Below are 72,089 nucleotides of genomic sequence, written 5' to 3' on the forward strand. Positions count from 1 at the left end.
ATTCTGCCTCTGTGTACCCGAACAGGCGCCGGAGTGTGGCGACTAGGGGATTTTCACAGTAACTCCATTGCAGTGTTAATGGAAGCCTGCCTGTGACACTGATAAAGATTATTATTATTGAGCAATGGAAGTGACATTAATTCTAACAGATGAGGATCTCTCTGCTGTGATGCTCTCCCACAGGCAGAATCTGAGATTTCAAAACTATTTCTAAAAATTAATTTATGGGATGTGGGGGTCGCTGGTTAGGCCAGTAGTTATTACCCATCCCTAGTTACCCTTGAGAAGGTGGGGGTGAGCTGCCGTCTTGAACCGTTGCAGTCCCTGACGTTCTTTATGAGTAAAGGAATGGTGGATGTGTTCCGACTGAAAACTCAGGCGCAATCAATGGAGGAATAACCGTTTGTTGAAACATAATCTTTATTTAATTCATTTATTTCTTAAGCAACAGGAGACTGAGACCAGTCTCTGGGTCTTTAACACATCTATCCATCAGCTGCAGATAGGTCAGGTTCTCTCGGGTGTTGGGGTCAAAGAAACCTTTGGTATCATCACCAGCATCTGAGAGAATCTTATTCATCTCCACATCAAACATGCCTCGTTTGTAAGCCACCTCGACAGGTAGTCGGTGACTGTGCACAGGGTCAATGATGCCTCCTGTGGCAATCTGGGCCTCGAGGAGACGGATCCCATGGTCTTTAACAATCAGATCCTTCTTCAGGGCCTGGAACAAGGAGATGACATCACCTGTATAAGGGTCTTTGTAACCAGTCACTGCTCTTTCAGCAGACAGAAGCTTCTGATGGAGATCTGGACTCACGAGATTTTCCTTAACTGCCTCATCAACAGTGAACTTTGCATTCTTGACTGGGTCAATGAGGAATCCAGTAGCTGCCTGAGCTTCCAACAGGATCAAGGCTGTTCCTGGCATCAGCAGTTTCTTCTTCTTTGCCTGGGAGATACTCATCTTCTCCTTGGAATGTTCCAGAATGATTCCAGCGATGCTGCCTGATCCTTGGAGATATTTCTTGACTGATTCCGAGTCACTGACCTGTTGCACAGTCATCCTACCTTCTTGCAGGTTTTGCAGTGTTTGTGCGTCGATGATATTAGATGCCAGCAGTTCTTCTCCAGAGATTTCAGATCTGAAACCTGTGAAAGTGATTGAAGTTTCTATCTGTGTTCGTGTTGCCACAATCATTGTGCGGATGATATTGCCAATTGTCTCCAGATCAATCTCCTTCTTTCGGTATTGCTCCATCAGTTCCTTCCTACTCTCTTCAGTGAAGAGTTTGGAATGGATGAAAGACCAGACAGAGAAGCACAATATTTCATCACTAAAATCTGCTTCAACCTGCTGAACAGTAAGAGTCGTGCAGGGTTTAGAGGTGACAATCGTAGAAGAAGTTTCACTGACTCGCTCTGTTACAGTTTCCTCAATAATTGTGGTGATCATTTTGATGATGGTCTGCATATTGATCTCCTTCCTGCTGTACCTTTCAATCAGATCCTCCCTCTTCCCTTCAGTAAAATAGTTTGAGTGAATAAGTTCCCAGACTGAGACAGACTTGCCCTTGAATAGGCCACATGTGACAAATATTACTTCCTTCGTGAAAGATCTCTCAGTTTCTTCAATGCTGGATCTCTGTTTCTGCTTCACGCCCTTGTTTGTCATTGTCAACAAACAGAGACCAGTCACTGGGTCTTTAACACATCTATCCATCAGCTGCAGATAGGTCAGGTTCTCTCGGGTGTTGGGGTCAAAGAAACCTTTGGTATCATCACCAGCATCTGAGAGAATCTTATTCATCTCCTCATCAAACATGCCTCGTTTGTAAGCCACTTCGACAGGCAGTCGGTGACTGTGCACAGGGTCAATGATGCCTCCTGTGGCAATCTGGGCCTCGAGGAGACGGATCCCATGGTCTTTAACAATCAGATCCTTCTTCAGGGCCTGGAACAAGGAGATGACATCACCTGTATAAGGGTCTTTGTAACCAGTCACTGCTCTTTCAGCAGACAGAAGCTTCTGTCGGAGATCTGGACTCACGAGATTTTCCTTAACTGCCTCATCAACAGTGAACTTTGCATTCTTGACTGGGTCAATGAGGAATCCAGTAGCTGCCTGAGCTTCCAACAGGATCAAGGCTGTTCCTGGCATCAGCAGTTTCTTCTTCTTTGCCTGGGAGATACTCATCTTCTCCTTGGAATGTTCCAGAATGATTCCAGCGATGCTGCTTTCACCCTGCAGGTATCTCCTCATTGAGGGCATCTGAAGAAGATCCGAAACTGATTTCTTCCCTGTCTGTACGTCTACAAGCACATTGCTGTCAATCACTTGAGATCTCAGCAACTCCACAAGAGAAACTTTCTTTCGAAAGCCATCGACAGTAATGTCTGTGTGAGTTGTGCGTTCCGTTTCCTCAGTCATGGTGATGAAGGTGGTAATGATCTGTTCAATTGTCAGTTTTTTTGAGCTGAATTCTCGCACTATCTCTCTTCTTTTTGTATCTGTGATGTAATCAGAGTTGAGAAATTCCCAGATTGACAAACTTCTTCCTTGGAATTTTCCCATTGCAATGGAGAATTGAGCCTTTTGGAATGCAATTGATGTTCGATTATCAATATACTGCAGATCCCTCAGACACAACAGACAAAGCCCACTTTCCTGCTCAATTTTACACCTGTCCACCAGTTGCAGGTACGTCAAATTCTCTTTCGTGTTAGGGTCAAAGAAACCTTTGGTATCATCACTGGAGTCGGCAAGAATAGCGTTCATCTCCTCGTCAAACAGCTTTTTCTGAAAAGCCACCTCGACAGGCAGTCGGTGACTGTGCACAGGGTCGATGATGCCTCCTGTGGCAATCTGGGCCTCGAGGAGACGGATCCCATGGTCTTTAACAATCAGATCCTTCTTCAGGGCCTGGAACAAGGAGATGACATCACCTGTATAAGGGTCTTTGTAACCAGTCACTGCTCTTTCAGCAGACAGAAGCTTCTGTCGGAGATCTGGACTCACGAGATTTGCCTTAACTGCCTCATCAACAGTGAACTTTGCATTCTTGACTGGGTCAATGAGGAATCCAGTAGCTGCCTGAGCTTCCAACAGGATCAAGGCTGTTCCTGGCATCAGCAGTTTCTTCATCGTCGCCTGGGAGATACTCATCTTCTCATTGGTTGCCTCCACAAACACTCCAGCGATGCTGCATGTACCTGTTAGATATCTCTCGACAGATTTGAGCTCTGACACCTCCTGGCTGCTCATTAGTCCTTGCTGTAGTTTATTATATACTGTCTGGTCAATGATCTTACAATCCAACAATTGTTGTGAAGATACTCTACGCCTCAGCCCACGGAACGTCACTGCCTTCTTCTTCTCTGTGTGTTCAATGGTTGTGGTGACACTGGTGACAATTGATTCAACTGTGACTTTTCCTGATTTGAAATTTTGAATAAATTCCTCCGTCTGTTCTTTGGTGAAGTATTCGGAATTGAGAATTTCCCATAATGTCACTTTGCGGCTGCTGAATCTGCCCTTATTAACTGAGACCAAAGTCTTTCTCAGGGTCTCCTTGGATTTTTCATCCACTTGGATTTGAACTCCTTCCAGTACCTTATCCGTCACAATCAGCAAAGAGAAGCCAGTGCCCGGGTCAGTCACACACCTCTGCTTCATTTCCAGGTAGCTGAGGTTCTCTTGGGTATTGGGGTCGAAGAATCCTCTGGTGTCATCATGAGGATCAGCCAGCTTCTCGTTCAACTCTTTGTCAAATATGCCTTTCTGATAGGCTGCATCCACAGTGACACGGTGACCAGTGAGTGGGTCAATAATACCACCAGTGGCCACCTGGGCTTCCAGGAGACGGATGGCCCGAGAAGGGACCACCAGATCTTTCTTCATTGCTTGGAAGAGGGAGATCATGTCCCCTGTGTAAGGGTCTTTAAAACCCGACACTGCCTTTTCTGCAGCTAGCAGCTTATCATACACATTCATCCCAATGATTCCCCCCTGGAATGCCTCAGTGACGGAAAGCTTTTGTTCTGTGACAGGGTCAATGATGGAACCAGTAGCTGCCTGAGCCTCCAACAGCAACAGGGCTGTCCCTGGGCTCAGGAGCTGCTTCTTCATGGCTTGATAGATACTCATCTTTTCATTGCTTGAATAAATCAGGAGACCAGCAATGCCACTTTCACCCCCCTGGGGCACGTGGCCATTCTGCTTGCTCAGACTGTCAGCCTTGGATTGGTCACCCGTAGTCACCGAGGAGGCAAGTTCTGCTCTTTTCTGCACCTGTCCTGAGTTCTCCATTGTCTCGGAGTGTGTGACGTCGATTCCACACCAATATCACTGACTGTCATTCAAAAAAACAAAAACATCATTATTGTTCAGAGCTGGATTATGGTTAAAACTCCTGAATAAACAGCTAATGAATTGTCCTGGAGCAGTGAAAGACTGTGAGGAACTGGGATAACAACACAATATGATGGTTTTGTTTTAGATTAAAGAAACAATCATTATATCGAGGGATTATTCTGGAGTCGGAGAATAACTGCAATATGATTCAATGTTTGAAAACTCCACCCTGTAAAGCCATGGTTCAAATGTTAAGCTCAGCAGTTCCCGACAACTTTCCCCACACCCGGAATCTGAGTCCCACGTTCCCCAGGATACCAGGTCTCAAGCCTCGTGGGCAGCACGGTAGCACAGTGGTTAGCACTGTGACTTCACAGCTCCAGGGCCCCAGGTTCGATTCCCGGCTTGGGTCACTGTCTGTGCGGAGTCTGCACATCCTCCCCGTGTCTGCGTGGGTTTCCTCCGGGTGCTCCGGTTTCCTCCGACAAGTCCCGAAAGACGTGCTGTTGGGTGAATTGGACATTCTGAATTCTCCCTCTGTGTACCCGAACAGGCGCCGGAATGTGGTGACGAGGGGCTTTTCACAGTAACTTCATTGCAGTGTTAATGTAAGCCTACTTGTGACGATAAAGATTATTATTATTATGGTGCCAGCATGGCTGAGATCTCTGGGCAGCAGTGTCACAAGTCTCACCAATCATAGGCCCAGTAGCTGTTTTGGAGTTCGGAGCTTGGGAATTGGGGATCAGGGCTGGGGGATCGCTGTTCAGGAATGGGCGTGGGAGAGATTCGCTCCTTTAAATAGGAGGAAGTTCATAAGAAATAGCAGCAGCCATTCAGCCCATCGAGCCTGCTCTGCTATTTAATAGTATCATGGCAGATGTGATTGTAGACTTAACTCCTGTCTACCTGCCCCCATAACCCTTAACTCCCTTGTCAATCAGAGATCTGTCTAACGCGTCCTTGAATATATTCAGTGACACAACCTCCACTGCTCTCTGGGATAGAGAATTCCAAGGACTAATTCTAGAATCACAGAATCTGCGTCACGGAGACAGTCGCATGCGGGGTCACCCCAGACCATGGCCTGTCCCCCCCCATCACTCCCCCAAGCCCTGGCAGGGCCCCCCAGCCAGCACGGCCAACCCGCTCAGTGTCCGGCCCAGCAGCCCTCAGTCGCTTCTCTCCATGTCCTACCCCCTCGCTCCCTCAGCAGCCAGTGTGCCGTTTCAAGATTTGTAAAAGCACAAGTGGACCTCGCTCGCGCATTCCCCCCAATGGAAGCGGAGAATGGCGGAGGCCCCGGAGAATACCGGGTCAGGCCCGCTAATGATACACCAACGGCATTTACTGTATGTGCATTCCGGAACGCACTGACGCTGCTGTCGAGGTGACGGACAATTGCGGTTTACCGTCAACCTGGCGCCATGATTACGCCGTCAAAACCAATTCTCCGCCCAATCACCTTTCCCGATTCCTGCATCAGCCACGGACAATCCCGCCCAGGAGATTTATTTTAATTTTCTGTTTCACTGAGTTCAAAATCTAAATACCATGACGATATTTAAATTCCTGACCTGTCGATTATTAGTAAAGGAACAAAAACAATACTTTAGGTCTTCATCCCAGAGCCCTTAATCTTCATCCCAGAGTCCTCAATCTTCATCCCAGAGTCCTCAATCTTCATCCCAGAGTCCTCAATCTTCATCCCAGTGTCCTTAATCTTCATCCCACAGTCCTTAATCTTCATCCCAGAGTCCTTAATCTTCATCCCAGAGTCCTCAATCTTCATCCCAGTGTCCTTAATCTTCATCCCAGAGTCCTTAATCTTCATCCCAGAGTCCTCAATCTTCATCCCAGTGTCCTTAATCTTCATCCCAGTGTCCTTAATCTTCATCCCAGAGCCCTTAATCTTCATCCCAGAGTCCTTAATCTTCATCCCAGAGTCCTTAATCTTCATCCCAGTGTCCTTAATCTTCATCCCACAGTCCTTAATCTTCATTCCAGGGCCCTTAATCTTCATCCCAGAGTCCTTAATCTTCATCCCAGAGTCCTTAATCTTCATCCCAGAGTCCTCAATCTTCATCCCAGAGCCCTTAATCTTCATCCCAGAGTCCTTAATCTTCATCCCACAGTCCTTAATCTTCATCCCAGAGTCCTTAATCTTCATCCCAGAGCCCTTAATCTTCATCCCAGTGTCCTTAATCTTCATCCCACAGTCCTTAATCTTCATTCCAGGGCCCTTAATCTTCATCCCAGAGTCCTTAATCTTCATCCCAGAATCCTTAATCTTCATCCCAGAGTCCTTAATCTTCATCCCAGAGTACTTAATCTTCACCCCAGAGTCCTCAATCTTCATCCCAGAGTCCTCAATCTTCATCCCAGAGTCCTCAATCTTCATCCCAGAGTCCTTAATCTTCACCCCAGAGCCCTTAATCTTCATCCCAGAATCCTTAATCTTCATCCCAGAGTCCTTAATCTTCATCCCAGAGTCCTCAATCTTCATCCCAGAGTCCTTAATCTTCATCCCAGAGTCCTTAATCTTCATCCCAGTGCCCTTAATCTTCATCCCAGAGTACTTAATCTTCATCCCAGAGTCCTTAATCTTCATCCCAGAGTCCTCAATCTTCATCCCAGAGTCCTTAATCTTCATCCCAGAGCCCTTAATCTTCATCCAGTGTCCTCAATCTTCATCCAGGAGTCCTCAATCTTCATCCAGGAGTCCTCAATCTTCATCCCAGAGTCCTTAATCTTCATCCCAGAGTCCTCAATCTTCATCCCACAGTCCTTAATCTTCATCCCAGAGTCCTCAATCTTCATCCCAGAGTCCTTAATCTTCATCCCAGTGTCCTTAATCTTCATCCCAGAGTCCTCAATCTTCATCCCAGAGTACATAATCTTCATCCCAGTGTCCTTAATCTTCATCCCAGAGCCCTTAATCTTCATCCAGTGTCCTTAATCTTCATTCCAGAGTCCTTAATCTTCATCCCACAGTCATTAATCTTCATCCCACAGTCCTCAATCTTCATCCCACAGTCCTCAATCTTCATCCCACAGTCCTTAATCTTCATCCCACAGTCCTCAACCTTCATCCCAGAGTCCTTAATATTCATCCCAGAGTCCTTAATATTCATTCCAGTGCCCTTAATCTTCATCCCAGAGTACTTAATCTTCATCCCAGAGTCCTTAATCTTCATCCCAGAGTCCTTAATCGTCATCCCAGAGTCCTCAATCTTCATCCCAGTGCCCTTAATCTTCATCCCAGAGTACTTAATCTTCATCCCAGAGTCCTCAATCTTCATCCCAGAGTCCTTAATCTTCATCCCAGAGTCCTTAATCTTCATCCCACAGTCCTTAATCTTCATCCCAGAGTCCTCAATCTTCATCCCAGTGTCCTTAATCTTCATCCCAGAGTCCTCAATCTTCATCCCAGTGCCCTTAATCTTCATCCCAGAGTCCTTAATCTTCATCCTAGAGTCCTCAATCTTCATCCCAGAGTCCTCAATCTTCATCCCAGAGTGCATAATCTTCATCCCAGTGTCCTTAATCTTCATCCCAGAGCCCTTAATCTTCATCCCAGAGTCCTTAATCTTCATCCCAGAGTCCTCAATCTTCATCCCAGAGTCCTCAATCTTCATCCCAGAGTCCTCAATCTTCATCCCAGAGTCCTTAATCTTCATCCCAGAGCCCTTAATCTTCATCCAGTGTCCTTAATCTTCATCCCAGAGTCCTCAATCTTCATCCCAGAGTCCTTAATATTCATCCCAGAGTCCTTAATCTTCATCCCAATGTACTTAATCTTCATCCCAGAGTCCTCAATCTTCATCCCAGTGTCCTTAATCTTCATCCCAGAGTACATAACCTTCATCCCAGTGTCCTTAATCTTCATCCCAGAGTCCTTAATCTTTATCCCAGTGTACTTAATCTTCATCCCGGAGTCCTCAATCTTCATCCCAGTGCCCTTAATCTTCATCCCAGAGTCCTCAATCTTCATCCCAGAGCCCTTAATCTTCATCCCAGAGTCCTTAATCTTCATCCCAGAGTCCTTAATCTTCATCCCAGAGTCCTCAATCTTCATCCCAGTGTCCTTAATCTTCATCCCACAGTCCTTAATCTTCATCCCGGAGTCCTCAATCTTCATCCCAATGTCCTCAATCTTCATCCCAATGTCCTCAATCTTCATCCCAGTGTCCTTAATCTTCATCCCAGAGTACTTAATCTTCATCCCAGAGTCCTTAATCTTCATCCCAGAGTCCTTAATCTTCATCCCAGTGTACTTAATCTTCATCCCAGAGTCCTCAATCTTCATCCCAGTGTCCTTAATCTTCATCCCAGAGTCCTTAATCTTCATCCCAGAGTCCTTAATCTTCATCCCAGTGTACTTAATCTTCATCCCAGAGTCCTCAATCTTCATCCCAGTGTCCTTAATCTTCATCCCAGAGTACTTAATCTACATCCCAGAGTCCTTAATCTTCATCCCAGAGTGTTTAAGGAATAGGCCCTAGAAATAGTAGATCCATTGGTGGTCATTTTCCAAAATTCTTTAGACTCTGGAATGGTACATACAGATTGGAGGGTAATGAATGTAACCCCACTACTTAAAAAGGGAGATAGAGAGAAAACAGGGAATTATAGACCTGTGAGCCTAATGTCGGTAGTGGGGAAGTTGCTGGAGTCCATTATCAAGGATTTCATAGCACAGCATTTGGAAAGCAGGGGTGTAATCAGACAAAGTCAGCGTGGATTTACAAAAGGAAAATCATTCTTGACAAAGGCTAGAAATCCTATGGCGAGTAACCTGACCCCCCAAAGCCTGCCCACCATCTACACGGCACAAGTCAGGAGTGTGATGGAATACTCTCCACTTGCCTGGATGAGCAGCTCCAACAACACTCAAGAAACTCAACACCATCCAGGACAAAGCAGCCGCTTGATTGCTCCCCTTCCACAAACATTCAAACCCTCCCCCACCGACGCACAGTGACAGCCGTGTGTACCATCTACAAGATGCACTGCAGTAAGTCACCAAGGTTCCTTAGGCAGCACCTTCCAAATCCACAACCCCTACCATCTAGAAGGACAAGAGCAGCAGATACCTGGGAACCCCACCACCTGGAGGCTCCCCTCCAAGTCACTCACCACCCTGACTTGGAAATATATCGCCGTTCCTTCACTGTCAAGAACAAACAAAGAACCAAGAAATGTACAGCACAGGAACAGGCCCTTCGGCCCTCCAAGCCCGTGCCGACCATGCTGCCCGACTAAACTACAATCTTCTACACTTCCTGGGTCCGTATCCCTCTATTCCCATCCTATTCATGTATTTGTCAAGATGCCCCTTAAATGTCACTATCGTCATTGGGGCAACATCCTGGAACTCCCTCCCTAACAGCACAGTGGGTGTACCTACACCTCAAGGACAGCAGAGGTTCAAGAAGGCAGCTCACCCCCACCTTCTGAAGGGCAACTAGGGATGGGCAATAAATGCTGGGCCTCGCCAGCGACGCCCACATCCTGTAAATTAATTTCAAAAATGTTATCTGAGGATGGGAGGAAGGCGTCCTCACTGCATGGGCGCTGTTCATCGGCCTGTTCCAGAACCTGTTCGAGGCCAACAATAACTAGAAAGGAACAAAATAAAAAGATGAGAGGAGGAATGACAGGCACAGAACCTAGGGGAGGGGGGAGAACCGGAGTGGGGGAAGGGAGAAAAAAGAAGTAAAGGGGAGGGGGGGGGGAACTTCCCCAAGCGAACAGGGAGGATACCAAGCGGGGGCCGGGGGGGGGGGGGGGGGGGGGGGGCGAGGGGAGAACGCGTCGAGGCAGATGGAACTAAAATGTAAATTGGTCCAAAGAATTCGATGTACTGAACAATATTGTGCACCAAATGCAACTTGTATAAAATCGAAAATGGCAACAAAAATATATATTTTTTAAAATCAAGCCACCCACTCACTCACTAAAGGGCTCGAGACCTTCACAAACTCGGCAGCTAGTGTTATCAAACTGGGCCGCGTGAGAGGGGCAGCACAGTGGGACAGTGGTTAGCACTGCTGCCTCACAGCGCCGAGGTCCCAGGTTCGAATCCTGGCTCTGGGTGACTGTCCGTGTGGAGGTTGCACATTCTCCCCGTGTTTGCGTGGGTTTCACCCCCACAACCCAAAGATGTGCAGGGTAGGTGGATTGGCCGCGCTAAATTGCTCCTTAATTGGAAAAAATGAATTGGGTACACTCAATTTTTTTTAAACTGGGCCGGATGATTCGTCCCTCTCTCTCTTCCACTTGCCAGCCTCCCTCTAGAACTCTGCACTGCTCCAGATCAGCGACAGCTGAGCTCACAAATCCTGGCTGAAAATGCACAGTCTCTGGGTCACAGAGAATGGTACGCACTGTGGCACTGCCCAGTGTCTGGACACAGAGAACGTTACTCACTGTGGCACTGCCCAGTGTCTGGGACACAGAGAACGTTACACACTGTGGCACTGCCCAGTGTCTGGGACACAGAGAACGTTACGCACTGTGACACTGCCCAGTGTCTGGGACACAGAGAACGTTACGCACTGTGGCACTACCCAGTGTCTGGACACAGAGAACGTTACTCACTGTGGCACTGCCCAGGCACTGGGACACAGAGAACGTTACGCACTGTGACCCTGCCCAGTGTCTGGGACACAGAGAACGTTACGCACTGTGGCACTGCCCAGTGTCTGGGTCACAGAGAACATTACGCACTGTGGCACTGCCCAGTGTCTGGACACAGAGAACGTTACGCACTGTGGCACTGCCCAGTGTCTGGGACACAGAGAACGTTACGCACTGTGGCACTGCCCAGTGTCTGGGACACAGAGAACGTTACGCACTGTGGCACTGCCCAGGCACTGGGTCACAGAGAACGTTACACACTGTGGCACTGCCCAGTGTCTGGACACAGAGAACGTTACGCACTGTGGCCCTGCCCAGTGTCTGGGACACAGAGAACGTTACGCACTGTGGCCCTGCCCAGTGTCTGGGACACAGAGAACGTTACGCACTGTGGCACTGCCCAGTGTCTGGACACAGAGAACGTTACGCTCTGTGGCACTGCCCAGTGTCTGGACACAGAGAACGTTACGCACTGTGGCACTGCCCAGTGTCTGGGTCACAGAGAACGTTACGCACTGTGGCACTGCCCAGTGTCTGGGACACAGAGAACGTTACGCACTGTGGCACTGCCCAGTGTCTGGGACACAGAGAACGTTACACACTGTGGCACTGCCCAGTGTCTGGGTCACAGAGAACGTTACGCACTGTGGCACTGCCCAGACACTGGGACACAGAGAACGTTACGCACTGTGGCACTGCCCAGTGTCTGGGACACAGAGAACGTTACGCACTGTGGCACTGCCCAGTGTCTGGGACAGAGAGAACGTTACGCACTGTGACACTGCCCAGTGTCTGGGACACAGAGAACGTTACGCACTGTGGCACTGCCCAGTGTCTGGGTCACAGAGAACGTTACGCACTGTGGCACTGCCCAGTGTCTGGGACACAGAGAACGTTACGCACTGTGGCACTGCCCAGTGTCTGGGACACAGAGAACGTTACGCACTGTGGCACTGCCCAGTGTCTGGGTCACAGAGAACGTTACGCACTGTGGCACTGCCCAGTGTCTGGGACACAGAGAACGTTACGCACTGTGGCACTGCCCAGTGTCTGGGACACAGAGAACGTTACGCACTGTGGCACTGCCCAGTGTCTGGGACACAGAGAACGTTACGCACTGTGGCACTGCCCAGTGTCTGGGACACAGAGAACGTTACGCACTGTGGCACTGCCCAGTGTCTGGGACACAGAGAACGTTACGCACTGTGGCACTGCCCAGTGTCTGGGACACAGAGAACGTTACTCACTGTGACACTGCCCAGTGTCTGGGACACAGAGAACGTTACGCACTGTGGCACTGCCCAGTGTCTGGGACACAGAGAACGTTACGCACTGTGGCCCTGCCCAGGCACTGGGACACAGAGAACGTTGCGCACTGTGGCACTGCCCAGTGTCTGGACACAGAGAACGTTACGCACTGTGGCACTGCCCAGTGTCTGGGATACAGAGAACGTTACGCACTGTGGCACTGCCCAGTGTCTGGGACACAGAGAACGTTACGCACTGTGGCACTGCCCAGTGTCTGGGTCACAGAGAACGTTACGCACTGTGGCACTGCCCAGTGTCTGGGACACAGAGAACGTTACGCACTGTGGCACTGCCCAGTGTCTGGGACACAGAGAACGTTACGCACTGTGGCACTGCCCAGTGTCTGGGACACAGAGAACGTTACGCACTGTGGCACTGCCCAGTGTCTGGACACAGAGAACGTTACACACTGTGGCACTGCCCAGTGTCTGGGACACAGAGAACGTTACGCACTGTGGCACTGCCCAGGCACTGGGACACAGAGAACGTTACGCACTGTGGCACTGCCCAGTGTCTGGGTCACAGAGAACGTTACGCACTGTGACACTGCCCAGTGTCTGGGACACAGAGAACGTTACGCACTGTGGCACTGCCCAGTGTCTGGGACACAGAGAACGTTACGCACTGTGGCACTGCCCAGTGTCTGGACACAGAGAACGTTACGCACTGTGACACTGCCCTGGGTCTGGGGCACAGAGAACGTTACGCACTGTGGCACTGCCCAGTGTCTGGGTCACAGAGAACGTTACGCACTGTGACACTGCCCAGGCACTGGGACACAGAGAACGTTACGCACTGTGGCACTGCCCAGTGTCTGGGTCACAGAGATCGTTACGCACTGTGACACTGCCCAGTGTCTGGGACACAGAGAACGTTACGCACTGTGGCACTGCCCAGTGTCTGGGACACAGAGAACGTTACGCACTGTGGCACTGCCCAGTGTCTGGACACAGAGAACGTTACGCACTGTGACACTGCCCTGTGTCTGGGGCACAGAGAACGTTACGCACTGTGGCACTGCCCAGTGTCTGGGACACAGAGAACGTTACGCACTGTGGCACTGCCCAGTGTCTGGACACAGAGAACGTTACGCACTGTGGCACTGCCCAGTGTCTGGGACACAGAGAACGTTACGCACTGTGGCACTGCCCAGTGTCTGGGACACAGAGAACGTTACGCACTGTGGCACTGCCCAGTGTCTGGGACACAGAGAACGTTACGCACTGTGGCACTGCCCAGGCACTGGGACACAGAGAACGTTACGCACTGTGGCACTGCCCAGTGTCTGGACACAGAGAACGTTACGCACTGTGGCACTGCCCAGTGTCTGGGTCACAGAGAACGTTACGCACTGTGGCACTGCCCAGTGTCTGGGTCACAGAGAACGTTACGCACTGTGGCCCTGCCAAGTGTCTGGACACAGAGAACGTTACGCACTGTGGCACTGCCCAGTGTCTGGGACACAGAGAACGTTATGCACTGTGGCACTGCCCAGTGTCTGGGACACAGAGAACGTTACGCACTGTGGCACTGCCCAGGCACTGGGACACAGAGAACGTTACGCACTGTGGCACTGCCCAGTGTCTGGGACACAGAGAACGTTACGCACTGTGGCACTGTCCAGTGTCTGGGACACAGAGAACGTTACGCACTGTGGCACTGCCCAGTGTCTGGGACACAGAGAACGTTACGCACTGTGGCACTGCCCAGTGTCTGGGACACAGAGAACATTACACACTGTGACACTGCCCAGTGTCTGGGACACAGAGAACGTTACGCACTGTGGCACTGCCCAGTGTCTGGGACACATTGAACGTTACGCACTGTGGCACTGCCCAGTGTCTGGACACAGAGAACGTTACACACTGTGGCACTGCCCAGTGTCTGGGTCACAGAGAACGTTACGCACTGTGGCACTGCCCAGTGTCTGGGACACAGAGAACGTTACGCACTGTGGCACTGCCCAGTGTCTGGGACACAGAGAACGTTACGCACTGTGGCACTGCCCAGTGTCTGGGACACAGAGAACGTTACGCACTGTGGCACTGCCCAGGCACTGGGACACAGAGAACGTTACACACTGTGGCACTGCCCAGTGTCTGGACACAGAGAACGTTACGCACTGTGGCACTGCCCAGTGTCTGGACACAGAGAACGTTACGCACTGTGGCACTGCCCAGTGTCTGGGTCACAGAGAACGTTACGCACTGGCACCGCCCAGTGTCTGGGTCACAGAGAACGTTACGCACTGGCACTGCCCAGTGTCTGGGGTACAGAGAACGTTACGCACTGTGGCACTGCCCAGTGTCTGGGACACAGAGAACGTTACTCACTGTGGCACTGCCCAGTGTCTGGGACACAGAGAACGTTACGTACTGTGGCACTGCCCAGTGTCTGGACACAGAGAACATTACGCCTGTGGCCCTGCCCAGAGGCTCTGTGCCTTTCCCTCTCAGAGCCATCGAGTCGTCCAGTGCAGGAAAGCCCGTTCGGCCCATCGAGTCAGCACCGACAATAACTATCCCTAATCCCACTGCCCAGCACTTATTTCATATCTTTGAATGTGCGGGTGTTCCAGCTGCTCATCCCAGGGCTTTGTAAAGGTTGTGAGGTTTCAAACCTCCACGACGTTCCCAGGCCGATCATTCCAGATTCCCAGCTCGGAGCGAAAATTCTATTTCTCAAACCCCCTCGGAATCTCCTGCCCCTTGCCCTGAAATTGTGACCTAAGGGGACCAGCTGCTCCCTCTCCACCCTGTCCGTGCCCCTCAGAAACTTGTCCACCTCGATCAGGTCGCCCCTCAGTCTTCTCTCCTCCAGAGAAAACAACCCCAGCCCATCCAACCTCCCTTCATAACTGAAATGTTCCACCCCAGCAACATCCTGGTGAATCTCCTCTGCACCCCCTCCAGTGCAATCACATCCTTCCTGTAATGTGGTGACCAGAACTGCACACAGTGCTCCCGCTGTGGCCTCACCAAAGTTCGATACAACTCCAACATAACCCCCCTGGTCTTATATTCTAGGCCCCGACTGATAAAGGCAGTGTTCCGTGTGCCTTCTTAACGACCGTATTCACCCACTCTGCCGCCTTGGGCGATCTGTGAGCAAGTTCCCCAAGATCTATCTGTTCCTCTGAGCCTCCTCGTGTCCTGCCATTCATTACACACTCCCTTGTTCTGCTTCTTCTTCCAAAGTGCATCACCTTGCACTGTTCAGGGTTAAACACCGTCTGCCACTGCTCTGCCCATCTGACCAACCCCTCGACATCTTCCTGTAACCTATGACCCCCTTCACTGTTAACCACCCGACCAATCTTGGTGTGCTCTGGAAACGTACTTATCATTCCCCCAGATTCCTGTCTATATTGTTTATATATCTAACAAACAATAATGGACACAGCACTGGTCCCCGTGATACGCCGATGGACACTGGATTCCAGTTACTCAAACAGCCTCTCCCACCGCCCTCTGTGTCACTCAGTCAGTTTCAGATCCCTTGTGGCTTCCTCGAATTCCGGGTGTTTCAATCTTCACAATCGGTTTCTCACCTGGAACTTTGTCAAAGGCTTTGCTAAAATCCAGATAACCTACATCAGCTACACTTCCTTCATTCACACTCGGTCACTTTATCAAAAATTCAATCGGATTTGTTGGATGTGACCTCCCCCTGACACAGCCACGCTGACTATTCCTGATCAAACCTTGTCTCTCCAAGTGGAGGTAGATTCTCTCCTTCAGAATCTTCTCCAGTAGTTTCCCCACCACTGACGTGAGACTCACTGGTCTGTCGTTCTCTACCATCCTTCTTGAAAAGTGGAACAACATTAGCTGTTCTCCAGTCCTCTGGCACCTCCCCCGAGGCCAGAGAGGAATTAAATACATGCGTCAGAGCCCCGGGAATCTCCTCCCTCGCCTCCCACAGCATCCTGGGACACAATTCATCCGGGCCTGGGGATTTGTCAAAGCCTCCAATACTTCCTCACTTTCGATGGGAAACTGCTCAAGGTCCTCACAGTCCCATTTCCTGAATTCTGTACCTACACCCGCCTTCTCCTGAGCGAAGACCGATGCGAAGTATTCATGTAATACTCGAGTAATGTCCTGTGGCTTCACACTCCCAACTCTTTCCCTGGTTCACCTCTTCTCCTTAATGTATTTGTACAATATCTTAGGGTTCTCCCTAATCTTAGCTGCAAGTCTTTTTCATGCCCCTTTTTGCTCTTCGAATTGCTTTCTCAAGTGTCCTCTTACACTTGCTGTATTCCTCCAGGGCTGCAGTTGAATTTCTCCCTTTGGATTTGCTCAAAGCCTTTCTCTTCCTCCTTATCCAGACCAGGATTGTCCGAGACATCCAGGGTTCCCTGAACTCATTGCTCCTTCTTTCCCCCTATTGGGAACATGTTGGACCTGTACTCTCCCCAATTCCTTTTTGAATGCTCTCGTCTGCACCGCTGTAGATTTTCCTGCAACAAGCTTTTTCCCAGATCCTGCCTTATTTTCGTAAATTCTGCCTTGCTCCAATCGTGCAGACCCCACACAGACAGAACCGCTGTGTCCCGCAGCCAGAATAGAACTCGGGGTCCCTGCTACATTCTAACGTGGGACTCGCTCCCACAGGGAGTGGGAGAATGTGGGACTCGCTCCCACGGGGAGTGGGGAGAATGTGGGACTCGCTCCCACGGGGAGTGGGGAGAATGTGGGACTCGCTCCCACGGGGAGTGGGGAGAATGTGGGACTCGCTCCCACAGGGAGTGGGGAGAATGTGGGACTCGCTCCCACGGGGAGCGGGGAAAATGTGGGACTCGCTCACAGAGGGAGTGGGGAGAATGTGGGAGTCGCTCCCACAGGGAGTGGGGTGAATGTGGGACTCATTCCCAGAGGGAGTGGGGAGAATGTGGGACTCGCTCCCACGGGGAGTGGGGAGAATGTGGGACTCGCTCCCACAGGGAGTGGGGAGAATGTGGGACTCGCTCCCACAGGGAGTGGGGAGAATGTGGGACTCGCTCCCACTGGGAGTGGGGAGAATGTGGGACTCGCTCCCACAGGGAGTGCGGAGAATGTGGGACACGTTCCCAGAGGGAGTGGGGAGAATGTGGGACTCGCTCCCAGAGGGAGTGGGAAGAATGTGGAACTCGCACCCAGAGGGAGTGGGGAGAATGTGGGACTCGCTCCCATGGGGAGTGGGGAGAATGTGGGACTCGCTCCCAGAGGGAGTGGGGAGAATGTGGGACTCGCACCCAGAGGGAGTGGGGAGAATGTGGGACCCGCTCCCACGGGGAGTGGGGAGAATGTGGGACTCGCTCCCACAGGGAGTGGGGAGAATGTGGGACTCGCTCCCAGAGGGAGTGGGGAGAGTGTGGGACTCGCTCCCAGAGGGAGTGGAGAGAGTGTGGGACTCGCTCCCACAGGGAGTGGGGAGAATGTGGGACTCGCTCCCACGGGGAGTGGGGAGAATGTGGGACTCGCTCCCAGAGGGAGTGAGGAGAGTGTGGGACTCGCTCCCTCGGGGAGTGGGGAGAATGTGGGACTCGCTCCCACAGGCTGTGGGGAGAATGTGGGATTCGCTCCCAGAGGGAGTGAGGAGAGTGTGGGACTCGCTCCCTCGGGGAGTGGGGAGAATGTGGGACTCGCTCCCATGGGGAGTGTGGAGAATGTGGGACACGCTCCCACGGGGAGTGGGGAGAATGTGGGACTCCCTCCCAGAGGGAGTGGGTAGAATGTGGAACTCGCACCCAGAGGGAGTGGGGAGAATGTGGGACTCGCTCCCACGGTAGTGAGGAGAATGTGGGACTCGCTCCCACTGGCAGTGGGGAGAGTGTGGGACTCGCTCCAAGAGGGAGTGGGGAGAATGTGGGACTTGCTCCCTCGGGGAGTGGGGAGAATGTGGGACTCGCTCCCAGAGGGAGTGGAGAGAGTGTGGGACTCGCTCCTAGAGGGAGTGGGGAGAATGTGGGACTCGCTCCCACAGGGAGTGGGGAGAATGTGGGACTCGCTCCCACAGGCTGTGGGGAGAATGTGGGACTCGCTCCCAGAGGGAGTGAGGAGAGTGTGGGACTCGCTCCCTCGGGGAGTGGGGAGATGTGGGATTCGCTCCCATGGGGAGTGTGGAGAATGTGGGACACGCTCCCACGGGGAGTGGGGAGAATGTGGGACTCCCTCCCAGAGGGAGTGGGTAGAATGTGGAACTCGCACCCAGAGGGAGTGGGGAGAATGTGGGACTCGCTCCCACGGGAGTGAGGAGAATGTGGGACTCGCTCCCACGGGAGTGAGGAGAATGTGGGACTCGTTCCCACTGGCAGTGGGGAGAATGTGGGACTCGCTCCCACGGGGAGTGGGGAGAATGTGGGACTCGCTCCCACGGGGAGTGGGGAGAATGTGGGACTCGCTCCCACTGGCAGTGGGGAGAATGTGGGACTCGCTCCCAGAGGGAGTGAGGAGAATATGGGACTCATTCCCAGAGGGAGTGGGGAGAATGTGGGACTCGCTCCCACAGGTAGTGGGGAGAATGTGGGACTCATTCCCAGAGGGAGTGGGGAGAATGTGGGACTCGCTCCCACAGGGAGTGGGTAGAATGTGGGACTCGCTCCCACAGGGAGTGGGGAGAATGTGGGACTCATTACCAGAGGGAGTGAGGAGAATGTGGGACTCACTCAAACAGGGAGTGGGGAGAATGTGGAACTCACTCCCAGAGGGAGTGGGGAGAATATGGGACTCACTCCCAGAGGGAGTGGGGAGAATATGGGACTCGCTCCCACAGAGAGTGTGGAGAATGTGGGACACGTTCCCAGAGGGAGTGGGGAGAATATGGGACTCGCTCCCACAGAGAGTGTGGAGAATGTGGGACACGTTCCCAGAGGGAGTGGGGAGAATGTGGGACTCGCTCCCAGAGGGAGTGGGAAGAATGTGGGACTCGCTCCCAGAGGGAGTGGGGGAGAATGTGGGACTCGCTCCCACAGGGAGTGGGGGAGAATGTGGGACTCGCTCCCACAGGGAGTGGGGGAGAATGTGGGACTCGCTCCCACAGGGAGTGGGGAGAATGTGGGACTCGCTCCCATGGGGAGTGTGGAGAATGTGGGACACGCTCCCACGGGGAGTGGGGAGAATGTGGGACTCCCTCCCAGAGGGAGTGGGTAGAATGTGGAACTCGCACCCAGAGGGAGTGGGGAGAATGTGGGACTCGCTCCCACGGGAGTGAGGAGAATGTGGGACTCACTCCCACTGGCAGTGAGGAGAATGTGGGACTCGCTCCCACAGGGAGTGGGGAGAATGTGGGACACGCTCCCACGGGGAGTGGGGAGAATGTGGGACTCCCTCCCAGAGGGAGTGGGTAGAATGTGGAACTCGCACCCAGAGGGAGTGGGGAGAATGTGGGACTCGCTCCCACGGGAGTGAGGAGAATGTGGGACTCACTCCCACTGGCAGTGAGGAGAATGTGGGACTCGCTCCCAGAGGGAGTGAGGAGAGTGTGGGACTCGCTCCCTCGGGGAGTGGGGAGAATGTTGGACTCGCTCCCACGGGGAGTGGGGAGAATGTGGGACTCGCTCCCACAGGGAGTGGGGAGAATGTGGGACTCGCTCCCACAGAGAGTGGGGAGAATGTGGGAGTCGCTCTCAGAGGGAGTGGGGAGAATGTGGGACTCGCTCCCACGGGAGTGAGGAGAATGTGGGACTCGCTCCCACGGGGAGTGGGGAGAATGTGGGACTCGCTCCCAGAGGGAGTGAGGAGAGTGTGGGACTCGCTCCCACAGGGAGTGAGGAGAGTGTGGGACTCGCTCCCACAGGGAGTGGAGAGAATGTGGGACTCGCTCCCACAGGGAGTGGGGAGAATGTGGGACTCGCTCCCACGGGGAGTGGGGAGTATGTGGGACTCGCTCCCACGGGGAGTGGGGAGAATGTGGGACTCGCTCCCACAGGGAATGGGGAGAATGTGGGACTCGCTCCCACGGGGAGTGGGGAGAATGTGGGACTCGCTCCCACAGGGAGTGGGCAGAATGTGGTACTCGCTCCCAGAGGGAGTGGGGAGAATGTGGGACTCATTACCAGAGGGAGTGAGGAGAATGTGGGACTCGCTCCCATGGGGAGTGAGGAGAATGTGGAACTCGCTCCCACAGAGAGTGGGGATAATGTGGGACTCACTCCCACAGGGAGTGGGGAGAATGTGGGACTCGCTCCCAGAGGGAGTGGGGAGAATATGGGACTCGCTCCCACAGAGAGTGTGGATAATGTGGGACTCGCTCCCAGAGGGAGTGGGGAGAATGTGGGACTCGCTCCCTCGGGGAGTGGGGAGAATGTGGGACTCGCTCCCACGGGGAGTGGGGAGAATGTGGGACTCGCTCCCAGAGGGAGTGGGAAGAATGTGGAACTCGAACCCAGAGGGAGTGGGGAGAATGTGGGACTCGCTCCCACGGGGAGTGGGGAGAATGTGGGACTCACTCCCACGGGGAGTGGGGAGAATGTGGGACTCGCTCCCAGAGGGAGTGAGGAGAATGTGGGACTCGCTCCCACAGGGAGTGGGGAGAATGTGGGACTCGCTCCCTCGGGGAGTGGGGAGAATGTGGGACTCGCTCCCAGAGGGAGTGGGGAGAATGTGGGACTCGCTCCCAGAGGGAGTGGGGAGAATGTGGGACTCGCTCCCACAGGGAGTGGGGAGAATGTGGGACTCGCTCCCAGAGGGAGTGGGGAGAATGTGGGACTCGCTCCCACGGGAGTGAGGAGAATGTGGGACTCGCTCCCACTGGCAGTGGGGAGAATGTGGGACTCGCTCCCAGAGGGAGTGAGGAGAGTGTGGGACTCGCTCCCATGGGGAGTGTGGAGAATGCTGGACTCGCTCCCAGAGGGAGTGGGGAGAGTGTGGGACTCGCTCCCAGAGGGAGTGGGGAGAATGTGGGACTTGCTCCCTTTGGGAGTGGGGAGAATGTGGGACTCGCTCCCACAGGGAGTGGGGAGAATGTGGAACTCACTCCCAGAGGGAGTGGGGAGAATGTGGGACTTGCTCCCTCGGGGAGTGGGGAGAATGTGGGACTCGCTCCCAGAGGGAGTGGGGAGAACGTGGGACTCGCTCCCAGAGGGAGTGGGGAGAATGTGGGACTCGCTCCCACGGGGAGTGGGGAGAGTGTGGGACTCGCTCCCAGAGGGAGTGGGGAGAATGTGGGACTTGCTCCCTCGGGGAGTGGGGAGAATGTGGGACTCGCTCCCAGAGGGAGTGGGGAGAACGTGGGACTCGCTCCCATGGGGAGTGGGGAGAATGTGGGACTCGCTCCCAGAGGGAGTGAGGAGAGTGTGGGACTCGCTCCCATGGGGAGTGGGGAGAATGTGGGACTCGCTCCCAGAGGGAGTGAGGAGAGTGTGGGACTCGCTCCCATGGGGAGTGGGGAGAATGTGGGACTCGCTCCCAGAGGGAGTGGGGAGAATGTGGGACTCGCTCCCAGAGGGAGTGGGGAGAATGTGGGACTCGCTCCCACAGAGAGTGGGGAGAATGTGGGACTCACTCCCACAGGGAGTGGGGAGAATGTGGGACTCGCTCCCACAGGGAGTGGGGAGAATGTGGGACTCGCTCCCACGGGGTGTGGGGAGAATGTGAGACTCGCTCCCACAGGGAGTGGGGAGAATGTGGGACTCACTCCCACAGGGAGTGGGGAGAATGTGGGACTCGCTCCCACGGGGAGTGGGGAGAATGTGGGACTCGCTCCCACGGGGAGTGGGGAGAATGTGGGACTCGCTCCCACAGGGAGTGCGGAGAATGTGGGACTCGCTCCCACGGGGAGTGGGGAGAATGTGGGACTCACACCCACAGAGAGTGGGGAGAATGTGGGACTCGCTCCCACGGGGAGTGGGGAGAATGTGGAACTCACTCCCACGTGGAGTGGGGAGAATGTGGGACTCGCTCCCAGAGGGAGTGGGGAGAATGTGGGACTCGCTCCCAGAGGGAGTGGGGAGAATGTGGGACTCGCTCCCACAGGGAGTGGGGGAGAATGTGGAACTCGCTCCCACAGGGAGTGGGGAGAATGTGGGACTCGCTCCCACGGGGAGTGGGGAGAATGTGGGACTCACACCCACAGAGAGTGGGGAGAATGTGGGACTCGCTCCCACGGGGAGTGGGGAGAATGTGGGACTCGCTCCCACGGGGAGTGGGGAGAATGTGGGACTCGCTCCCACAGGGAGTGGGGAGAATGTGGGACTCGCTCCCACGGGGTGTGGGGAGAATGTGAGACTCGCTCCCACAGGGAGTGGGGAGAATGTGGGACTCGCTCCCACAGGGAGTGGGGAGAATGTGGGACTCGCTCCCACAGGGAGTGGGGAGAATGTGGGACTCGCTCCCACGGGGAGTGGGGAGAATGTGGGACTCGCTCCCACAGGGAGTGGGGAGAATGTGGGACTCGCTCCCACGGGGTGTGGGGAGAATGTGAGACTCGCTCCCACAGGGAGTGGGGAGAATGTGGGACTCACTCCCACAGGGAGTGGGGGAGAATGTGGGACTCGCTCCCACGGGGTGTGGGGAGAATGTGAGACTCGCTCCCACAGGGAGTGGGGAGAATGTGGGACTCGCTCCCACGGGGAATGGTGAGAATGTGGGACTCGCTCCCACAGGGAGTGGGGAGAATGTGGGACTCGCTCCCACAGGGAGTGGGGAGAATGTGGGACTCGCTCCCACGGGGAGTGGGGAGAATGTGGGACTCGCTCCCACAGGGAGTGGGGAGAATGTGGGACTCGCTCCCACGGGGAGTGGGGAGAATGTCGGACTCACTCCCACGGGGCATGGGGAGAATGTGGGACTCGCTCCCACAGGGAGTGGGGAGAATATGGGACTCACTCCCACGGGGAGTGGGGAGAATGTGGGACTCGCTCCCACAGCGAGTGGGGAGAATATGGGACTCGCTCCCACGGGGAGTGGGGAGAATGTGGGACTCGCTCCCACATGCTGTGGGGAGAATGTGGGACTCGCTCCCACGGGGTGTGGGGAGAATGTGGGACTCGCTCCCACGGGGAGTGGGGAGAATGTGGGACTCGCTCCCACGGGGTGTGGGGAGAATGTGGGACTCGCTCCCACGGGGAGTGGGGAGAATGTGGGACTCGCTCCCACATGCTGTGGGGAGAATGTGGGACTCGCTCCCACGGGGACGCTCGATGCCAGTTTAGTGATTCCCCCCCGGAGGCTGCACCCTCTGACGGTGAAGACCTGTTCGCCATGGAGAAATTTGATTTCCACTCCCTCCCTTCATCCCTCAGCTCCAGCCAATCGGAAAGCTCCAGCCAATCGGAAAGCTCCAGCCAATGTCCTGGCAGCTGACACAGTCCCGACCAATGTTTAAGCTCCGCACCTTGCATAGAAATGGGTACCGTCACTGAGGTCCATACTAACGGGGTAAAGGTCACACTAATAGCTGCTGTTTACTTGGACACTCCCTCAGTCAGTGGCTGGGTAAATATTTATTTCACTTTGTTTTGACGGATATGCAACAGCTGACGAGCAGGAATAAAATTCAACAGCCACAGGCGAGTGCTTAATGAGAGAGATCCTGGGCGAAATTCTCCGGAAACGGCGCGATGTCCGCCGACTGGCGCCCAAAACGGCGCCAATCAGACGGGCATTGCGCCGGCCCAAAGGTGCGGAATGCTCCACATCTTTGGGGGCCGAGCCCCAACATTGAGGGGCTAGGCTGGCGCCGGAGGAATTTCCGCCCCGCCAGCTGGCGCGGAAATGACATCTCCGGGCGGCGCATGCGCAGTGGGGAGAGTCTCTTCCGCCTCCGCCATGGTGGAGACCGTGGTGAAGGCGGAAGGGAAAGAGTGTCCCCACGGCACAGGCCCGCCCGCGGATCGGTGGGCCCCGATCGCGGGCCAGGCCACCGTGGGGGCACCCCCCGGGGTCAGATCGCCCCGCGCCCCCCCCCCCAGGACCCCGGCGCCCGCCCACGCCGCCTGGTCCCGCCGGTAAATACCAGGTTTGATTTACGCCGGCGGGACCGGCAATTCCTGGGCGGCTCTTCGGCCCATCCGGGCCGGAGAATCCAGCGGGGGGTCTTGCCAACCGGCGCGGCCCGTTCCCGCCCCCGCCAAATCTCCGGTACCGTTGGCCAATCCTACGGCCATTCTCCGACACGGCGGGGGGTCGGAGAATGACGCCACCAGTTCTCCGGTGCTGTTTTTCGCCCGTTGGCGGTATTCCCGCCGCGCCGGTCAGGGGCCGTTGACAGCGGCCCCCACCCTGCGATTCTCCGGGCCCCGGTGGACCAAGCGGATGTCCAGTTTTGGCCAGTCCTGCCGGCGTGAATTACTTACCTGCCGCACGGTCGGACCTGGCAGGTGAGTTTGTGCTGGCGGTCATCGGGGAGGGGGGGAGGGATCCGACAGCGGGGGGGGCCCCACGATGGCCTGGCCCGCTATCGGGGGGACTCCTTTCCTTCGTGCCGGCCCCTGTAGGATTTTCCCTAACTGCCCGGGGGCTGACGCGGAGAAGAACCCCCGCGCATATGCGGATGTACGCCGGCAGGTCTGCGCATGCGCGAGATCACGCTGGCCGTCCGTGCATGCGCGAACCTGCCCCGTCCCTCCACCAACACCTCGTGCGTCCACCGAGCCCCCGAAGGTTCGGAGAATCCCTCACTTTCGGGGGCAGTTGACGCCGGAGTGGGGGGTCCGCAGAGGGGAGGATCCCGGCCCGTAGACTTACCCAGTGTGGACAGGGCCGAGTAAAGGGACGTCGACAGCGAAAGAGAGCTCACTCACTCCGGTGGGGGCTATACACTGACCGGTCAACACCCAGTGTGGCTGCTGCGGACAGAGGTCACTCTCTCTGGGTCACACACTGACCGGTCAACACCCAGTGTGGCTGCTGCGGACAGTGGTCACTCTCTCTGGGTCACACACTGACCGGTCACACCCGGGGTGGCTGCTGCGGACAGAGGTCACTCTCTCTGGGTCACACACTGACCGGTCACACCCGGGGTGGCTGCTGCGGACAGAGGTCACTCTCTCTGGGTCACACACTGACCGGTCACACCCGGGGTGTTGCTGCGGACAGAGGTCACTCTCTCTGGGTCACACACTGACCGGTCAACACCCAGTGTGGCTGCTGCGGACAGAGGTCACTCTCTCTGGGTCACACACTGACCGGTCACACCCGGGGTGGCTGCTGCGGACAGAGGTCACTCTCTCTGGGTCACACACTGACCGGTCACACCCGGGGTGTTGCTGCGGACAGAGGTCACTCTCTCTGGGTCACACACTGACCGGTCACACCCAGAGTGGCTGCTGCGGACAGAGGTCACTCTCTCTGGGTCACACACTGACCGGTCAACACCCAGAGTGGCTGCTGCGGACAGAGGTCACTCTCTCTGGGTCACACACTGACCGGTCACACCCGGGGTGGCTGCTGCGGACAGAGGTCACTCTCTCTGGGTCACGCACTGACCGGTCACACCCGGGGTGTTGCTGCGGACAGAGGTCACTCTCTCTGGGTCACACACTGACCGGTCAACACAGAGTGGCTGCTGCGGACAGAGGTCACTCTCTCTGGGTCACACACTGACCGGTCACACACAGAGTGGCTGCTGTGGACAGATGTCACTCTCTCTGGGTCACACACTGACCGGTCAACACAGAGTGGCTGCTGCGGACAGAGGTCACTCTCTCTGGGTCACATACTGACCGGTCACACCCGGGGTGGCTGCTGCGGACAGAGGTCACTCTCTCTGGGTCACACACTGACCGGTCAACAGAGAGTGGCTGCTGCGGAGAGAGGTCACTCTCTCTGGGTCACACACTGACCGGTCACACCCGGGGTGTTGCTGCGGACAGAGGTCACTCTCTCTGGGTCACACACTGACCGGTCACACCCGGGGTGTTGCTGCGGACAGAGGTCACTCTCTCTGGGTCACACACTGACCGGTCAGCAGAGAGTAGCTGCTGCGGACAGAGGTCACTCTCTCTGGGTCACACACTGACCGGTCACACCCGGGGTGGCTGCTGCGGACAGAGGTCACTCTCTCTGGGTCACACACTGACCGGTCACACACAGAGTGGCTGCTGCGGACAGAGGTCACTCTCTCTGGGTCACACACTGACCGGTCACACCCGGGGTGGCTGCTGCGGACAGAGGCCACTCTCTCTGGGTCACACACTGACCGGTCACACCCAGGGTGGCTGCTGCGGACAGAGGTCACTCTCGCTGGGTCAGACACTGACCGGTCACACCCGGGGTGGCTGCTGCGGACAGAGGCCACTCTCTCTGGGTCACACACTGACCGGTCACACCCGGGTGGCTGCTGTGGGCAGAGGTCACTCTCTCTGGGTCACACACTGACCGGTCACACCCGGGTGGCTGCTGTGGGCAGAGGTCACTCTCTCTGGGTCACACACTGACCGGTCACACCCGGGGTGGCTGCTGCGGACAGAGGTCACTCTCTCTGGGTCACACACTGACCGGTCACACCCGGGGTGGCTGCTGCGGACAGAGGTCACTCTCTCCGGGTCACACACTGACCGGTCACACCCGGGGTGTTGCTGCGGACAGAGGTCACTCTCTCTGGGTCACACACTGACCGGTCACACCCGGGGTGGCTGCTGCGGACAGAGGTCACTCTCTCTGGGTCACACACTGACCGGTCACACCCGGGGTGGCTGCTGCGGACAGAGGCCACTCTCTCTGGGTCACACACTGACCGGTCACACCCGGGTGGCTGCTGCGGGCAGAGGTCACTCTCTCTGGGTCACACACTGACCGGTCACACCCGGAGTGGCTGCTGCGGGCAGAGGTCACTCTCTCTGGGTCACACACTGACCGGTCAACACAGAGTGGCTGCTGCGGACAGAGGTCACTCTCTCTGGGTCACACACTGACCGGTCACACCCGGGGTGGCTGCTGCGGACAGAGGTCACTCTCTCTGGGTCACACACTGACCAGTCACACCCGGGGTGGCTGCTGCGGACAGAGGTCACTCTCTCTGGGTCACAAACTGACCGGTCACACCCGGGGTGTTGCTGCGGACAGAGGTCACTCTCTCTGGGTCACACACTGACCGGTCACACCCGGGGTGGCTGCTGCGGACAGAAATCACTCTCTCTGGGTCACACACTGACCGGTCACACCCGGGGTGGCTGCTCCGGACAGAGGTCACTCTCTCTGGGTCACACACTGACCGGTCACACCCGGGGTGGCTGCTGCGGACAGAGGTCACTCTCTCTGGGTCACACACTGACCTGTCAACACAGAGTGGCTGCTGCGGACAGAGGTCACTCTCTCTGGGTCACACACTGACCGGTCAACACAGTGTGGCTGGTGCGGACAGAGGTCACTCTCTCTGGGTCACACACTGACCGGTCATACCCGGGGTGGCTGCTGCGGACAGAGGTCACTCTCTCTGGGTCACACACTGACCGGTCACACCCAGAGTGGCTGCTGCGGACAGAGGTCACTCTCTCTGGGTCACACACTGACCGGTCACACCCAGAGTGGCTGCTGCGGACAGAGGTCACTCTCTCTGGGTCACACACTGACCGGTCACACCCGGGGTGGCTGCTGCGGACAGAGGTCACTCTCTCTGGGTCACACACTGACCGGTCACACCCGGGGTGGCTGCTGCGGACAGAGGTCACTCTTTCTGGGTCACACACTGACCGGTCACACCCGGAGTGTTGCTGCGGACAGAGGCCACTCTCTCTGGGTCACACACTGACCAGTCACACCCGGGGTGTTGCTGCGGACAGAGGTCACTCTCTCTGGGTCACACACTGACCGGTCACACCCGGGGTGGCTGCTGCGGACAGAGGTCACTCTCTCTGGGTCACACACTGACCGGTCAACACAGAGTGGCTGCTGCGGACAGAGGTCACTCTCTCTGGGTCACACACTGACCAGTCACACCCGGGGTGGCTGCTGCGGACAGAGGTCACTCTCTCTGGGTCACACACTGACCGGTCACACCCGGGGTGGCTGCTGCGGACAGAGGTCACTCTCTCTGGGTCACACACTGACCGGTCACACCCGGGGTGGCTGCTGCGGACAGAGGTCACTCTCTCTGGGTCACACACTGACCGGTCACACCCGGGGTGGCTGCTGCGGACAGAGGTCACTCTCTCTGGGTCACACACTGACCGGTCACACCCGGGGTGGCTGCTGCGGACAGAGGTCACTCTCTCTGGGTCACACACTGACCGGTCACACCCAGAGTGGCTGCTGCGGACAGAGGTCACTCTCTCTGGGTCACACACTGACCGGTCACACCCGGGGTGGCTGCTGCGGACAGAGGTCACTCTCTCTGGGTCACACACTGACCGGTCACACCCGGGGTGTTGCTGCGGACAGAGGTCACTCTCTCTGGGTCACACACTGACCGGTCACACCCGGGGTGTTGCTGCGGACAGAGGTCACTCTCTCTGGGTCACACACTGACCGGTCACACCCGGGGTGGCTGCTGCGGACAGAGGTCACTCTCTCTGGGTCACACACTGACCGGTCACACCCAGAGTGGCTGCTGCGGACAGAGGTCACTCTCTCTGGGTCACACACTGACCGGTCAACAGAGAGTGGCTGCTGCGGACAGAGGTCACTCTCTCTGGGTCACACACTGACCGGTCACACCCGGGGTGGCTGCTGCGGACAGAGGTCACTCTCTCTGGGTCATACACTGACCGGTCAACACAGAGTGGCTGCTGCGGACAGAGGTCACTCTCTCTGGGTCACACACTGACCGGTCACACCCAGAGTGGCTGCTGCGGACAGAGGTCACTCTCTCTGGGTCACACACTGACCGGTCAACAGAGAGTGGCTGCTGCGGACAGAGGTCACTCTCTCTGGGTCACACACTGACCGGTCACACCCGGGGTGGCTGCTGCGGACAGAGGTCACTCTCTCTGGGTCATACACTGACCGGTCAACACAGAGTGGCTGCTGCGGACAGAGGTCACTCTCTCTGGGTCACACACTGACCGGTCACACACAGAGTGGCTGCTGCGGACAGAGGTCACTCTCTCTGAGTCAGACACTGACCGGTCACACCCGGGGTGGCTGCTGCGGACAGAGGCCACTCTCTCTGGGTCACACACTGACCGGTCACACCCGGGGTGGCTGCTGCGGACAGAGGTCACTCTCTCTGAGTCAGACACTGACCGGTCACACCCGGGGTGGCTGCTGCGGACAGAGGCCACTCTCTCTGGGTCACACACTGACCGGTCACACCCGGGTGGCTGCTGTGGGCAGAGGTCACTCTCTCTGGGTCACACACTGACCGGTCAACACAGAGTGGCTGCTGCGGACAGAGGTCACTCTCTCTGGGTCACACACTGACCGGTCACACCCGGGGTGGCTGCTGCGGACAGAGGTCACTCTCTCTGTGCCACACACTGACCGGTCACACCCGGGGTGGCTGCTGCGGACAGAGGTCACTCTCTCTGGGTCACACACTGACCGGTCACACCCGGGCTGTTGCTGCGGACAGAGGTCACTCTCTCTGGGTCACACACTGACCGGTCACACCCGGGGTGGCTGCTGCGGACAGAGGTCACTCTCTCTGGGTCACACACTGACCGGTCATACCCGGGGTGGCTGCTCCGGACAGAGGTCACTCTCTCTGGGTCACACACTGACCGGTCACACCCGGGGTGGCTGCTGCGGACAGAGGTCACTCTCTCTGGGTCACACACTGACCGGTCACACCCGGGGTGGCTGCTGCGGACAGAGGTCACTCTCTCTGGGTCACACACTGACCGGTCACACCCGGGGTGGCTGCTGCGGACAGAGGTCACTCTCTCTGGGTCACACACTGACCGGTCACACCCGGGGTGTTGCTGCGGACAGAGGTCACTCTCTCTGTTTCACACACTGACCGGTCACACCCGGGGTGGCTGCTGGGAGGTTGCTGTTTGGACACTTGCTGCTCAGTTAACGAGTTCTTTGGTTGAGAATTGTTCGGAGGAAGCGGTGGGATAGAATTCTCCTCCGAGATGGAATGTCGCTGGGTTACTGTGCTGTGCTGTGCTGATATACATCACTGTCAGTACACACAGGGTTAATGTACATACACTACACCTAGCTCGACACGAGAGGGAGCACCAGAGACATGACACACGAGCAGTCAACCAATAGGTCAGTAAGATAGGACACGACCAATGGACAGTCACGATACACACATCCCATCCAGTCTAATCCCACTCTCCCCCCTCACTCCCCGCACCCTTTAATATCCCACCCAGTCTAATCCCACTCACTCCCCGCACCCTTTAATATCCCACCCAGTCTAATCCCACTCGCCCCCTCACTCCCCTCACCCTTTAATATCCCACCCAGTCTAATCCCCCTCACTCCCCGCACCCTTTAATATCCCACCCAGTCTAATCCCACTCGCCCCCTCACTCCCCGCACCCTTTAATATCCCACCCAGTCTAATCCCACTCTCCCCCTCACTCCCCACACCCTTTAATATCCCACCCAGTCTAATCCCACTCTCCCCCTCACTCCCCGCACCCTTTAATATCCCACCCAGTCTAATCCCACTCACTCCCCGCACCCTTTAATATCCCACCCAGTCTAAGGCCACTCTCCCCCTCACTCCCCGCACCCTTTAATATCCCACCCAGTCTGATCCCACTCTCCCCCTCACTCCCCGCAGCCTTTAATATCCCACCCAGTCTAATCCCACTCTCCCTCTCACTCCTCACACCTTTAATATCCCACCCAGTCTAATCCCACTCTCTCCCCTCACTCCCCACTCCCTTTAATATCCCACCCAGTCTAAGCCCACTCTCCCTCACTCCCCGCACCCTTTAATATCCCACCCAGTCTGATCCCACTCTCCCCCTCACTCCCCGCAGCCTTTAATATCCCACCCAGTCTAATCCCACTGTCCTCTCTCTCCCCACACCCTTAATATCCCACCCAGTCTAATCCCACTCTCCCCGTCACTCCCCGTACACTATAATATCCCACCCAGTCTAAGCCCACTCTCCCTCTCACTCCCCGCACCCTTTAATATCCCACCCAGTCTAAGCCCACTCTCCCCCTCACTCCCCGCACCCTTTAATATCCCACCCAGTCTGATCCCAACACTCTCCCCCTCACTCCCCACACCCTTTAATATCCCACCCAGTCTAAGCCCACTCTCCCCTCACTCCCCACTCCCTTTAATATCCCACCCAATCTGATCCCACTCTCCCCCTCACTCCCCACACACTTTAATATCCCACCCAGTCTAATTCCACTCTCCCCTCACTCCCCGCACCCTTTAATATCACACCCAGTCTGATCCCACTCTCCCCTCACTCCCCGCACCCTTTAATATCCCACCCAGTCTAATTCCACTCTCCCCTCACTCCCCACTCCCTTTAATATCCCACCCAGTCTAATTCCACTCTCCCCTCACTCCCCACTCCCTTTAATATCCCACCCAGTCTAATTCCAATCTCCCCCTCACTCCCCACTCACTTTAATATCCCACCCGGTCTAATCCCACTCTCCCCTCACTCCCCACTCCCTTTAAAATCCCACCCAGTCTGATCCCACTCTCCCCTCTCTCCCCACACCCTTTAATATCCCACCCAGTCTAATCCCACTCTCCCCTCACTCCCCGCACCCTTTAATATCCCATCCAGTCTAATCCCACTCTCCCCTCACTCCCCGCACCCTTTAATACCCCACCCAGACTAATCCCACTCTCCCCCTCACTCCCCTCACCCTTTAATATCCCACCCAGTCTGATCCCACTCTCCCCCTCAGTCCCCGCACCCTTTAATATCCCACCCAGTCTAATCTCACTCTACCCTCACTCCCCGCACCCTTTAATATCCCACCCAGTCTAAGCCCACTCTCCCTCTCACTCCCCGCACCCTTTAATATCCCACCCAGTCTAAGCCCACTCTCCCCCTCACTCCCCGCACCCTTTAATATCCCACCCAGTCTAAGCCCACTCTCCCCTCACTCCCCGCACCCTTTAATATCCCACCCAGTCTAATTCCACTCTCCCCCTCACTCCCCACTCCCTTTAATATCCCACCCAGTCTAATCCCCCTCACTCCCCACACCCTTTAATATCCCACCCAGTCTAATCCCACTCTCCCCTCACTCCCCACTCCCTTTAAAATCCCACCAGTCTGATCCCACTCTCCCCTCACTCCCCGCACCCTTTAATATCCAACCCAGTCTAATCCCACTCTCCCCTCACTCCCCGCACCCTTTAATATCCCACCCAGTCTAATTCCACTCTCCCCCTCACTCCCCGCACCCTTTAATATCCCACCCAGTCTAATCCCACTCTCCCCCTCACTCCCCGCACCCTTTAATATCCCACCCAGTCCAATCCCACTCTCCCCCAGACTCCCCACACCCTTTAATATACCACCCAGTCTGAACCCACACTCCCCCTCACTCCCCATACCCTTTAATATCCCACCCAGTCTAAGCCCACTCTCCCCTCACTCCCCACTCCCTTTAATATCCCACCCTGTCTAATCCCCCTCACTCCCCACTCCCTTTAATATCCCACCCAGTCTAATCCCCCTCACTCCCCGCACCGTTTAATATCCCACCCAGTCGAATCCCACTCTCTCCCCTCACTCCCCGCACCCTTTAATATCTCACCCGGTCTAATCCCACTCTCCCCCTCACTCCCCACTCCCTTTAATATCCCACCCAGTTTAATCCCACTCTCCCCTCACCCTTTAATATCCCACCCAGTCTAATCCCACTCTCCCCCTCACTCCCCGCACCCTTTAATATCCCACCCAGTCCAATCCCACTCTCCTCCTCACTCCCCACTCCCTTTAATATCCCACCCAGTTTAATCCCACTCTCCCCTCACCCTTTAATATCCCACCCAGTCTAATCCCACTCTCCCCCTCACTCCCCGCACCCTTTAATATCCCACCCAGTCTAATCCCACTCTCCCCCTCACTCCCCGCACCCTTTAATATCCCACCCAGTCTAATCCCACTCTCCCCTCACTCCCCACTCCCTTTAATATCCCACCCAGTCTAATTCCACTCTCTCCCTCTCTCCCCGCGCCCTTTAATATCTCACCCAGTCTAATCCCACTCTCTCCCCTCACTCCCCACACCCTTTAATATCCCACCCAGTCTAATTCCACTCTCCCCTCACTCCCCACTCCCTTTAATATCCCACCCAGTCTAATTCCACTCTCTCCCTCTCTCCCCGCGCCCTATAATATCTCACCCAGTCTAATTCCACTCTCCCCTTCACTCCCCGCACCCTTTAATATCCCACCCAGTCTAATCCCACTCTCCCCCTCACTCCCCACACCCTTTAATATCCCACCCAGTCTAATCCACTCTCCCCCTCACTCCCCGCACCCTTTAATATTCCACCCAGTCTAATTGCACTCTCCCCCTCACTCCCCACTCCCTTTAATATCCCACCCAGTATAATTCCACTCTCCCCCTCACTCCCCGCACCCTTTAATATCCCACCCAGTCTAATTCCACTCTCCCCCTCACTCCCCGCACCCTTTAATATCCCACCCAGTCTAATTCCACTTTCCCCCTCACTCCCTGCTCCCTTTAATATCTCACCCGGTCTAATCCCACTCTCCCCCTCACTCCCCACTCCCTTTAATATCCCACCCAGTCTAATTCCACTCTCCCCCTCACTCCCCGCACCCTTTAATATCCCACCCAGTCTAATTCCACTTTCCCCCTCACTCCCTGCTCCCTTTAATATCCCACCCAGTCTAATCCCACTCTCCCCCTCACTCCCCACACCCTTTAATATCCCACCCAGTTTAATTCCACTCTCCCCTCACTCCCCGCACCCTTTAATATCCCACCCAGTCTAATCCCACTCTCCCCTCACTCCCCGCACCCTTTAATATCACACCCAGTCTAATCCCACTCTCCCCGTCACTCCCCGCACCCTTTAATATCCCACCCAGTCTAATTCCACTCTCCCCTCACTCCCCGCACCCTTTAATATCCCACCCAGTCTAATTCCACTTTCCCCCTCACTCCCTGCTCCCTTTAATATCTCACCCGGTCTAATCCCACAGTCCCCCTCACTCCCCACTCCCTTTAATATCCCACCCAGTCTAATCCCACTCTCCCCTCACCCTTTAATATCCCACCCAGTCTAATCCCACTCACCCCCTCACTCCCCGCACCCTTTAATATCCCACCCAGTCCAATCCCACTCTCTCCCCTCACTCCCCGCACCCTTTAATATCCCACCCAGTCTAATCCCACTCTCTCCCCTCACTCCCCACACCCTTTAATATCCCACCCAGTCTAATCCCACTCTCCCCTCACTCCCCACACCCTTTAATATCCCACCCAGTGTAATTCTACTCTCCCCCTCACTCCCCGCACCCTTTAATATCCCACCCAGTCTGATCCCACTCTCCCCCTCACTCCCCGCACCCTTTAATATCCCACCCAGTCTGATCCCACTCTCTCCCCTCACTCCCCCCCACCCTTTAATATCCCACCCAGTCTGATCCCACTCTCTCCCCTCACTCCCCCCCACCCTTTAATATCCCACCCAGTCTAATCCCACTCTCTCCCCTCACTCCCCGCACCCTTTAATATCATAGAATCATAGAATCATAGAAGTTTACAGCATGGAAACAGGCCCTTCGGCCCAACCAGTCCATGCCGCCCAGTTTTTTACCATTAAGCTAGTCCCAGTTGCCCGCACTTGGCCCATAACCCTCTATACCCATCTTACCCATGTAACCATCTAAATGCTTTTTGAAAGACACAATTGTACCCGCTTCTACTACTACCTCTGGCAGCCCATTCCAGACACTCACTACCCTCTGAGTGAAGAAATTGCCCCTCTGGGCCCTTCTGAATCTCTCCCCTCTCACCTTAAACCTATGCCCTCTAGTTTTAGACTCCCCAGTCCCTGCTCCCTTTAATATCTCACCCGGTCTAATCCCACAGTCCCCCTCACTCCCCACTGCCTTTAATATCCCACCCAGTTTAATCCCACTCTCCCCTCACCCTTTAATATCCCACCCAGTCTAATCCCACTCTCCCCCTCACTCCCCGCACCCTTTAATATCCCACCCACTCCCCACTCCCTTTAATATCCCACCCAGTTTAATTCCACTCTCCCCTCACTCCCCGCACCCTTTAATATCCCACCCAGTCTAATCCCACTCACCCCCTCACTCCCCGCACCCTTTAATATCCCACCCAGTCTAATCCCACTGCCCCATCTCTCCCACACCCTTTAATATCCCACCCAGTCTAATCCCATTCTCCCCTCACCCTTTAATATCCCATCCAGTCTCATCCCACTCTCCACCTCACTCCCCACACCCTTTAATATCCCACCCAGTCTAATCCCACTCTCCCCCTCACTCCCCGCACCCTTTAATATCCCACCCAGTCTAATTCCACTCTCCCCCTCACTCCCCGCACCCTTTAATATCCCACCCAGTCTAATCCCACTCTCCCCCTCACTCCCCGCACCCTTTAATATCCCACCCAGTCTAATTCCACTCTCCCCCTCACTCCCCGCACCCTTTAATATCCCACCCAGTCTAATTCCACTCTCCCCCTCACTCCCCGCACCCTTTAATATCCCACCCAGTCTAATTCCACTCTCCCCCTCACTCCCCGCACCCTTTAATATCCCACCCAGTCTAATCCCACTCTCCCCCTCACTCCCCGCACCCTTTAATATCCCACCCAGTCTAATTCCACTCTCCCCCTCACTCCCCGCACCCTTTAATATCCCACCCAGTCTAATCCCACTCTCCCCCTCACTCCCCGCACCCTTTAATATCCCACCCAGTCTAATTCCACTCTCCCCCTCACTCCCCGCTCCCTTTAATATCTCACCCGGTCTAATCCCACTCTCCCCCTCACTCCCCACTCCCTTTAATATCCCACCCAGTTTAATTCCACTCTCCCCTCACTCCCCGCACCCTTTAATATCCCACCCAGTCTAATCCCACTCTCTCCCCTCACTCCCCACTCCCTTTAATATCACACCCAGTCTAATCCCACTCTCTCCCCTCACTCCCCACTCCCTTTAATATCCCACCCAGTCTAATCTCACTCTACCCTCACTCCCCGCACCCTTTAATATCCCACCCAGTCTAAGCCCACTCTCCCCCTCACTCCCCGCACCCTTTAATATCCCACCCAGTCTGATCCCACTCTCCCCCTCACTCCCCGCAGCCTTTAATATCCCACCCAGTCTAATCCCACTCTCCCCTCACTCCCCACTCCCTTTAATATCCCACCCTGTCTAATCCCACTGTCCCCTCACTCCCCACACCCTTAATATCCCACACAGTCTAATCCCACTCTCCCCGTCACTCCCCGTACACTATAATATCCCACCCAGTCTAAGCCCACTCTCCCTCTCACTCCCCGCACCCTTTAATATCCCACCCAGTCTAAGTCCACTCTCCCCCTCACTCCCCGCACCCTTTAATATCCCACCCAGTCTGATCCCAACACTCTCCCCCTCACTCCCCACACCCTTCAATATCCCACCCAGTCTAAGCCCACTCTCTCCCCTCACTCCCCACTCCCTTTAATATCCCACCCAATCTGATCCCACTCTCCCCCTCACTCCCCACACCCTTTAATATCCCACCCAGTCTAATTCCACTCTCCCCTCACTCCCCACACCCTTTAATATCACACCCAGTCTGATCCCACTCTCCCCTCACTCCCCACTCCCTTTAATATCCCACCCAGTCTAATTCCAATCTCCCCCTCACTCCCCGCACCCTTTAATATCCCACCCAGTCTAATCCCACTCTCACCTCACTCCCCACACCCTTTAATATCCCACCCAGTCTAATCCCACTCTCCCCTCACTCCCCGCACCCTTTAATATCCCATCCAGTCTAATCCCACTCTCCCCTCACTCCCCGCACCCTTTAATACCCCACCCAGTCTAATCCCCCCTCACTCCCCGCACCCTTTAATATCCCACCCAGTCTGATCCCACTCTCCCCCTCAGTCCCCGCACCCTTTAATATCTCACCCAGTCTAATCTCACTCTACCCTCACTCCCCATACCCTTTAATATCCCACCCAGTCTAAGCCCACTCTCCCTCTCACTCCCCGCACCCTTTAATATCCCACCCAGTCTAAGCCCACTCTCCCCCTCACTCCCCGCAGCCTTTAATATCCCACCCAGTCTAAGCCCACTCTCCCTCTCACTCCCCGCACCCTTTAATATCCCACCCAGTCTAAGCCCACTCTCCCTCTCACTCCCCGCACCCTTTAATATCCCACCCAGTCTAAGCCCACTCTCCCCTCACTCCCCACTCCCTTTAATATCCCACCCAGTCTAATCCCCCTCACTCCCCACACCCTTTAATATCCCACCCAGTCTAATCCCACTCTCCCCTCACTCCCCACTCCCTTTAAAATCCCACCAGTCTGATCCCACTCTCCCCTCACTCCCCGCACCCTTTAATATCCAACCCAGTCTAATCCCACTCTCCCCTCACTCCCCGCACCCTTTAATATCCCACCCAGTCTAATTCCACTCTCCCCCTCACTCCCCGCACCCTTTAATATCCCACCCAGTCTAATCCCACTCTCCCCCTCACTACCCGCACCCTTTAATATCCCACCCAGTCTAATCCCACTCTCCCCCTCACTCCCCGCACCCTTTAATATCCCACCCAGTCCAATCCCACTCTCCCCCAGACTCCCACACCCTTTAATATCCCGCCCAGTCTGAACCCACTCTCCCCCTCACTCCCCATACCCTTTAATATCCCACCAGTCTAATCCCCCTCACTCCCCACTCCCTTTAATATCCCACCCAGCCTAATCCCCCTCACTCCCCGCACCGTTTAATATCCCACCCAGTCTAATCCCACTCTCCCCCTCACTTCCCACTCCCTTTAATATCCCAGCCAGTCGAATCCCACTCTCCCCCTCACTCCTCGCACCCTTTAATATCCCACGCAGTCTAATCCCACTCTCCCCCTCACTCCCCGCAGCCTTTAATATCCCACCCAGTCTAATCCCACTCTCCCCCTCACTCCCCGCATCCTTTAATATCCCGCCCAGTCTAATCCCACTCTCCCCTCACTCCCCCCACCCTTTAATATTCCACCCAGTCATATCCCACTCACTCCCCGCACCCTTTAATATCCCACCCAGTCTAATTCCACTCTCCCCCTCACTCCCCGCACCCTTTAATATCCCACCCAGTCTAATCCCACTGTCCCCTCACTCCCCGCACCCTTTAATATCACACCCAGTCTAATCCCACTCTCCCCGTCACTCCCCGCACCCTTTAATATCCCACCCAGTCTAATCCCACTCTCCCCCTCAGTCCCCGCACCCTTTAATATCCCACCCAGTCTAATTCCACTCTCCCCTCACTCCCCGCACCCTTTAATATCCCACCCGGTCTAATCCCACTCTCCCCCTCACTCCCTGCTCCCTTTAATATCCCACCCAGTTTAATCCCACTCTCCCCTCACCCTTTAATATCCCACCCAGTCTAATCCCACTCTCTCCCCTCACTCCCCATACCCTTTAATATCCCACCCAGTCTAATTCCACTCTCCCCTCACTCCCCGCAGCCTTTAATATCCCACCCAGTCTAATTCCACTCTCCCCTCACTCCCCGCACCCTTTAATATCCCACCCAGTCCAATCCCACTCTCTCCCCTCACTCCCCACACCCTTTAATATCCCACCCAGTCTAAATCCACTCTCTCCCCTCACTCCCCGCAGCCTTTAATATCCCACCCAGTCTAATCCCACTCTCTCCCCTCACTCCCCTCACCCTTTAATATCCCACCCAGTCTAATCCCACTCTCCCCCTCACTCCCCGCACCCTTTAATATCCCACCCAGTCTAATCCCACTATCACCCCTCACTCCCCGCACCCTTTAATATCACACCCAGTCTAATTCCACTCTCCCCCTCACTCCGCACACCCTTTAATATCCCACCCAGTCTAATCCCACTCTCACCCCTCACTTCCCACACCCTTTAATATTCCACCCAGTCTAATCCCACTCTCCCCTCACTCCCCGCACCCTTTAATATCCCACCCAGTCTAATCCCACTCTCCCCTCACCCTTTAATATCCCACCCAGTCTAAATCCACTCTCTCCCCTCACTCCCCGCAGCCTTTAATATCCCACCCAGTCCAATCCCACTCTCTCCCCTCACTCCCCTCACCCTTTAATATCCCACCCAGTCTAATCCCCCTCTCCCCCTCACTCCCCGCACCCTTTAATATCCCACCCAGTCTAATCCCACTATCACCCCTCACTCCCCGCACCCTTTAATATTCCACCCAGTCTAATCCCACTCTCCCCTCACTCCCCTCACCCTTTAATATCCCACCCAGTCCAATCCCACTCTCCCCCTCACTACCCGCACCCTTTAATATCCCACCCAGTCTAATCCCACTCTCCCCCTCACTCCCCGCACCCTTTAATATCCCACCCAGTCCAATCCCACTCTCCCCCAGACTCCCACACCCTTTAATATCCCACCCAGTCTGAACCCACTCTCCCCCTCACTCCCCATACCCTTTAATATCCCACCCAGTCTAAGCCCACTCTCCCCTCACTCCCCACTCCCTTTAATATCCCACCCAGTCTAATCCCCCTCACTCCCCACTCCCTTTAATATCCCGGTCTAATCCCACTCTCCCCCTCACTCCCCACTCCCTTTAATATCCCACCCAGTTTAATCCCACTCTCCCCTCACCCTTCAATATCCCACCCAGTCTAATCCCACTCTCCCCCTCACTCCCCGCACCCTTTAATATCCCACCCAGTCCAATCCCACTCTCTCCCCTCACTCCCCGCACCCTTTAATATCCCACCCAGTCTAATTCCACTCTCCCCCTCACACCCCGCACCCTTTAATATCCCACCCAGTCTAATCCCACTCTCCCCTCACTCCCCGCACCCTTTAATATCCCACCCAGTCTAATTCCACTCTCTCCCCTCACTCCCCGCACCCTTTAATATCCCACCCAGTCTAATTGCACTCTCCCCCTCACTCCCCACTCCCTTTAATATCCCACCCAGTATAATTCCACTCTCCCCCTCACTCCCCGCACCCTTTAATATCCCACCCAGTCTAATTCCACTCTCCCCCTCACTCCCCGCACCCTTTAATATCCCACCCAGTCTAATTCCACTTTCCCCCTCACTCCCTGCTCCCTTTAATATCTCACCCGGTCTAATCCCACTCTCCCCCTCACTCCCCACACCCTTTAATATCCCACCCAGTTTAATCCCACTCTCCCCTCACTCCCCGCACCCTTTAATATCCCACCCAGTCTAATCCCACTCTCCCCTCACTCCCCGCACCCTTTAATATCCCACCCAGTCTAATTCCACTCTCCCCTCACTCCCCGCACCCTTTAATATCTCACCCGGTCTAATCCCACAGTCCCCCTCACTCCCCACTCCCTTTAATATCCCACCCAGTTTAATCCCACTCTCCCCTCACCCTTTAATATCCCACCCAGTCTAATCCCACTCTCCCCCTCACTCCCCGCACCCTTTAATATCCCACCCAGTCTAATCCCACTCTCTCCCCTCACTCCCCGCACCCTTTAATATCCTACCCAGTCTAATCCCACTCTCCCCTCACCCTTTAATATCCCACCCAGTCTAATCCCACTCTCCCCCTCACTCCCCGCACCCTTTAATATCCCACCCAGTCCAATCCCACTCTCTCCCCTCACTCCCCACACCCTTTAATATCCCACCCAGTCTAATCCCACTCTCTCCCCTCACTCCCCACACCCTTTAATATCCTACCCAGTCTAATCCCACTCTCTCCTCACTCCCCACTCCCTTTCATATCCCACCCATTCTAATCCCACTCTCTCCCCTCGCTCCCCACACCCTTTAATATCCCACCCAGTCTAATCCCACTCTCCCCTTACTCCCCACTCCCTTTAATATCCCTCCGAGTCTGATCCCACTCTCCCCCTCACTCCCCGCACCCTTTAATATCCCACCCAGTCTAATCCCACTCTCCCCTCACTCGCCACTCCCTTTAATATCCCACCCAGTCTGATCCCACTCTCCCCCTCACTCCCCGCACCCTTTCATATCCCACCCAGTCTAATCTCACTCTCCCCTCACTCCCCGCACCCTTTAATATCCCACCCAGTCTAATCCCACTCTCTCCCCTCACTCCCCGCACCCTTTAATATCCCACCCAGTCTAATCCCACTCTCCCCTCACCCCCCACTCCCTTTAATATCCCACCCAGTCTGATCCCACTCTCCCCCTCACTCCCCGCACCCTTTTATATCCCACCCAGTCTAATCCCACTCTCCCCTCACTCCCTGCACCCTTTAATATCCCTCCCTTTTCTTTCTGTATCTATGCAACGAAAGAAAGGATTTGCTGGAATGGGCTTATTCCCTGGCACCCATCTCGCTCCCTGATAGATGTGGGACTGAGCCTGTGAACTCCTTACTAACTGAACAGAACCGGTACCACGAGGCGCAGTGATAGAGTTAGTATTCACCTGAGGCTGCTTCCTGGGGCTTCCTGCTCACTCAGCTCCCGATCCGCTCCTCTCTGAACCCAGCCTTTTTATAGACAGAGTCCCCGCCCTGACATGTGAACAAAGTTAGTGTCAGCACCTTTACATTCCTGTGAGTAGGCGGAGCAGATACACATCAGACCAGACTTGACACGAGGAATGCAGAGAATAATGTTAGCCAAACAACTGCAACCACCATTAACCCTAACCCTAACCATTAACCCTAACCCTAACCATTAACCCAAACCCTAACCCCAACCCTAACCCTAACCACCATTAACCCTAACCCTAACCATTAACCCTAATCTTAACCCTGCCCCTAACCCTAACCCTAACCATTAACCCTAATCTTAACCCTGACCCTAACCCTAACCCAAACCATTTACCCTAATCTTAACCCTGACCCTAACCCTAACCCTAACCATTAACCCTAAACCTAACCCTAACCCTAACCCCAACCTCACGCCTAAACCTACCCCCGGTCCTTACAAGAAGCTGCCTCCGACCCCGCCCCCACTTCCTCACCAGGGCTGTATTTGCTGCCTGGCAATAGTTAATCAAATTTGGCAGGACCAGCCGCCGCCCCTCCCCCTGCCACGCCCCCCCCCCACCCCCCCACCCCCTCGACCCCGCTCCAGCACCTTCTTTACCCGCGGGGCTTTAACCGCCCAAACAACCCCCCAAATCAGTGCACCAACCTTCCTTAAAAAAGCCTTTGGAATGAAGTTCGGGAGATTCCGGTACACAAATCAGGGGCGAAATTCTCCGGAAACGGCGCGATGTCCGCCGACTGGCGCCCAAACCGGCGCCAATCAGACGGGCATCGCGCCGCCCCAAAGGTGCGGAATGCTCCGCATCTTTGGGGGCCGAGCCCCAACATTGAGGGGCTAGGCCGACGCCGGAGGGATTTCCGCCCCGCCAGCTGGCGGAAACGGCCTTTGTTGCCCCGCCAGCTGGCGCGGAAATTACATCTCGGGGCGGCGCATGCGCGGGAGCGTCAGCGGCCGCTGACAGTTTCCCGCGCATGCGCAGTGGAGGGAGTCTCCGTGGATCAGGAAGGGCTCACGCTTTCCCATGTTGCGCAGGTCAAAGAGACACAGCCTGAGTGAGACACAGACAGAGTGGGAATTTGGAACTTAGTAATTTGGTGCAGTGAGGTAATTCGGTGCAGAGTGGGATCATCCGGGAGGCAGAGGGGGTGATTGAGAGGAGTTACAGGGAGGTAGCCACACCCAAGGTACAGGACAAGAATAGCTGGGTTACAGTCAGGGGTAGAAAAACAAACAGGCAGACAGTGCAGGGATCCCTCGTGGCCATTCCCCTTCAAAACAAGTATACCGTTTTGGATGCTGTTGGGGGGGATGACCTACCGGGGGAAGGCCCTAGCGGCCAGGTCTCTGGCACTGAGTCTGGCTCTGGGGCTCAGAAGGGAAGGGGGGAGAATAGAAAAGCAATAGTTGTAGGAGATTCAATGGTTAGGGGAATAGAAAGGAGATTATGTGGTCGCGAGCGAGACTCCCGGAAGGTATGTTGCCTCCCGGGTGCCAGGGCCAGGGATGTCTCGGATCGTGTCTTCAGGATCCTTAAGGGGGAGGGGGAGCAGCCAGAAGTCGTGGTGCACATTGGTACCAACGACGTAGGTAGGAAAAGGGGTGTGGAGGTAATAAATGAGTTTAGGGAGTTAGGCTGGAAGTTAAAAGCCAGGACAGACAGAGTTGTCATCTCTGGTTTGTTGCCGGTACCACGTGATAGCGAGGCTAGGAATAGGGAGAGAGTGCAGCTGAACACGTGGCTGCAGGAATGGTGGAAGGGGGAGGGCTTCAGGTATTTAGATAATTGGAGCGCATTCTGGGGAAGGTGGGACCTGTACAAGCAGGACGGGTTGCATCTGAACCAGAGGGGCACCAATATCCTGGGAGGGAGGTTTTCTAGTACTCTTCGGGAGGGTTTAAACTAATTTGGCAGGGGAATGGGAACCGGATTTGTAGTCCAGCAACTAAGGTAGCCGATATTCAGGACGCCAAAGCGTGTAATGAGGCAGTGGGGAAGGGAACACTGACAAAGGAGAGTACTTGCAGGCACGGAGATGGGTTGAAGTATGTATACTTCAACGCAAGAAGCATCAGGAATAAGGTGGGTGAACTTAAGGCATGGATCGGTACTTGGGACTACGATGTGGTGGCCATCACGGAAACTTGGATAGAAGAGGGGCAGAAATGGTTGTTGGAGGTCCCTGGTTATAGATGTTTCAATAAGATTAGGGAGGGTGGTAAAAGAGGTGGGGGGGGTGGCATTATTAATTAGAGATAGTATAACAGCTGCAGAAAGGCAGTTCGAGGAGTATCACCCTATTGAGGTAGTGTGGGTTGAAGTCAGAAATAGGAAAGGAGCAGTCACCTTGTTAGGAGTTTTCTATAGGCCCCCCAATAGTAACAGAGATGTGGAGGAACAGATTGGGAAACAGATTTTGGAAAGGTGCAGAAGTCACAGGGTAGTAGTCATGGGTGACTTTAACTTCCCAAACATTGAGTGGAAACTCTTTAGATCAAATAGTTTGGATGGGGTGGTGTTTGTGCAGTGTGTCCAGGAAGCTTTTCTAACACAGTATGTAGATTGTCCGACCAGAGGAGGGGCAATATTGGATTTAGTACTGGGTAATGAACCAGGGCAAGTGATAGATTTGTTAGTGGGGGAGCATTTTGGAGATAGTGACCACAATTCTGTGACTTTCACTTTAGTAATGGAGAGGGATAGGTGCGTGCAACAGGGCAAGGTTTACAATTGGGGGAAGGGTAAATACGATGTTGTCAGACAAGAATTGAAGTGCATAAGTTGGGAACATAGGCTGTCAGGGAAGGACACAAGTGAAATGTGGAACTTGTTCAAGGAACAGGTACTACGTGTCCTTGATATGTATGTCCCTGTCAGGCAGGGAAGAGATTGTCGAGTGAGGGAACCATGGTTGACAAGAGAGGTTGAATGTCTTGTTCATAGAAGTTTACAGCATGGAAACAGGCCCTTCGGCCCAACCAGTCCATGCCGCCCAGTTTTTACCATTAAGCTAGTCCCAGTTGCCCGCACTTGGCCCATAACCCTCTATACCCATCTTACCCATGTATCTATCTAAATGCTTTTTAAAAGACACAATTGTACCCGCCTCTACTACTACCTCTGGCAGCCCATTCCAGACACTCACTACCCTCTGAGTGAAGAAATTGCCCCTCTGGGCCCTTCTGAATCTCTCCCCTCTCACCTTAAACCTATGCCCTCTAGTTTTAGACTCCCCTACCTTTGGGAAAAGATGTTGACTATCTACCTTATCTATGCCCCTCATTATTTTATAGACCTCTATAAGATCACCCCTAAGCCTCCTACGCTCCAGGGAAAAAAGTCCCAGCCTATCCAGCCTCTCCTTATAACTCAAACCATCAAGTCCCGGCAACATCCTAGTAAATCTTTTCTGCACTCTTTCTAGTTTAATAATATCCTTTCTATAATAGGGTGACCAGAACTGCACACAGTATTCCAAGTGTGGCCGTACCAATGTCTTGTACAACTTCAACAAGACGTCCCAACTCCTGTATTCAATGTTCTGACCAATGAAACCAAGCATGCCGAATGCCTTCTTCACCACCCTGTCCACCTGCGACTCCACCTTCAAGGAGCTATGAACCTGTACTCCTAGATCTTTTTGTTCTATAACTCTCCCCAACGCCATACCATTAACTGGGTAGGTCCTGTCCTGATTCGATCTGCCAAAATGCATCACCTCACATTTATCTAAATTAAACTCCATCTGCCATTCGTCGGCCCACTGGCCTAATTGATCAAGATCCCGTTGCAATCCTAGATAACCTTCTTCACTATCCACTGTGCCACCAATCTTGATGTCATCTGCAAACTTGCTAACCATGCCTCCTAAATTCTCATCCAAATCATTAATATAAATCACAAATAACAGTGGACCCAGCACCGATCCCTGAGGCACACCACTGGTCACAGGCCTCCAGTTTGAAAAACAACCCTCTACAACCACCCTCTGTCTTCTGTCGTCCAGCCAATTTTGAATCCAATTGGCAACCTCACCCTGGATCCCGTGAGCTTTAACCTTCTGCAACAACCTACCATGCGGTACCTTGTCAAAGGCTTTGCTAAAGTCCATGTAGACAACGTCTACTGCACTGCCCTCATCTACCTTCTTGGTCACCCCTCAAAAAACTCAATCAAATTTGTGAGACATGGGGCGTCATTCTCCGACCCCCCAGCGGGTCGGAGAATGGCCGTTGGCCGCCGTGAATCCCGTCTCCGAAGGGAGAAAAGTCGGCGGGGCGTTAATGTCGCCGCTGCCGTCGGAGAATGTCACGGGTCTGCGCAAGGCAGCCGATTTTCGGCCTGCCGATATTCTTCCCGTCGAAGTGATGACCGTTCACGTCGACGTAAATTAAACCTCCTTTTCATCGGCGTGACCCGGTGCTCCAGGCTCACGCCGACCAGCGAGGAGGTGAGTGACGGCCTGGGGGGTTGGCTCTGGGCAGGCGATGGCGTGGCCGCAGTCTGAATGCGTGAGGAGAGGTGTGTCTCGGCTTGTGTGTGTGTGCGGCGGGGGGGGGGGGGGGGGGGGGGGTGGTTAGAGTAGGCTGGGCTCCGGGGGAGTGCCGGGAGGGGGTCTGTGCCGGGGAGGTGGATGGGGGGTCCGTGCCGCGGTGGAGGTTGGGGGGGGTGCGTGCCGTGCCGGGGAGGGGGGTCCGTGCTGGGGTGGAGGTTGGGGGGGGGGTCCGTGCCGGGGTGGAGGTTGGGGGGGGGTCCGTGCTGGGGTGGAGGTTGGGGGGGGGTCCGTGCTGGGGTGGAGGTTGGGGGGGGTCCGTGCCGAGGAGGGGGATGGGAGGGCAAGTGAGTTGGTCCACCTGGCCAGGTGCCAGCCTCCAACAGTTGGACCCATGCGGTCCATGCCACCTGGCTGGGGGGAGGAGGGGGTATGGGCAATGATGACATGTCGTCGTTCCCCTCCCCCCCACCAGGCCGTCATGTTTTCAGACCATCCAGCGATGTTGGCCGCCGTGGTGGCAGCCGCTCATGTCTATGTTGCCCTGGATGAGGAGGAGGAGGAGCGTGCCAGAGAGGCGGCGCAGGCTGCCGCAGAGGGGCAGGCGGCAGCCGCCCAGGCTGGAGGGACACCTGACCGACAGGACGAGGAGGGGAGGAGGACGTCGCGGCCCCACGGCAACGGAGGCACCCGAGGGCGCCCCGTGTGTACCGGCCCCGGCAGTCATACCAGGACCTCACGGACCGGGAAACCGTGGCACACATCTGCCACCTGCTGGCACACCTGTCACCGCGTGGCACTGGCGGGGGACACCCTCTCCCCGTGTCCGTCAAGGTTACGGTGGCCCTGAACCTTTATGCAACGGGGTCATTCCAGGCACCGAGTGAGGACCTGTCCGGCATATCGCAGACATCGGTGCATCGGTGCATCCGGGCAGTGACAGATGCCCTTTATGCCATGGCGCACCGCTACATCCGCTTCCCTGTGGACCGGGCCAGCCAAGATGCCCGGGCCGTGGGCTTCTCTGCCGTGGCCGGGTTCCCCATGGTCCAGGGCGCGATCGATGGGATGCACGTCGCCGTGCGGCCACCTGCAGATAACAGGGCCGTGTTCACTAATAGGAAGGGGACCTATTCGATGAACGTACAGGTGGTCTGCGACCACCGCATGATGATCCTGCACGTCTGCGCCCGTCACCCAGGCAGTGTACACGACTCATTCGTGTTGTCGCGGTCATCCATCCCCGGCATGTACGAGGGACGCCATCCCCGGCTGAGGGGCTGGTTGCTGGGCGACAGGGGCTACCCATTGCGATCGTGGCTGATGACGCCTATACGGAGGCCACTCAATGAGGCGGAGAACCGCTACAGTGATGCCCATGTAGCGACAAGGGGAGTGATAGAGAGGTGCTTTGGCGTGCTGAAGATGCATTTCAGGTGCCTAGACCTCTCTGGGGGCGCCCTCCAGTATCGGTCAGATAGGGTCGGCCGCATCATTGTGGTGTGCTGCGTCCTGCACAACATAGCCCAGCAGAGGGGCGATGTGCCGCAGGCAGAGGAGGGCGGAGTGGAGGAGCAGCAGGAAGAGGCCCAGTCCTCCCCAGATGAGGGGGATGGGGGCAATGGTCAGGGCAGACGGGGTAGACACAGGCGGGTGGCTGTCCACCGTTACCGGCTGGCCCAGCGGGCACGGGACAGACTGATAGACGCCCGCTTCACTGACTAGATGGGCGTGGGAATCGGGTAGTATGGCCACAGACCGCACACCATGGCAACAGCCGACCACCCACACCCCCCACCCATCCACCCACCCATCCACCCACCCAGCACCCTCACCCCCCTCCCCAACCTCACCCACCTCACCCGCATGCACACCACCCCCCCCCCCCCCACCCCCCCCCCCCATTGCCGATCCACCGGCGGCACAACGGGCCGGGCTCACACAGTTGCGGGTGGACGCGTGTCTATCGCAGGCCATGGAGGATGATGACAACCCGCCCTGCGATGAGCTCCTGGCTCTACATCGTTGGACTATGTCTGACCCATGGCCACAGTACCACCATCCACCCGGACCATCCCTGCATGCGGCTGTGACACTGCAGCGCACGGTCCCGTCCTCTGCCCGGGGGATGTTGATGGCGGCCCAGGGGGAAGGGGGCAGACTCACCTGGGGCTGAGGTAAGACCACCCCTCACACACACACTTGCACTCAACGTACATGACACCCCCGCACACTTTGGACAGAGCACAAAGGCAGCTTCGGTAGGTGTAACATTGACTTTAATAACCAAAGGAGTTCATGCACGTGCCCTAGCCCCTAAAACTCATCTGTGCCCTGCAACCGTGCCAACTTACTCAGTGTCTAATTGTTTGGCCTTACGGGCCCTTTGACTACGTCTACGTGGTTCCCCAGACAGTACAGCAGAACTGGAGGTGGACTCCTGTGATTCCTGCCCTCTGACACGGGATCCCTTTGGCGGCCGTTTCCTGGGGCGTCCTGGCCTAGATGGGCCAGGCTGCGGCCCGGGCGACTGGGATGGCGAGCTGCCAGCCTGTCCTGCCCGTTGCCCACCCGATGCACCTGGGACGGAAGGGGGGGAGTCCGAGGTGTCGCGGTGTACCGGGACCTCCCCTACAGAGGGAGCCGGGACGGACCACACCACCTCCTCCTCCCTCGGGGTGCCCGATGGCCCCCAGGCCTCTACATGGGTGGGGGATGCGAACGGACTGGCCATCCGACGCCCCCCCGACATCTGGCGCTGCCAGTCCTGGAGGCCCGTGCTGGTATCGACAGGGGTCTGCAGGTTTGCAGCCATGGAGCCCAGGGGGTTGGCAAACCCTGTCTGTGACAGTGCGACGCCGGCTCGCACATGGCCACTGGCGCCGATGCCCTCAGCGATGGCCTGCAGAGACTGGGCCATGGCCTGCAGAGACTGGGCCATGGCCTGCTGAGACTTGGCCATGGCCTGCAGAGACTGGGCCATGGCCTGCAGAGACTGGGCCATGGCCTGCAGAGACTGGGCCATGGCCTGCTGAGACTGGGCTATGGCATTGAGCGCCTCTGCCATCTGGTGCTGGCACTGGCTCATGGCCTCCTGTGAGAGGGCAGCCATTTCCTGGGCCACAGACGCCGCCTGCATGGAAAGCCCCAGGCCTCGCAAACCATTCCCCATGTCTGACACCGTCGCACCCATTGCCTCCACCGCGGACGCCACCCGTGCGGTGTCAGCCTGGGTGGCACGCATGACCGGGACCACTCCCAGCTCCTGGACGCGGGTGGACTCCTCCACCTGCGACTGCAGCCGCCGCAAGCCGCCCGTCACCCTCTTCGCTCGTCTCCGGGTCGGTGGTTGCATCGGATCTATGTGTGGGTGTGGTAACAGCAGGAACCCGGGATCCATCTGGGCGGCAGATGTTCGCTTGGGCTGGGCTGCCCTCCGACCGCCCGGTCCCTCTGCTGCTCCTACCTCCACCTGCTGTACCGGGACGGCTGTGTTGTGCGCACCAGTGAGTGTACCAGACGCCTCATCACTAAAGTGCCCAACCGTGGTGAGTGTTTCTGCGATGGTGGAGGGTGTTGGTGACAGCAGTGGCGTTGTGTCGTGCTCTTCGTCCCACTCTGAGTCCATGGCACTTTGGGGTGGGGGTTCGTCTCCACCCATCCCCTCTGAGTCACTGTCCGGTATTTCGTCTTCCTGGGTAGTGCTGTCCCGGGTAGGGGTGTCCCGGGTAGTGGTGTCCCGGGTAGTGGTGTCCTGGGTAGTGGTGTCCTGGCTCGGTGTGGTAGTATGTATTGGGGGTCATGTGGGACTGGAAGCCCTAATGTCATTGGCTGACAGATCCCGGGTCCTGGTTGGCCGTTGACCTCAAGCTCCGCCCTGAAGGCGAAGTATAAGAAGCCGGTGTCTTCCCCCGCAGGCCAGTTTACTATCGAGCTGCGGGGGAACAGACACGCTTAATAAAGCCTCATCGACTTCACTCTATTCGTCTCACGGAGTCTTTGTGCGCCACAATTTATTAAGCGTGCCTAAAAAAAAAGGACTATGGAGCTCAGGATCATTCCGGAATGCCTGCAGGCTTGCTTCGAGGCCTACCTCAGAACGACCACCGGCCGAGTCTCAGAAGACCAAAAACTGCAGGTCCTGCACTCGAGGGTGAGCACGGAGATTTTCTCCCTCATCGAAGACGCGGAGGATTTCCAGACGGCGTTCGCAGCACTGAAAAGTCTCTACGTTCGCCCAGTTAACCAAATCTACGCTCGCTACCAGCTCGCGACGAGACGGCAATCTCCCGGAGAATCGATGGACGAGTTCTACGCCGCGCTGCTGATTTTGGGACGAGCCTGCAGCTGCCCGTCGGTGAATGCAAACGAACACACGGACATGTTAATGCGCGACGCTTTTGTGGCAGGTATGCAATCCTCCCAAATCCGCCAAAGACTTCTAGAAAAAGAGTCGCTAGGACTCTTAGAGGCACGGGCCCTGGCAGCCTCCCTAGACGTGGACGCGCGAAACGCCCGCGCCTACGGCCCCGACCGCGCGCCAGGCCATTGGGCCCCGTACGTACCCGTCGCGGCAAACCCCCTACCCCCCCCCCCCCGGACACCCCACAGGCTTGCGCGGTCCAAACGCCGAGTCACACCGGAGGCGCCCGCTGTTATTTCTGCGGCCAGGCGAAACACCCCCGACAGCGCTGTCCGGCCCGCGCAGCCATCTGCAAAAGCTGCGGGAAAAAGGGCCATTATGCGGTTGTGTGCCGGTCCCGCGAGGTCGCCGCTGTCCCGGGGCCACAGGGAGCCCTACAGGCAGTTTACGCGCCCCAACCCTCCCAGCACGCCATGTACGACCCGCAGGCACAGCCGCTCTGGGTCCCGACCACCGCGGTCCCGGGAGAACTGGGAGCCCTGCACGCCGCCTACGCTCCCCAACCCCCCTCCCCGCAGCCCATGTATGACCCGCCGCCGGCGCTACCGCTTTGGGTCCCGGCCAACACTCTCCACGGAGAGGAGGGAGTTTTCCGCGTCCCTAACGCCACCCTAACCCCCGTCCCGCGCCCTACGCCTGACCCGCCGGCGCCATCTACTTGGGCCCCGACCACCGCTGTCCCCGGTGAGGGAGCTCCGCGCGGTCCTAGCGCTCGCGGTGAGGGAGCTCCGCGCGGTCCTAGCGCTCGCGGTCCTAGCGCTCGCGGTCCTAGCACCCCCCAGCCCCCCCAGCACACCATGTGCGACCCGCAGACGCCGCCATTATGGGTCCCGGCCACCACGAGGGGAGGAGGGGCGCCGCCATCTTGGACCGCCCCAGACCTGTACGACGCATGGGGGCGGCCATTTTATCCACCCCGCCGCCATCTTGTGACCCCCCAGCCACGTGCGATGTATGGGGGCGGCCATTTTGTTCATCCCCGACGCCATCTTGGACAGCAACAACGGACCCCACTCCACTACTACAACCACGGCTCGCTTCGATTACGCTCGATCAGGCTCGGCCCCGGACTCTCCAGACGACGACGACAACGGTACTAATAAACGGCCACGAGACGCCATGCCTAGTCGACTCCGGGAGCACGGAAAGCTTTATACACCCCGACACGGTAAGACGATGTTCCTTGACCACCTATCCCAGCGCACAAAAGATTTCCCTAGCTGCAGGATCCCACTCCGTACAGATCCAGGGATTCTGCATAGTTACCCTAACGGTGCAGGGGAGGGAATTCAAAAACTACAAACTTAACGTCCTTCCCCAACTCTGTGCCCCCACCTTGCTGGGATTAGATTTCCAATGCAATCTACAGAGCCTTACGTTTAAATTCGGCGGCCCCATACCCCCACTCACTATCTGCGGCCTCGCAACCCTCAAGGTGCAACCCCCGTCCTTGTTTGCGAACCTCACCCCGGATTGCAAACCCGTCGCCACTAGGAGCAGACGGTACAGCGCCCAGGACCGGACCTTCATTCGCTCCGAAGTCCAGCGGCTACTAAAGGAGGGCATAATCCAGGCCAGCAATAGTCCCTGGAGAGCACAGGTGGTAGTAGTGAAGACAGGGGAGAAACAAAGGATGGTCATTGACTATAGCCAGACCATCAACAGGTACACACAACTAGACGCGTACCCTCTCCCCCGCATATCCGACATGGTCAATCGGATTGCCCAGTATAAGGTCTTCTCCACCGTGGACCTCAAGTCCGCCTACCATCAGCTCCCCATCCGCCCAAGTGACCGCAAGTACACAGCCTTCGAGGCAGACGGGCGATTATACCATTTCCTACGGGTCCCTTTTGGCGTCACAAACGGGGTCTCGGTCTTCCAACGGGAGATGGACCGAATGGTTGATCAACATGGGTTACGGGCCACGTTCCCGTATCTCGACAATGTAACCATCTGCGGCCACGATCAGCAGGACCACGACACCAACCTCCAAAAATTCCTCCAGACCGCCAAAGCCTTGAACCTCACGTACAACGAGGACAAGTGCGTTTTTAGCACCGACCGGCTAGCCATTCTGGGCTACATAGTGCGCAATGGGATAATAGGCCCCGACCCCGAACGTATGCACGCACTCATGGAATTTCCCCTCCCGCACTGCCCAAAAGCCCTGAAACGCTGCCTGGGGTTCTTTTCATACTACGCCCAGTGGGTCCCCCAGTACGCAGACAAGGCCCGCCCCCTAATACAGACCACGACCTTCCCTCTGTCGACAGAGGCTTGCTAGGCCTTCAGCCGCATCAAAGCGGATATCGCAAAGGCCACGATGCGCGCCATCGACGAGTCCCTCCCCTTCCAGGTCGAGAGCGACGCCTCCGACGTAGCTCTAGCGGCCACCCTTAACCAAGCGGGCAGACCCGTGGCCTTTTTCTCCCAGACCCTCCACGCCTCAGAAATCCGCCACTCCTCAGTGGAAAAGGAAGCCCAAGCCATAGTGGAAGCTGTGCGACATTGGAGGCATTACCTGGCCGGCAGGAGATTCACTCTCCTCACTGACCAACGGTCGGTAGCCTTCATGTTCGATAATGCACAGCGGGGCAAAATCAAAAACGACAAGATCTTAAGGTGGACGATCGAGCTCTCCACCTTCAACTATGAGATTTTGTATCGTCCCGGAAAGCTGAACGAGCCGTCCGATGCCCTATCCCGCGGCACATGTGCCAACGCACAAATTAACCGCCTCCAAACCCTCCACGAGGACCTCTGCCACCCGGGGGTCACTCATCAAGTCCCGCAATCTCCCATACTCCTTAGAGGAGGTCCGTACAGTCACAAGGGACTGCCACATCTGCGCGGAATGCAAGCCGCATTTTTTCAGGCCAGATGGTGCGCACCTGATTAAGGCTTCCCGCCCCTTTGAACGCCTCAGTCTCGATTTCAAAGGGCCCCTCCCCTCCACCGACCGCAACGCATATTTTCTTAATGTAGTGGACGAATACTCCCGCTTCCCTTTTGCCATTCCCTGTTCTGACATGACCGCGGCCACAGTCATTAAAGCCCTGAACAGCATCTTCACGCTGTTCGGTTACCCCGCATACGTCCACAGTGACAGGGGGTCCTCTTTCATGAGTGACGAGCTGCGCCAGTTCCTGCTCAGCAAGGGCATAGCTTCAAGCAGGACGACCAGCTACAACCCCCGGGGGAACGGGCAAGTAGAAAGGGAGAACGGCACGGTCTGGAAGGCCGTCCTACTGGCCCTACGGTCCAGGGATCTCCCAGTTTCACGGTGGCAGGAGGTCCTCCCAGACGCTCTCCATTCCATCCGGTCGTTATTATGTACGAGCACTAATCAAACGCCTCACGAGCGTCTCCTTGTCTTCCCTAGGAGGTCCTCCTCTGGAACGTCGCTGCCGACCTGGCTGACGGCCCCAGGACCCATCCTGCTCCGAAAGCACGTGCGGGCACATAAGGCGGACCCGTTGGTCGAAAGGGTTCACCTCCTCCACGCGAACCCCCAGTACGCCTACGTGGAGTACCCCGACGGCCGACAGGACACAGTCTCCCTGTGGGGTCTGGCGCCCGCCGGCAACACGCACACCCCCCCGACACCATCAACCCAACCCCCCCCTTCCTGCCACCGCCGCACCCCGCGACCGCCCCCTTCCCAGGAGGATCGGTTCCCCTCCCCTCAGCACCGACCAAGAATCAAGCCCGAGCTGAAACCGTATGGCTCCTGGAGGCGACAACACCGGTACAAGCACCACCACCACCGGGGCCGAGGCGATCGACACGGACGACCAGACTGCCCGACCGACTCGTGGCGTCGATGTAAAACAAAGATGGACTGTTCACAAGAACATTTTGCTTTTCTTCCTATACCCTCTGTAAATAGTTGCAACAGGACGAAATTGTCCAATACTGTATTGCCATGTGAATGTTTTGTCCTCCCAGGACCAGCCCTGTAAACCCTTACCACCATACGAAGCATCACCCCGCCGGGTTCATTTTTGACAAGGGGTGAATGTGGTAGTATGTATTGGGGGTCATGTGGGACTGGAAGCCCTAATGTCATTGGCTGACAGATCCCGGGTCCTGGTTGGCCGTTGACCTCAAGCTCCGCCCTGAAGGCGGAGTATAAGAAGCCGGAGTCTTCCCCCGCAGGCCAGTTTACTATCGAGCTGCGGGGGAACAGACACGCTTAATAAAGCCTCATCGACTTTACTCTATTCGTCTCACGGAGTCTTTGTGCACTACACTCGGATGTGACGGGGGCCTGTGGCTGCCCCCCTCATCACTGGGTGGTCTCTCCCGCACGTGATGGGGGTGTCGTCTCCCTGTTGCTCCAGGTGTCTCCGTCTCCCGTGGTGTGCGAGGGGCATCCTGCGGGCGTCGCATGCTGGAGGGTGCGGGTCGCTCCGTCTCCCGTGGTCTCCGAGGGGCATCCTGCGGGCGTCGCATGCCGGAGGGTCCGGGTCGCTCTGTCTCCCGTGGTCTCCGAGGGGCATCCTGCGGGCGTCGCATGCTGGAGGGTCCGGGTCTCTCTGTCTCCCGTGGTCTCCGAGGGGCATCCTGCGGGCGTCGCATGCTGGAGGGTGCGGGTCTCTCCGTCTCCTGTGGTCTCCGAGGGGCATCCTGCGGGCGTCGCATGATGGAGGGTGCGGGTCTCTCCGTCTCCTGTGGTCTCCGAGGGGCATCCTGCGGGCGGTCTGCATCTGTGGGGATGGGTGCCTGGACGTTTGGTCCTGCGATACACAATGAAGCATGCATGGTTAGACATCAGGCAGTGATCAGGTGATACGGGGGAGGGGGATATAGGGGAGGGGGGATATGGGGACGGGCTGTCGGTGGCTCACTCGCTAGTACGCCCCCGACCTCTGCATCAGCAACCTCCCGGTCCTCAGGTCCGCCAGCCAGTTCCAGGGCCTTTCCTCGTGTACGGTCAGTGGCCTCTCATCAGCGGGGCCTCCTCCAGTCCTCACATGCTCCCTATTGTTGTGTGCGCGCTTCTCCTGGGGGGGGGGGGGGGTGGCAGGGGTAAAAGGCAACAGTGTTCGGCAGGTACATGAATGCACGCCATCGGTTGCGCGTGCATTGCAGAGGTTAAGGTTAGGGCTGGATTCACTTGGGGATATGGGGGATATGGGGGAGGGGGGATATGGGGGAGGGGGGATATGGGGGAGGGGGGATATGGGGGAGGGGGGATATGGGGGAGGGGGATATGGGGGAGGGGGATATGGGGGAGGGGGGATATGGGGAGGGGGATATGGGGGAGGGGGGATATGGGGGAGGGGGGATATGGGGAGGGGGGATATGGGGAGGGGGGGATATGGGGGAGGGGGGGATATGGGGGAGGGGGGATATGGGGAGGGGGGATATGGGGAGGGGGGATATGGGGGAGGGGGGATATGGGGGAGGGGGATATGGGGAGGGGGATATGGGGAGGGGGGATATGGGGGAGGGGGGATATGGGGGAGGGGGGATATGGGGTGGGGGGGATATGGGGGAGGGGGGGGCTCACCCTGCCTGCTCTGACGAGGTCGTTCACCTTCTTGTGGCACTGGGTGCCTGTCCGTGGTGTCAGGGCCACAGCGGTGACGGCCTCTGCCACCTCCCTCCACAGACGCCGGCTGTGGCGTGGGGCAACTCTGCGGCCGTGCCCGGGATACAGGGCGTCCCTCCTCTGCTCCACCGCGTCCAGGAGCGCCTCCACATCGCGTGACTCGAACCTCGGGGCTGAGCGACGGCCAGCCATCCAATCGGGTGTTGCGGTCGGGTGTTCCGGTTGGGTGGGGGGGAGCAGCGCGACCTTATGAGCCGTCACGCCGTGCGGAGCGTATGACGCTGCACGGCGTGAACCACTGCGCAAGCGCGGATCCCGTTACGTCGCTGCTAGCCCATTTCGGGCCGGAGACTATCGACCCATTTTTCCGACGTGACGCAAGTGGGATTTGCGCCGTTTTTTGCGCCGATCGGCAGACTTTCCGCCGATAACGGAGAATTCCGCCCATGATTTTCCACGCACAAAGCCACGCTGACTGCCCCGAATCAGTCCTTGCCTCTCTAAATGCTTGTAGATCCTGTCTCTCAGAATACCTTCTAGCAACTTACCTACTACAGACGTTAGGCTCACCGGTCTGTAGTTCCCAGGCTTTTCCCTGCTGCCCGTCTTAAACAAGGCACAACATTCGCCACTCTCCAATCTTCAGGCACCTCACCTGTGGCTGCCGATGATTCAAATATCTCGGTTAGGGGTCCCGCAATTTCCTCCCTCGCCTCCCACAACATCCTGGGATACATTTCATCAGGTCCCGGGGATTTATCTACCTTGATGCGCTTTAAGACTTCCAGCACCTCCTCCTCTGTAATATGCACACTTCTCAAGACATCACTATTTATTTCCCTTAGTTTCCTAACATCCATGCCTTTCTCCACCGTGAATACCGATGAGAAATATTCATTCAGGATCTCACCCAACTCTTGTGGCTCTGCACATAGATGTCCTTGTTGATCCTTAAGAGGCCCTACTCTGTCCCTAGTTACTCTTTTCCACTTTATGTATCTGTAGAATCTCTTTGGATTCTCCTTTGCATTATTTGCCAAAACAATTTCATGTCCCCTTTTTGCCCTCCTGATTTCCCTCCTAACTCTATTTCGACAATCTCTATACTCTTCAAGGGATCCACTTGATCCCAGTTGTTTATGTACGTCATATGCCTCCTTCTTCTTTTTGACCAGAGTCTCAATATCTCGAGTCATCCAGGGTTCCCTACTTCTACCAGCCTTGCCCTTCACTCTAAAGGGAATGTGCTTACCCTGAACCCTGGTTAACACATTTTTAAAAGCCTCCCATTTACCAGCCGTCCCTTTGCCTGCCAACAGTCTCCCCCAATCTACCTCTGCAAGTTCCTGTCTGATACCATCAAAATTGGCCTTGCCCCAATTAAGAATTTTAACTCTTGGACCAGACCTATCATTCTCCATAGCTATCTTAAAACTAATGAAGTTATGGTCACTTGTCCCAAAGTGATCCCTCACTAACACTTCTGTCACTTGCCCTTCCCTATTTCCCAAGACGAGGTCAAGTTTTGCCCCCTCTCTAGTCGGACCATCCACATACTGAATGAGAAATTCCTCCTGAATACACTCAACAAATTTCCCTCCATCCAAGCCCCTAATGCTATGGCTGTCCCAGTCAATGTTGGGCAAGTTAAAGTCCCCTACTATTACCACCCTATTTTTCTTGCAGCTATCTGTAATCTCCTTACATATTTGCTCCTCAATTTCCCGCTGACTATTTGGGGGCCTGTAGTATAGTCCTATCAAGGTGATCTCTCCCTTCTTATTTTTCAGTTCCACCCATATAGACTCAGTGGGCGAACCCTCGGATATATCCCCTCTAAGTACTGCCGTGATGTTCTCCCTAATCAAAAACGCCACTCCCTCTCCTCTCTTACCTCCTGTTCTATCCTTTCTATAGCATCTGTACCCCGGAACATTGAGCTGCCAGTCCTGCCCCTCCCTTAGCCATGTTTCAGTCATAGCTATAATATCCCAGTCCCATGTGCCCATCCATGCCCTGAGTTCATCCGCTTTGCCCGTCAGGCCCCTTGCATTGAAATAAATGCAGTTTAATGTAGACCTTCCTTGCTCTCTGCCCTGCTTTCTCTGGTCATGCTTTACACACTCTCCCTTCCTGCCTTTTGTTTCCGTCCCCACTGACTTCCTACATCGGTTCCCATCCCCCTGCCACATTAGTTTAAACCCTCCCCAACTGCACTAGCAAACACACCCCCGAGAACATTGGTTCCGGTCCCACCCAGATGCAGACCGTCCGATTTGTACAGGTCCCACCTCCCCCAGAACCGGTCCCAATGTCCCAGGAATTTGAAACGCTCCCTCTTGCACCATCTCTCAAGCCACGTATTCATCCTAGCTATCCTGTCATTCCTACTCTGACTATCACGTGGCACTGGTAGCAATCCTGAGATTACTACCTTTGAGGTCCTACTTTTTAGGTTAACTCCTAACTCCCTAAATTCAGCTTGTAGGACCTCATCCCGATTTTTACCTATATCGTTGGTGCCTATATGCACCACGACAGCTGGCTGTTCACCCTCCCCCTCCAGAATGCCCTGCAGCCGCTCCGAGACATCCTTGACCCTTGCACCAGGGAGGCAACATACCAACCTGGATTCTCGTTTGCGTCCGCAGAAACGCCTGTCTATTCCCCTTACAATTGAATCCCCTATCACTATAGCTCTGCCACTCTTTTTCCCGCCCTTCTGTGCAGCAGAGCCAGCCACGGTGCCATGAACCTGGCTGCTGCCACCTTCCCCAACTCCCCCATCTCCTGAGCCATCTCCCCCAACAGGCTGAGGAAACAAGGTTCAGACAGGGCGTTGGAGGGATACAAGATAGCCAGGAGGGAACTGAAGAAAGGGATTAGGAGAGCTAAGAGAGGGCATGAACAATCTTTGGCGGGTAGGATCAAGGAAAACCCCAAGGCCTTTTGCACATATGTGAGAAATATGAGAATGACTAGAGCGAGGGTAGGTCCGATCAAGGACAGTAGCGGGAGATTGTGTATTGAGTCTGAAGAGATAGGAGAGGTCTTGAACGAGTACTTTTCTTCTGTATTTACAAATGAGAGGGGCGATATTGTTGGAGAGGACAGTGTGAAACAGATTGGTAAGCTCGAGGAAATACTTGTTAGGAAGGAAGATGTGTTGGGCATTTTGAAAAACTTGAGGATAGACAAGTCCCCCGGGCCTGACGGGATATATCCATGGATTCTATGGGAAGCAAGAGATGAAATTGCAGAGCCGTTGGCAATGATCTTTTCGTCCTCACTGTCGACAGGGGTGGTACCAGGGGATTGGAGAGTGGCGAATGTCGTGCCCCTGTTCAAAAAAGGGACTAGGGATAACCCTGGGAATTACAGGCCAGTTAGTCTTACTTCGGTGGTAGGCAAAGTGATGAAAAGGGTACTGAGGGATAGGATTTCTGAGCATCTGGAAAGACACTGCTGGATTTGGGATAGTCAGCACGGATTTGTGAGGGGTAGGTCTTGCCTTACAAATCTTATTGAATTCTTTGAGGAGGTGACCAAGCACGTGGATGAAGGTAAAGCAGTGGATGTAGTGTACATGGATTTTAGTAAGGCATTTGATAAGGTTCCCCATGTTAGGCTTATGCATAAAGTAAGGAGGCATGGGATAGTGGGAAATTTGGCCAGTTGGATAACGAACTGGCTAACCGATAGAAGTCAGAGAGTGGTGGTAGATGGCAAATATTCAGCCTGGATCCCAGTTACCAGTGGCGTACCGGGTGAGCTCAGAATATTTCCGGATGTATTGGAGAATAAGGCAGGAATGCCCAGCCTCCCCATTGCTCACTGCCTTGGCGATAGAGCCATTGGAAAGGGCACTGAGAGAATTGAGGGACTGGCAGGGGATAGTGCGGGGGGGGGGGGGGGGAGCGTGGGGGGGAGCATAGGGTCTTGCTGTACACAGCTAATTTGCTGCTTTACATTTCAAACCCTTTGAAGGTATTGGGGGGATTATGGGTATGTCGGAGGAATTCGGCCGGTTCTCTGGGCAGAAGTTAACAAAGAACAAAGAACAAAGAAAAGTACAGCACAGGAACAGGCCCTTCGGCCCTTCGGCCCTCCAAGCCCGTGCCGACCATACTGCCCGACTAAACTACAATCTTCTACACTTCCTGGGTCCGTATCCCTCTATTCCCATCCTATTCATATATTTGTCAAGATGCCCCTTAAATGTCCCTATCGTCCCTGCTTCCACTACCTCCTCCGGCAGCGAGTTCCAGGCACCCACTACCCTCTGCGTAAAAAACTTGCCTCGTACATCTACTCTAAACTTTGCCCCTCTCACCTTAAACCTATGCCCCCTAGTAATTGACCCCTCTACCCTGGGGAAAAGCCTCTGACTATCCACTCTGTCTATGCCCCTCATAATTTTGTATACCTCTATCAGGTCGCCCCTCAACCTCCTTCGTTCCAGTGAGAACAAACCGAGTTTATTCAATCGCTCCTCATAGCTTATGCCCTCCATACCAGGCAACATTCTGGTAAATCTCTTCTGCACCCTCTCTAAAGCCTCCACATCCTTCTGGTAGTGTGGCGACCAGAATTGAACACTATACTCCAAGTGTGGCCTAACTAAGGTTCTATACAGCTGCAACATGACTTGCCAATTCTTATACTCAATGCCCCGGCCAATGAAGGCAAGCATGCCGTATGCCTTCTTGACTACCTTCTCCACCTGTGTAGCCCCTTTCAGTGATCTGTGGACCTGTACTCCTAGATCTCTTTGACTTTCAATACTCTTGAGGGTTCTACCATTCACTGTATATTCCCTACCTGCATTAGCCCTTCCAAAATGCATTACCTCACATTTGTCCAGGTTAAACTCCATCTGCCATCTCTCCGCCCAAGTCTCCAGACAATCTAAATCCTGCTGTATCCTCAGACAGTCCTCATCGCTATCCGCAATTCCACCAACCTTTGTGTCGTCTGCAAACTTACTAATCAGACCAGTTACATTTTCCTCCAAATCATTTATATATACTACAAAGAGCAAAGGTCCCAGCACTGATCCCTGTGGAACACCACTGGTCACAGCCCTCCAATTAGAAAAGCATCCCTCCATTGCTACCCTCTGCCTTCTATGGCCTAGCCAGTTCTGTATCCATCTTGCCAGTTCACCCCTGATCCCGTGTGACTTCACCTTTTGTACTAGTCTACCATGAGGGACCTTGTCAAAGGCCTTACTGAAGTCCATATAGACAACATCTACTGCCCTACCTGCATCAATCATCTTAGTGACCTCCTCGAAAAACTCTATCAAGTTAGTGAGACACGACCTCCCCTTCACAAAACCGTGCTGCCTTCACCCACCTTCACCAGCCCAATTATAACGTTTAACCAACACCTAACATTGGCCGACATTTGCCTCCCCGTTACAAACCCCGTCAGGTCCTCCCCGACCACCCCCGCCACACAGTCCCCAATCCGTGAGGTCAAGATCTTAGCCAGCAACTTGGCGTCTACATTGGCAGACGGGACCCACACTGCTCTGGGTCCTTATCCTTCTTTAAAATTAGGGAGATCGAGGCCTGGGACAGCGTCGGGGGAGCAATAAACGCCCTGACCAGCAGGTCCCAAGTGTCCCAGAAACGTTTTATAAAATTCCACCGGGTAGCCGTCCTGGCCCGGGCTTTTCCCACCTGCATCGCCCCCAGACCCTTGCCCATCAGCCCAATGGGGGCTCCCAGACACTCCCCCACCTTCACCAGCCCAATGGCAACACCCAGACCCTCTCGCACCTCCACCAGCCCAATGGGGGCTCCCAGCCCCTCCCCCACCTCCACCAGCCCATTGGGAGCTCCCAGACCCTCCCCCACCTCCACCAGCCCAATGGGAGCTCCCAGACCCTCCCCCACCTCCACCAGCCCAATGGGGCTCCCAGGCCCTCCCCCAGCTCCACCAGCCCAATGGGGGCTCCCAGGCCCTCCCCCAGCTCCACCAGCCCAATGGGGGCTCCCAGCCCCTCCACCAGCCCAATGGGGGCTCCCAGACCCTCCCCCAGCTCCACCAGCCGAATGGGGGCTCCCAGCCGCTCCCCCACCTCCACCAGCCCAATGGGGGCACCCAGGCCCTCCCCCAGCTCCACCAGCCCAATGGGGGCTCCCAGACCCTCCCCCACCTCCACTAGCCCAATGGGGGCTCCCAGACCCTCCCCCACCTCCACCAGCCCAATGGGGGCTCCCAGACCCTCCCCCACTTCCACCAGCCCAATGGGGGCTCCCAGGCCCTCCCCCAGCTCCACCAACCCAATGGGGGCTCCCATCCCCTCCACCAGCCCAATGGGGGCTCCCAGACCCTCCCTCACCTCCACCAGCCCAATGGTAGCTTCCAGACCCTCCCCCAGCTCCACCAGCCCAATGGGGGCTCCCATCCCCTCCACCAGCCCAATGGGGGCTCCAAGACCCTCCCTCACCTCCACCAGCCCAATGGGGGCTCCCAGACCCTCCCCCACTTCCACCAGCCCAATGGGGGCTCCCAGGCCCTCCCCCACCTCCACTAGCCCAATGGGGGCTCCCAGGCCCTCCCCAACCTCCACTAGCCCAATGGGGGCTCCCAGGCCCTCCCCCACCTCCACTAGCCCAATGGGGGCTCCCAGACCCTCCCCCACCTCCACCAGCCCAATGGGGGCTCCCAGACCCTCCACTAGCCCAATGGGGGCTCCCAGCCCCTCCCCCACCTCCACCAGCCCAATGGGGGCTCCCAGCCCCTCCACCAGCCCAATGGGGGCTCCCAGACCCTCCCCCACCTCCACCAGCCCAATGGGGGCTCCCAGACACTCTACTAGCCCAATGGGGGCTCCCAGACCCTCCTCCACCTCCACCAGCCCAATGGGGGCTCCCAGACCATCCCTCACCTCCACTAGCCCAATGGGGGCTCCCAGACCCTCCCCCACCTCCACCAGCCCAATGGGGGCTCCCCTACCTTCCCCCACCTCCACCAGCCCAATGAGGGCTCCCAGACCCTCCCCCACCTCCACCAGCCCAATGGGGGCTCCCAGACCCTCCCCCACCTCCACCAGCCCAATGGGGGCTCCCAGGCCCTCCCCCAGCTCCACCAGCCCAATGGGGGCTCCCAGCCCCTCCACCAGCCCAATGGGGGCTCCCAGACCCTCCCCCAGCTCCACCAGCCGAATGGGGGCTCCCAGCCCCTCCACCAGCCCAATGGGGGCTCCCAGACCCTCCCCCAGCTCCACCAGCCCAATGGGGGCTCCCAGCCCCTCCACCAGCGCAATGGGGGCTCCCAGACCCTCCCCCAGCTCCACCAGCCGAATGGGGGCTCCCAGCCGCTCCCCCACCTCCACCAGCCCAATGGGGGCTCCCAGGCCCTCCCCCAGCTCCACCAGCCCAATGGGGGCTCCCAGACCCTCCCCCACCTCCACCAGCCCAATGGGGGCTCCCAGACCCTCCCCCACCTCCACCAGCCCAATGGGGGCTCCCAGACCCTCCCCCACTTCCACCAGCCCAATGGGGGCTCCCAGGCCCTCCCCCAGCTCCACCAGCCCAATGGGGGCTCCCAGACCCTCCCTCACCTCCACCAGCCCAATGGTAGCTTCCAGACCCTCCCCCAGCTCCACCAGCCCAATGGGGGCTCCCATCCCCTCCACCAGCCCAATGGGGGCTCCCAGATCCTCCCTCACCTCCACCAGCCCAATGGGGGCTCCCAGACCCTCCCCCACTTCCACCAGCCCAATGGGGGCTCCCAGGCCCTCCCCCACCTCCACTAGCCCAATGGGGGCTCCCAGGCCCTCCCCCACCTCCACTAGCCCAATGGGGGCTCCCAGGCCCTCCCCCACCTCCACTAGCCCAATGGGGGCTCCCAGACCCTCCCCCACCTCCACTAGCCCAATGGGGGCTCCCAGCCCCTCCACCAGCCCAATGGGGGCTCCCAGGCCCTCCCCCACCTCCACTAGCCCAATGGGGGCTCCCAGCCCCTCCACCAGCCCAATGGGGACTCCCGGACCCTCCCCCACCTCCACCAGCCCAATGGGGGCTCCCAGACCCTCCACTAGCCCAATGGGGGCTCCCAGCCCCTCCCCCACCTCCACCAGCCCAATGGGGGCTCCCAGCCCCTCCACCAGCCCAATGGGGGCTCCCAGACCCTCCCCCACCTCCACCAGCCCAATGGGGGCTCCCAGACCCTCCACTAGCCCAATGGGGGCTCCCAGACCCTCCTCCACCTCCACCAGCCCAATGGGGGCTCCCAGACCCTCCCCCACCTCCACCAGCCCAATGGGGGCTCCCAGACCCTCCCCCACCTCCACCAGCCCAATGGGGGCTCCCCTACCTTCCCCCACCTCCACCAGCCCATTGGGGGCTCCCCTACCTTCCCCCACCTCCACCAGCCCAATGGGAGCTCCCAGACCCTCCCCCACCTCCACCAGCCCAATGGGGGCTCCCAGACCCTCCCCCACCTCCACCAGCCCAATGGGGGCTCCCAGACCCTCCCCCACCTCCACCAGCCCAATAGTAGCTTCCAGACCCTCCCCCACCTCCACCAGCCCAATGGGGGCTCCCAGACCCTCCCCCAGCTCCACCAGCCCAATGGGGGCCCCCAGACCCTCCACTAGCCCACTGGGACCTCCCCTACCCTCCTCCACCATAGGGAACTCCAACCCATCAAAAAACGCCTCATTCCCTCCACCCCGGCAGAGGGTTGCGACTCGTACAATCTCCTATAGAACTCCCCATTTACCCCCACTGCGTCCAAGACCGTATTCCCCCTCCTATCCTTCCCCTATCCGATCTCACTCGCCACCTCCTGCGTCCTCAATCCTCCGACATCCTACTCGCCTTTTCCCCGTACTCAGAGACCGCCCCCTCGCCCTCCTCAGCTGCCCCATTGCCTCACCCGGGGAAATCGGTCCAAACTCCATCAGGAGTTTCTGTCACTCCCTCAACAGCCCCGTCCCGGGGGTCTCTGAGTACCTCCTATCCACCTGCTGGATCTTAATAACAATAATCGCTTATTGTCACAAGTAGGCTTCAATGAAGTTACTGTGAAAAGCCCCTAGTCGCCACATTGCGGCACCTGTTCCGGGAGGCTGGTACGGGAATTGAACCGTGCTGCTGGCCTGCCTTGGTCTGCTTTCAAAGCCAGCTGTTCAGCCCACTGTGCTAAACCAGCCCCTATCCAACAGTTTCACCATTTCAGCCCAGTCCGTCTTGTCTCTATGCGCTTGTATCGATATAAACTCCCCCTGACCACTGCCCGCAGCACCTCCCACAACATGGCAGCTGACACCTCACCCGTGTCAAGAGCTCAATCGCCAACGCAAATAGCAACGGCGACAGCGGATCTGCTTGTCTCATATCTCTGTATATCTCAAAGCATCATGAGCTCACTCCGTGTGTGGAGCACGTGCCACTGGAGCTGGACAATCGCACCCACATCACAAATTTCAGTCCAGATCCAAACTTATCCAAAATTTCAAGTCAACACTGGCTCGAAGGCCTTCTCCACATCCATGGAGACAGCAGCCTTTGCCGCCCCCGATGGTGCCATTATCACATTCAAAAGCCTCCTGATATTACTGGAGAGCTGCCTGCCTTTTACAAAACCCGTTTGGCTTCTGCTACCACCTCTGGCAGACTTCCCTCCATCCTTCCCAGCAGAACCTCCGCCAGCGCCTCCCCGTCAGTATTGGACAACAAAATGGCCGCACTATCATGGATCTTTCCCACTTTTCAGGATCAATGTAATCAGAGCCTGCGTTAATGTCTCCGGTCACGTTCCTTCTCCACAGCTTCATTAAACATCTCTAACATGTGCGGAGCCAATTCTGCTCCAAACGCCTTGTAGGACTCCGTCAGAAAGCTATTGAGCCACAGTGCTTTCCCCAACTTCATTCCCCTAACACTCTCAATCATCTCGGAATCTTCCCATGCCTGCCTCCTGATGCGACCATCAATTCACTCGAGACAAGAGTAGAAATAAACTGTTGCTTTAATCAACTAGACCAGTGCCTGCCTGCGACTGATCTAACACTGAGAGCCGCCTACAGGTCGACTGCTCTTAATACCTCCCTTCAAGGGGAGGAGCCATGGGCAGAGCCCACACAGGCCCCAACATGTTACTTTATGGATGATGCCATACAATGGCCCATAGGTGGAGCCCACAAGGGCAACAGCATAGCACAGATACAAATGGTGGATTATTGGTATAATACATTCACCACATTCACCCCCTGTTAAAAAATGATGTCCGGTGGGGGTGACGGGTTCATAAGTTCAGCCGGTCCGGCGCACGGATTGTGCGCTGTGATCGCCGAAGCTCTGGCGTTGTTGCTGGCCCGGGTGTCGTGCTCGCCCGTGCTGGCATCGGTAGTGTGGGCGCCGGTGCGGGTACAGACGGTGACTCCGGGAGCGTCGCTTCTGGAGCTTCATTCCTGTGGATCGGTGAAGGGGGGTCGGCGGGTGGGAGGGGGTGCAGACGCCAAAAAGGGACAGGGGCGGGGGCGGGGGCGCTGGTCATGGTATGTTGGGCGGGGTAGGGTGGTGGTGGTGGTGCTGGTGGAACCGGCAGGCGCCAGGTCCCGGAGGGAGACCGTATCCTGTCGGCCAACGGGGGGGTGCTCGATGTATGCGGACTGGGGGCTGGAGTGTAGGAGCTGGACACTCTCGACCAGGGGGTCGGACTGATGGCTCCTGACGTGTTTGCGGAGCAGGATGGGCTCCGGTGTCTTCAGCCAGGACGGAAGCGAGGCCCCGGACGTGGATCTCCTCGGGAAAACAAATAGGCGGCCATGAGGGGTCTCGTTTGTGGCCGTGCAAAGGAGGGACCTAACAGAGTGGAGCGCGTCGGGGAGGACCTCCTGCCAGTGGGGAACTGGGAGATTCCAGACCGTAGGGCCAGGAGGACGGTCTTCCAGACCATCACGTTCTCCCTCTCCACCTGCCCCTTTCCCCTGGGGTTATAACTGGTCGTCCTGCTCGAGGCGATGCCCTTACTGAGCAGGTACTGACGCAGTTCGTCGCTCATGAACGACGAGCCCCGGTCACTGTGGACATAGCTGGGGAAACCAAACAGGGTGAAGACACAATGCAGGGCTTTAATGACGGTGGCCGCGGTCATGTCGGAGCAAGGGATTACAAAGGGGAGCGGGAGAACTCATCGATAATGTTGAGAAAATATGTGTTGCGGTTATTGGAGGGGAGGGGCCCTTTGAAATCGATACTGAGGCACTCAAAGGGCCGGGACGCCTTCACCAGGTGGGCCTTATCCGGTCGATAGAAGTGCAGCTTGCACTCCGCGCAGATCTGGCAGTCCCTGGTCATGGCCCTGACCTTCTCGGTGGAGTAGGGCAGGTTGTGGGCCTTGATGTAGTGGATAAGCCGGGTGACCCCCGGGTGGCAGAGGTCATCGTGGATAGCACGTAGTCGGTCATCTTGCGCGCTGGCGCATGTGCCGCGGGACAGGGCATCTGGGGATTTGTTGAGCTTCCCAGGATAATATGTTGCTAACTTTTGGTTGGTTCACTTGGCTCTGTTTTATAACCTTTGCTCTCGAGTCGCCAGGCATCTTTATGATACCGCCACGAGGTTCAAGTTCAAGTAATGACCAATAACTCAATACACCGATTAGTAAGATTCAAATCAAAGCACATTTATTATACACAGTAATCGCTACTCATGAACAAATTCTACGTCTAAGCTACTTCTACAACTAACAGGCCGATACTTAACTTGGAACTAGCCCACCAGGTCAGGGAAACGAATGGCCTTTCGTTCGGGTTCTGAGCCTGCGGGATTCGAAGTTGGTACGGATTGGTAGCTAGGAGCGCGTATCTCGTAGCGAGCGTTGAATTAAGACTTACGATCTCTCGGCTGCCGTTGGACCGGTCACGGTCAATGTTGGTTCGCGTTGTTGGGTGACCCGGTCAAGAAGAGGGGCGATTTGAACTTGGGGGCTTAACTTTATAGTCCCCAGGGGCTTCCTGCCTTTCGGGGCGGACCCTGTACCTGGTTCTCGGTGATTGGACTTCGTTCCAATCGCTTGGTTCGATTTCTCCAATACTGGAGCGGTTCCCTGATCGATGGGCGGTCTTGAGCTGTCCGTTAACCTCTTTTGTGTTGGCTCCTGCTGGAGCCGGGGAGTCTGGCTTAGCTTTGTTTGTCCCAAATGTTGTGATTGTTCCCGGGGATCGCTCATCAGTATGTAGATGGCTGCTACATTGTTATGCTGATGGTCGCTGGTATCGATGCTGTCTGGGCTTTGCAGAGTTAAATACACAGCAAACCGGCACCTGCTGGTTTCTGCCTGTGTTGGCTGAATTTCCCTTCAGCCTTTGCCGTTCGCCATTTTAAATCGGGACTTGGCCGACTTAGGTGGCTACACTCCCTCCATGTGTTCCTAACGCAAAGCGTGAAGGACCACATAACTGCGTTGCTTTCCATTCCCTGACCCGGCGAGCACTCTTCTATGGCCTCTACACTGACTATAACTATGCAAAGCATTTTAACTGACAATTCTAAGCGGCGCGATGTCAAACAGGGACATGCATTACAAAACAATAAACTGGGAACCTCTAACTATCCTTAATACACTACACTCACTGAAACATTTCATCACTCTAACTTCCTCAACCTTACAAACAAAATCATAGCAGTTTATACACATTTCCTGGCTTGGCGGTCAAGCTCAGGATTGTACAATTGCTCTTTATTTACAACAAAAAACGCAAATGAATGCTCTTCATTATAGATGGCGGGGGTCGGGGGTCTGGTCGTATCCGAAAATAGGGGATCTGATCCTATCTCCCGGGGTGCGAGGGGGTAGGCTCTCCTTCTCCATTTCCTCAGACGAATAGTCTGCACGACGCAGCAGAGTATCGCCAATACCAATCGGGATTCGATCACGTAGGACAGGGAGTACCAGGTTATAAACCTGGCACACCAAGATGGTGCGGTGTCGCTGGTGACTGGGCTCTGGGTACTGTGGGGAAGTGAAACATTAACGGCTGGGGGGGCTTGAAGTCGTGGGGTTCGCGTTCACGCACAACCAAATGTCCATAAAGATGCTGATCCATGTGGAGGAAGTCCTCATGGCTCTTCTCTTTCCTTTTCTTTCTTCTCCAGTCCTGGTGCTTCTGGAGTTCTGTGGGACCAAGCGTAGTGTCTGTAACTACCTTGTGTTAATATCTCGTACGATAGTCTGTCTGTCCTTTAGTGCCAATTACTCCCTTTATAATTGGTCACTATGTGTGACTCCCTCGTTTTTTTTTCAAAAACCGAATTTCAGGACAAGACACGTTTTCAAATAGTGAACCAGTGCGAGCCTTCTCGCAGACTGCGCGATTTACCATCCAAATGTTTCAAGATGTAAATAGCAGAGGGTTGGAAACCTAAGGGTTACCTGAAACAAACCAAAACTTTTTGAACGAAACTTTCCAAAATGAGGTGTGTATGGGCCGCGACGGGTACGATTTGGATGGAGTTCCCGGGTAGGACGGCGACCAATGCCGTGTCTCTCCTACCCGAGCGTAGCTGACCAGAGGGGGGGTCCCAGGCAGGGCGGGTCCCAAGACGTTTCTCCACTGCCTGAGCAACCGACAAGAACGGGCAAGAAATGTAGTCATCGTGGGGGGGGGGGGGGTGTTGCCGTATTGGTTCCTTCCTCGAACCAGAAGAGCAGTTACGAACGGGGGTCTGTGTTTCCGTCGACAGACAAGTTCCTCTGAACTGACGTCTGGGACCTTAACAAGTCTCTGCGGACAAACTAGTTCCTCTGAACTAGCGTCTGGCCAAACTAGTTTCTCTGACTGCCAGGGGGCGTCAGAGGGGTGGTGGCGTGGGGCTGTGGAAACATTTTTTTTACAGTCTGACATACAACATTTAACAAACACGACAAACAACATAAAACATGCTGCAGGTTCCACCAGAAAGGACAACACTTCTCCCAAGCGGTTCCTTTTATTTATTTTTTTCAAAATATATTTATTAACGTTCTGTAACACAATTTTTCTCCCTTACAAACAATAACAAATAAAACCGAGAAATCGCGCAGAGCGAGATATATACCTGGCAAAATGATATATTTACACAGCTTTGTACACTGGCCCTCACCCGTACGTGCCAGTTTCCCCAACCCTTCATGTTATCTCTTGCTCATCCACCCTCCCAGGCAGTCCCCCCTTTCCCCTTTCCCCCCCCCCCCCCAAGGTTGCTGCTGCTGCTGTTCGACCTTCCTCTAACGCTCCGCGAGATAGTCTAGGAACGGTTGCCACCGCCTGAAGAACCCCTGCGCAGACCCTCTCAAGGCGAACTTAATCCTCTCCAACTTTATGAACCCAGCCATATCATTTATCCAGGCCTCCATGCTGGGGGGCTTCACGTCCTTCCACATTAGCAAGATCCTTCGCCGGGCTACTAGGGACGCAAAGGCCAGAATGCCGGCCTCTTTCGCCTCCTGCACTCCCGGCTCGTCCACTACTCCAAATATTGCTAGCCCCCAGCTTGGCTTGACCCGGACTTTCACCACCTGAGATATTGCTCCCGCCACTCCTCTCCAGAACCCCTCCAGTGCCGGGCATGACCAAAACATATGGACATGGTTCGCCGGGCTCCCTGAGCACCTTCCACATCTGTCCTCTACCCCAAAGAACCTACTCAACCTCGCCCCCATCAAGTGCGCTCTGTGGACCACCTTAAATTGTATTAGGCTGAGCCTGGCACACGAGGAGGAGGAATTAACCCTACCTAGGGCATCAGCCCACAGACCTTCCTCGATCCCCTCCCCCAGCTCCTCCTCCCATTTACCCTTCAACTCTTCTACCAGCGCTTCCCCCTCTTCTTTCAACTCCTGGTGTATTTCCGACACCTTGCCCTCCCCGACCCATACACCCGAGATCACCCTGTCTTGAACTTCTTGTGCCGGGAGCAACGGGAATTCCCTCACCTGTCGCCTCACAAAAGCCCTCACCTGAATATACCTAAAGGCATTTCCCGGGGGTAACTCGAACTTGTCCTCCAGTGCCCCTAGGCTCGCAAACATCCCGTCGATGAACAGGTCCCCCATTCTTCCAATCCCCACCCAATGCCAGCTCTGGAACCCCCCCCCGTCCATCTTCCCCGGGACAAACCGGTGGTTACCCCTGATCGGGGACCACACCGATGCTCCCATTGCACCCCGGTGCCGTCTCCACTGGCCCCAGATCCTTAGCGTTGCCGCCACCACCGGGCTTGTGGTATACTTTGTCGGCGAGAGCGGCAGCGGTGCCGTCACCAACGCCCCCAGGCTCGTTCCTTTACAGGACGCCATCTCCATCCTCTTCCATGCTGCCCCCTCTCCCTCCATAACCCACTTGCGGATCATCGCCACATTTGCTGCCCAGTAGTAGCTCCCCAGGTTTGGCAGCGCCAACCCTCCTCGGTCCCTACTGCGTTCCAGGAACTCTCGGGGTCTTATTCGCCCACACAAACCCCATAATACTCCTGCCTACTCTCTTAAAAAAGGCCTTAGTGATCACGATGGGAAGGCACTGAAACACAAACAGAAACCTCGGAAGGACCACCATTTTGACCGACTGCACTCTACCCGCCAGCGAGAGCGGTAACATAGAACATAGAACATAGAACGATACAGCGCAGTACAGGCCCTTCGGCCCACGATGTTGCACCGAAACAAAAGCCATCTAACCTACACTATGCCATTATCATCCATATGTTTATCCAATAAACTTTTAAATGCCCTCAATGTTGGCGAGTTCACTACTGTAGCAGGTAGGGCATTCCACGGCCTCACCACTCTTTG

The 72,089-nt window shown here is 56.0% G+C and overlaps 1 protein-coding gene across 1 annotated transcript; it reads right to left on the minus strand.

Moving 5' to 3' along the window:
- Positions 1-402: 402 nt before the first annotated feature.
- Positions 403-41,864, minus strand: LOC140424656 (epiplakin-like). Its single transcript, XM_072507901.1, has 2 exons — positions 41,751-41,864; positions 403-4,352 (listed from the first exon to the last, which is right to left on the minus strand). The coding sequence occupies exon 2, from the start codon at positions 4,307-4,309 to the stop codon at positions 434-436; it is 3,876 nt and encodes a 1,291-aa protein (XP_072364002.1). The 5' UTR covers positions 4,310-4,352; positions 41,751-41,864; the 3' UTR covers positions 403-433.
- Between the last annotated feature and the right edge of the window lie 30,225 nt (positions 41,865-72,089).

The sequence above is a fragment of the Scyliorhinus torazame genome, chromosome 6, assembly GCF_047496885.1.
Source record: "Scyliorhinus torazame isolate Kashiwa2021f chromosome 6, sScyTor2.1, whole genome shotgun sequence".
Lineage (NCBI taxonomy): Eukaryota > Metazoa > Chordata > Chondrichthyes > Carcharhiniformes > Scyliorhinidae > Scyliorhinus > Scyliorhinus torazame.

What these genes read in the sequence shown, in the direction of transcription:
- LOC140424656 (XM_072507901.1), bottom strand. Translation starts at nt 4,309, where the DNA reads ATGGAGAACTCAGGACAGGTGCAGAAAAGAGCAGAACTTGCCTCCTCG.